Genomic DNA, 72089 nt, shown 5'->3' on the forward strand with positions numbered 1-72089 from the left:
TAAGTATTTTTGGAAAATAAACATTTTTGGAAAATTCGGCTCGAAAAATTGGTATAGGCACCCGGAGTACACATGTTATTCGGACTCTCAGTTTTGGATAAGGGGCACCTAACTGATAAGGGGCACCCCAGGGAGCCAACTGCTAATCGCACCCCATTACTGGTTAAGGGGGCTCCATCTTCTTCCATGATTTGAAAAGAAAAATTGGTGGGAAATTTGGTTTCAACGGTAAAGGATTTATTATCTTTAAGATAAGAATATCTTTTTTCCTTACAAACATGAAGTTTTGAAGAAAAAAGAAGTTATCTTGTATTAAACAAGAAAGATATTCTTAGAAGATTTTATCTTGGATTTTATTCTGCGAATTAAAGAAGATATGGGTTTAGTAAAGACATATATAGAATAAAGAGAAGGAAAAATCTTGAAGATATTTTTAATTAAAAAGAAGAAGATTTTGGAGTTATGGAAGAATATATTTGAGTGATGTGTATTTGTGTGTATAAATAGAGAGCTAGAGAGAACATTTGGGGAGAGTTTTGGAGAGATGAGAAAATCACTGCTTTAATAATTTTCTCACATTTTCATCATTTGTAAACCACTTTTTGAGCCATGAATAAATATTTTAAGTGTGTTTTCGACGTGATGAGCTAATCCCCAACACTGGGACGACGGAGGAAGACGAGTGTCATACATGGGTAAAATTATTTAATTCTTTTTAAGAATTTTGCATTAATTTTAATTAAAATATGATTTGAATTAATTGGTTGTCATTTAATTTGATGAAGTATGCTTAGCTTAAGTGTTTTGATATATCATGCTTATGATTTACAACTAATCTTTTGAGAATCTACCTTGGCAAAATCAGAGTCCATGTTAATTTTATTTATTGAGCTTTAATTGTTGAGAATAAATAAATCGAACCTTATGTTATGAATTCGACGAAATCCTAGTTCCAATAACTCTCTTCATCTTGTGACAATATTTTCTATATATTTTTCTTTTATTTTATTTTATTAATTCTTAAAATCAATCTCATCAAGTCCGAGTGAACGACAACTCTATTTACCACTATCTAAAATTCGATCAATTTTTGGCGCCGACGACGCGGATTTGTTTATAGATTTTTTTTTAGGTTTTATTTTATTTGTTCTTTTTTACGCGTTTTGGTATCTTTGTTTGCTTTCAGATTTGGAGCTAAGCTAAAGGAAAAGAGAAAGTGCTTAAAAGAAGGGAAAAGCCCAAAAAGGAAAGAAAAGAGAAATCCAAAAGGAGTGAAGAAGAAGATTTTGTAAATAATTTTAGTTTTATTTTTTTAGAAACTGTAATTAAGGTTTTTATTTTTGGACATTTTTTTATTTTTTTGGACATTGAACATTGGACTTTATTTTTAAAACCCCACAGAAGGGTAGTTTTAAATAAACTGTTTGCAGAGAAGGACGGCGATTACGATATCTCCTCGGCCCCTCGGGTTCGTACATGACATAGGACTCGTGTCCCCAGTCGACTTCAATGGTTCATCCTCGTCTGGAATGGGAGGTAAGAATTCTAAACACCCGCGAATCCCCTGTCAGCGGGTTCACTAGATGATTTCGTATGCATATATGTTGAGGACCTGAATTCAGATTTAATTTTCTAGTAAAGGGAAAGGCCTGGCCAAATCAAGATAATGACTCGGATTTCATCACCGTTTCCTTCTTGCACGCCTTAGGAACACGTAACCTACGCGAACCTAATCCTTAAAATTTGGACTAGAACGAGACCGATAGGGTAACGAGCTTATTGGGAAAGTCGTTCGGAAAATATTGGTTACTCTTTTGAGCATACTTTGAAGTTCATGATGGTTTCTGTGAGTTGAATACGCCGCCTTGTAACGCCGGTGAGGCCTTGGGTATCAAAGCTCCATTGAGATTCCCTCGTATCTATTCAACTTACTTTAACTCGGATTGATTCCAGATAGGTTTGCTTAGATTGTGACGAATTCCTTTTCGAAAGAATAAAAGCTGGTCTAGAAACAATCTAAGGGAGCCATCATGCTTTTTGTTTGCTAGATAAAATATGCTTGTTGTGGTCGAGTCAGCCTTCTTTGTGTTTGTTTAGAATTCCCTTGCAGTTAGGATGTCGAACTGGTATAGCCAATAAAATGATTACTCGACTGAGCAACATGAACATTATTCTTTTTATGACCATAGTGTGAATAGTGGCTGGGAACACCAAACTTTTGAAGGTTATGGGTCATACCATGGTGAGACCAATTACTATCCACATGCCCACCGGTCATACGAGCAAGATTCTTATAATTCCTCTCCTCTAGATGAAGCACGTAAAATACTTGAGTCAACGCGTAAGTTACATGAGTCGACACATAAGTCAGCGGACACAGATGATTTAGTTATAGACGAAAGAACTGTAACAATGAGTGAACCTTCTTTAGAAGATAACCTCAGAAAGTTAGCTGAGTCAACATGTAAGTTAACTGAGTCAACACGTAGGCTTGAGTTAGAGACGGAAGAAAGAATTGCTCGAATTACACTGAATTGCCAATACGTTGCTTCAAAAATCAACCTTAAAAGTGGGGAAAATTTTTATTTACATAATCAAGATGACAAGGATAGAATTGGAAGCAATACTTTAGATGAGGTTCCACCATTTTCATGTTATTATGATTATAATGAGGATAGTGCTGATGAAGAATCTGAAATATTTAGGCATAGTGATCAGGAATTTGTTACTCCAACTAAGCTTTATAATGATAATATTATTTCTAGTTCAAATCCAAATAATTTTAATAATTATTCACCTATTCAAAAGGACGAGGATTTGACTAAAGATAAAACTTCCTTAGATGATGTATATTTCCTTTTGATTACGAAGGCGATGATAGTTTAGAGGAGTGGGTTTATCCTGAGAATATTGTTTTCGAGTCTAGCGATTTAGAAACATTAGTCTTAGAAAAACAAAACGAAATCTTAGAGATGAGTGACGATGTACCTGACTTAGAAGAATCAGTTGACCATTTTCAGGAATCTGATGACCTTGAAACTAGGGAAGTTGTGACTAGTCTTTATAGAGACACTGAAAACTCTAAGTTTGGGGGTGATTTTTATTCTCCATGTGCTTTAAGTCTTACAAAGGTCCCTCACTTGGAACTTAACATATATGCCTCAACCATTTTACAAGATTATCTTCATACACGTTTTCCTGAACCTAATGATGTCCAGAAAGAAGTTCAATTGTTAGAAACCCATCCTCTGGTTGATATGGTTAACCCATGCTACAATACCTCGATTGACTTTGTTTTCCCACCAAAAACTTTTTCTCCAATTGTGGGAACTTATGAAATTCAAATGTGTCATATATTAAGTTTCGAGACTAAACCTAATTATATTAGGAGATTAGGGTCGACATATTTTTTTAAGGAAGACCACCCACTCTCTTTGTGGTCAGTTGTGTAAGTCAAATTTGATTGACTTTAAGGATCCGCGATTATTTAGGTTATTATTATGTGCTTCTAAGTTTTTATTTGAGTTTTCCCAGACTCTAGAACCTGAACATTCGGATCTAACTTTTGAGGAAATGCAACCCAGGAAAATATGTTATCTAGACCCAGTTATAGAACCTGAACCTGAACCTGAACCACAGCTAGATGTAGATGTCTTAAACAGGAAACTAGACAAGGGTGTGCTTTATTTGTTAACTTTCTTGGCATGGTGCAGATTCCTTTTACTTATGATAGCTCTATTTGATTTTGGTGATCCACAGTTATTCCGACTATTACTTTATGATTCTATAAGGTGACTAATCCTTTCTTGGTCTGGCTGAAGACTTTAAACTTAGCACTTCTTGGGAGGTAACCCAATCTCATGCAATACGGTAATATCTTTCCTTAACTCTTTTGCTTCAAATGGTAACAGTTTCTCCTTGTTCATATGGTTTTAATTTTATCTTTAGAACATTGAGGACAATATTAGATTTAAGTTTGGGGGTATGGGAGAAACTTTTTAGTTGCAATAAATAAACTCCAGAGCCTAAAAATTTATGTTTATTAAGGATCGCACTAACCAATCTAAGTGGATGGAAGCATCTTGGTTATAGAAGTTGAGGAACCAGTCTGATTAGATGGAAACATCTAAAGAGTCTATTCATAAAAGCACAGAGCTTGGGTGTTAGAATTTTTTTTAAAAAAAAAAACATGGTAGTTTCGCCATATCTCGTTGAATCCTTTTCACCTTCTGTTTTTATTTTCTTATAAGTGATTGGGTGAAATAGAGTGATTGAGATACAAAAAAGAAAAAAAAATGAGACCAGACCAACCGGAATAAATTCAATAAATTCGACCACTGGAGCCCTTGTATATGCCAGTTGTGTTGACATAGAGTTAGGATTATCACCCGCTGGTTCCCTTGTATATGCCATCTGTGTTGATATTAGTCAGACCGGTATCTCAGTCCATCAGGATAGGTTCACCTTAGTCAACATCAAAACCATCTATGTTTTTCTCTACATCCATCTTCTTAATCTTTCCATGTGATTGGTTAACTCCAGTTATGATGTACAGAAACTATCTGAGTAGAGCTTTGTCACTTATATGAATTTTAGTATGCTTGATTGCAAACTCGTGTACATCAATTGGAATTTCGCATCAGGGTACTTCCTCTTGTAGTCAATGTTTGTATGCCAACCAAGGAGATTCTTTAGTGCCTTCCAAGGTTCTGCGTAGATGGCTAGGGTATGGAGTAATGGTTTTGTGGGTACACATCTGGTAAACCCTCCCGAGACTATATTTCGGTCACTAGGGCCACTTAGCGAGTTAGAATTTTTTTTTTCTAGAATAGTTTTACTCGAGGACTAGAAAATAATAAGTTTGGGGGTATTTGATAGACAAATTTTTGTGTCTAATTTGTCCTCAATGTTCTGTATTTTTGGTACTCGATTTTCTACTTATTATGGTGTTTTATGTGTTTGTAGGTATTTTTGGAAAATAAACATTTTTGGAAAATTCGGCTCGAAAAGTTGGTATAGGCACCCGGAGGACACATGTTACTCGGACTCTCAGTTTTGGATAAGGGGTACCCCAGGGAGCCAACTGCTAATCGCACCCCATTACTGGTTAAGAGGGCTCCATCTTCTTCCTTGATTTGAAAAGAAAAATTGGCGGGAAATTTGATTTCAACGGTAAAGGATTTATTATCTTTAAGATAAGAATATCTTTTGCCTTACAAACATGAAGTTTTGAAGAAAAATGAAGTTATCTTGTATTAAACAAGAAAGATATCCTTAGAAGATTTTATCTTGGATTTTATTCTGCGAATTAAAGAAGATATGGGTTTAGTAAAGACATATATAGAATAAAGAGAAGGAAAAATTCTTGAAGATATTTTTAATTAAAAAGAAGAAGATTTTGGAGTTCTGGAAGAATATATTTGAGTGATGTGTATTTGTGTGTATAAATAGAGAGCTAGAGAGCACATTTGGGGAGAGTTTTGGAGAGAAAGGAAAATCACTGCTTTAATAATTTTCTCACATTTTCATCATTTGTAAACCACTTTTTGAGCCATGAATAAATATTTTAAGTGTGTTTTCGACGTGATGAGCTAATCCCCAACACTAGGACGACGGAGGAAGACGAGTGTTGTACATGGGTAAAATTATTTAATTCTTTTTAAGACTTTTGCATTAATTTTAATTAAAATATGATTTGAATTAATTGGTTGTCATTTAATTTGATGAAGTATGCTTAGCTTAAATGTTTTGATACATCATGCTTAGGATTTACAACTAATCTTTTGAGAATCTACCTTGGCAAAATCAGAGTCCATGTTTATTTTATTTATTGAGCTTTAATTGTTGAAAATAGATAAATCGAACACTATGTTATGAATTCGACGAAATCCTAGTTCCAGTAACTCTCTTCATCTTGTGACAATATTTTGTATATATTTTTCTTTTATTTTAGTTTATTAATTCTTAAAATCAATCTCATCAAGTCCGAGTGAACGACAACTCTATTTACCACTATCTAAAATTCGATCAAATATATACCTACAGTCAAAGACTGGTAAAAAGGTACAAGTCTGAGGTTTGTGGTGTTTTGGATGATAACAACCTGAGGGTACACCGTACTATCCTACGAGTTTTCCTAACAAACGGTGTCATGCGATGCAATTGGTATGTTCGCGCGTTGTTTTTTTTTACGATAATAAGTAAAATACTAAAAATAAACAAGCAACCAAAAAAAATCCTAAAAGAAAATAAGGAACTAATAAACAAAATTAATAAAAGTTCATAATAACTTCGGTTTTCTGCCTTTTTTGGAAGGCAAGTCCAACTTTCCACCTTTAGCTTTAGTCGATCCTGCACACCAAAAACAAAAAATAACAAAAGTAAAGTCTATAAAATAATAAAATAAAATCTTGTACTAAACTAAAAGATAAAAAAAATAATAAAATATAAAACCTAAACCTAAAGACATGTCCGCCTCAGTGGTGCCAAAAATTGATGTAGTTTTTATAGTGATAAGAAGACTTGATTCTTATAAAGATTTTGATTTTAAACAAAATTTCTATAACTAAATAAAGAAAACTCATTTGAAAGTTGACATCAATCGAAATATTTTGATTATAAAAAGCACCGAGACTTGGGATTCCACCGTTAACCCATAAATCGTAAGTATAGAACATCATCAACCCTATGCTAAGCATGCTCTATCAAAAGAAATCACAATTGCTTAATAAAAGTCCTTAAATCAATTTTTAATGAAAGCAAATAATCATAAAATAAATTTCAAAAATTAATTAAAATAGAAATATACCACTATTATTGACACAATGGCTTCCTCCATTGCCCCAGCAAAGGGGTTTGGCGCCTCATATTAATCACTCACTCAAAATGACTATTCATGGCTCAAAAGTGTACAAGGAGGTGAAAATAAGATAAAATAGAGAAATCGCAACAATGTATAAGCATTAGAGTATGATTGTTACGACCTAAGCGTTGCATATTGAAAATAAGCATTTCATATTTAAATGAAAGTGTTACAATTTCTTTCGTAGTCACTATTGAAGAACGACGGTTCTTGGCAGTTTGTTTCATGTTCTTTGTCTTCAACAACAGCAAAAATAATTTCCTGCATTCGAATTTTCTCTGTGTTCTTGCCTTTGTAAGCTCTCCAAACTTTCTCTAAAGTTGTGTAAACTCTTCTAGGACTCGACTACGTTTTTTATACACCAAAGAAAATCTAAAATTCGCGATTCAATCTCTTCATTTTTTTCTTCTCCAAGTTACAGGATTTTTCTCTTCAAGCCTTCTTTACACGTCTGTGGGCAGTATAATTCCTTCCAAACACTCTATTAGATTTATATATAGGGATGGCAACGAATAAATATCCGGCGGTTATTGGCAATACCGATAAGGTTAATGTTAAGGATTAAAAAAATTGGTCTGCACTTTTCTCCGCTGTCAAGATTCATTTTTCTCTTTGTCCTCTTTCTCCAAAAACAAAACAAAAGAAAGAAAAGAGAGAAACCTAATTTCCTTCCTTTCTTTCTTTCTTTTCTTTACCATAGCACCGTCATGATTCTGCAATTCTTATCTTATCATAGAAATTGAACAAATTTCTAAATTAGGGTTACTTTTCTTCTGAGTCATGGATCGTACAAGATCTAAGCTTGATGATTTACCTGCTATAAGTTTATGCCGTGAACGTTGCAAATTTCTTGATGATGCAATTAAACAAAGGTATGAACTTGCTAATTCTCATGTTGCTTATATTGACTCACTGAAAGAAATTGGCGTGTCGTTGAACCGATTCTTTGATCATGAGAGTCTTAATGATTATACTTATTTTTCAATTCCTTCCCCAATTCTTAATCTACCTCATGCAATGAAGAAAGTTGGTCTTGATACTGATAGTCAGCATGTAATTGTTCAGTATGTGGCCCACCATAATCATTCTCACTCCAATTCTGGTTCTCATCTTCATTTTCATAGTGATGATGACGACGACGATTAGGATGAAGATGATTCTGATGATGATGGGTCGCTTCATAGTTCAGGAAATATGACTCATTTGTATTAAAAATCACCTCACTAAATAAAAAGACACCCCTAGTTGAGGTTAAATTACAAGTACGCTCCTAGGCTATCGGATGTCGGATATTAACCTAACAGAATGACCCTCATCCGATTCCGATAGGGTTAAGAGGGAATATCCGATAATAGTTCCGATATCCGATATCCGATATATCGGATTAAATCCTATAGGAAGTCGAATTTTTGAAAACGGATGTCGGATTTCGGAAGTCCGTTGCCAGCCCTATTTATATATATTAATACAAATCTTTAAAAGAGTACATCTTCCCTTAAATCTCCTTGAATTTCCAAAATAATCAAAATATAGCGATATCTTTTATTATTATTTTAGTGAAAATCCGACTATCCAGCCCATACTTTTGAATCCAACGACCATAGCGTCTCTGTTTATCCCAAACAGGTCCATCTATCCAAATCCAGCGATTGAATTTGTCCAAAACCTTTCTAAAATTTGAATCCTAATCCGCCAACTATTTTCCGGTGCCAAAGTTGGATTCATAATGGGGAAGAAGATTGTGTGCCCCTATCCGTCTGTGGAGTCTCATTAGTGGTAGGCCTCGAGGAGGGTATATAAAAATGAAGCGTGATCAAAACGCGGGCCTACAGTAATACCGCAAGTGCACGGTTGTCAGTTGTAGCTCGTGCAAGTACGGGTCGATCCACAGAGATTGGGAGTGTTTTGTAGTGTTTCTAGCTATTTTGGGTTCTAAATTTGCTAATGGGCTTTGAATACCAAAGGGTCTTGAAGTGCACTAGGCTTTGGCCTTAAACTTAGGCTTGGGCTGAACTGGGCCTCAGAGTTGAGTTCAGGCTTTTGGATTAAGCCCACAGTTGAATGGTTTGGGCTTTGGTTTGAGCTGGGCCTGTGGTCTTTCAACAATTTACAATGGGCTTTTGTCTTGAATTAAATTACATTGGGCTTTAATGGATTATATTTGAAACTGGGCTTTGCAGAGGAAGCAGCAGCAGCAGGGGAAGGGGAGCAGCAGCAGCAACAGGGTTGCAGCAGCAGCAGCACAAGGCAAAGAAGAAGGAAAGCAACAGTACTGCAGCAGCAAAGCTGGAGAAAACAGCAGCAACAGCAGCAGCAGTGCAAGGAAAGCAGCTGCACAAGCACTGAGTAGCAGGGTAGGGAAGCAACAACAGGGCAAAAGCAACAGCACAAGGGCTTCTGGCTTAGTAGCAAAAGAGGAGTGTAAACAGTGGCTCTAGGCCAAAGATGGAAGCAAACCAGAGAACAAAAGAATGGCAAAAACAGCAAAGATTAAACAGACTAAAAACTAAACAGCAACAAAACAGTGTACAAATACAAAACAAAATGGAGCAAAGTGAAAGTGACACAAAGGCAATTAGCCTAAGGCAGGGAAGATGGTGAAGCTAACATGGAGCAAAACTAAGACAAGAATACAGGCAAACAAAAATGGAATGGCAAGATAATCAGCTTGCTATAAGCACTGATTTCTTCCATTGCACAATCAGCACATTGCATCCTAAGCATACAAAAGGAATGGCAAGATAATCAGCTTGCTATGAGCACTGATTTCTTCCATTGCACAATCAGTTCAGTGCTTCTAAGGCAACTAGCCTAGCATTCCATCAAACTAACAGCAAATTAAACATAACAGTTGAGCTAGACATGGCACTAACAAGACATTAACAATGATTCTAACACATAAACAAGAACAACACATGTTAACAGGACACATGTAACAGGAATTGATTGGAAATTAAAACTGAACATTAACAGAGCAAAGTAACAGTTAACAATGGATAACAGTTAACAAAACAAACATCAACAGGATATGAAAACAAGAAATTAAAACATACACAGTTAACATATGCAGTGGAATTGAACAGAACACATTGAAACATAAACCCTAAATTGATTTTGAAATTTAAAATTCTACAAACTAAAATTAAACCTAATTGGTAACTTGGCTAGTCCAAGAACAGCTTCTACACCATACCCATCTCTTCTATTTATACAAAAAATGTAAGCAGAACCCTAATTTTCGAAACCCTAATTTTCAACAGTGACCTAGGGATCTATTTTGTAACCTGATTTGATGTGATGAGACCATTCCATCTTCGACCCATGCTTCCATTTGTCCTCCTCTACCTCTCCATGCCTTCAATTTCACTCTAGCTTCACCTAATTCTCTACCATGTCTATCAATGCTTTTTCTCTATTTTCAAAACCCTAGACTAGGGGAAAACAGTGAAAAGAAGTGAGAGGCATGTTAGAGTGATAGGGGTTTCAATGTTGAGCAGGTGGGGAGTTGGTGGTAGCGGACATGGAGGTACGGCGGTGGTGGCAGTGGAGTTGGTTCTGCAAACAGGGAGGTGATGGAGGAGAGGGGCTCGACTGTTTTGGGAAGAAGGGGGGTGTTTGGTTAGGTGGTAAGGTTCGGTTGCTAGGGTGTTAGGCGGCTTCATCAAATTGGATGAACAGCGAGGATGAGCCGTGGGATGTGGAGCTGGTAGGTAGATCGGACGGTGATGCGGAGGCAAGCGAGGAGCGACCGTCGGATGAAGGGATACAACGAAACGAACGGTGCTAGATTAGGTTAGGTGCTGTAGTGTAAGGCGGGGATATCAAACTTTGATGAACAGCAAGGGAGCAACCGTTGGATTCAACTACCATCTAATCTGAAGGCTTGGAATTTCAGCGCTGTGGTGCTTGGCAGAGACTTCAGATTTTGATGCTCTATGAAGGAGCGACCGTCGGATGCTTCTGAGAACTGATCTGATGGCTGAGAACGGAGGCGTTTTTGTGTGTAGAAAATGAGGTTGTGCGCACCATTCTTCGCGGTTTCCTTGCGTGATTTCTCCCGGCTTTTCACTACTTTTCTGCTCTTTTCGCTCCGCGACTCATCCGAACTTTATTTATTACCTAAAAATGCAAAATTAATTAATAAAAATATTTATTCTTGAAAACAATGAAAATACAGAATATGGGATAAAATGTAGAATTAATGCACAAAAGATGAGTTAAATGCCAACAAAAAGGGATAAATATATACAATATTTGGCACTCATCAAATACCCCCAAACCTGAATTTTACTTGTCCTCAAGTAAAACAAAACTAAGGAAATCCTAATTATACCACTGTCGCTGGTCTCTCGAATGCATTTAGCGTATGCACTAAGCCTTTTAAACCACTAAGTGTCCCTAGTGGACGAGTTGAAGTCTCGTGAAGGTTTACCAGAGGTGTGCCTACAAAACCTAAGGACAAAATATAAGCTCATATTCCATCAAATGTGACATGTGCAAAACAGTTAAGCTCACAGCAAAATGGAGATGTCAATCTAGCTATCGAAGGCACAATCCTAGCACTGATAACAAAAAAAAGACATGTGATAAGAGTGTAAAGTGTATCTACACATGTGTAAAGAAAGATCTGAAGTTATGACTACTAATCACCAAGAGATAGTTTCTCAGGCTAAGAACTGAGGTCGAAATCTAGCTAGCTGTCCGGACTTTACGAGAATTGTGAATGAGTTGGAGGTATTTCACAATTACTCGCGTTGTACATCAATGGCATACACCCTCCTTGCTTATTACAAAAAACAACAAAATAACTCTTTACATGACTCTTATTTACATTGACTATTCTCTTTTTATTTTTGGAACAAGAGAGGATGGAATTGATAAATACTTGATTTTTTTTTGTATTTTTCTGATATTTTTTTTTTGAATATATACATCTCGTTTTTTTTTTTTTTTTTTTTTTTTTTTTTTTTTTTTTTTTTTTTTTTTTTTGATAAGGAACACTTTTGATACATAACAAAAAGAAACAAAAGATTACATGACACTTTGCAAGAGGTAGCCCTTTTGATGCACCCAGTTAAATTCGATGGTTGTCTTTCTTAATGTAACCTCCACCTTCTATCCCAACCAACCAAAGAACAAGCTAGTCAAGTTTCGTTCAGTATTCTAAAGTGATTGGCAATCGTAACTTCCTATCAAACACCTTGAAGATCGAGGCCATACATGTATTGGTAGATCGTGCGCGTGCAAATTTCTTATCACTATGTGAATTGTGCTAGAATCAGGGTGCCTAAATATCTAGACTAAGACTCCTAATAAAAATACATATTTGCACAAGAGTAAACATTTCAAGGTAAATGAGCTCCAATTTTTATGATTTTTCATTTTTTAATTTTTAATTTTGATTTTTCAATTTTTTTTTTTTGGAATTTTTCAAATTTTTCAAAAAGAGGGAGTTCTTTTTCAATTATGGCATATTATCGAAGTATCTACTCTATACCCCCAAACCTAAACTAAACATTGTCCTCAATGTTTAAAAATATGGAAAGAATTAGAATGCAACATATGGAAAGGGACATGCTGAGTAGAGTAAAAGGAGAGAGAATACCCAATTTCGGCGAAAGCAGAATTAAAACTCCGTTATCCAAGGCAAAACTCCAACATATTCGGAGTCACAATGGATGAGCACAAAATATATACAAAAGGAAATTTAACTAACACATTATCTACAAGAAAATTTGGTTTTTAATGGGATTGGACTTTTTGGAAAAAATTTGGTTTTGTCGGGAGACATTTGGTTTTGGCGGGAAAAAGAAAAATTTTGGTTTTTTTGGGAAACATTTGGAAAACTTTGGTTTTTATGGGAGAAAATTTTTTTTTTTTTTTTTTTTTTTTAAAAAAAAAATAAAATTTGGTTTTTGAATGGGAGCAAGCCCACTGTTTGTCCTCTAATGGAATGGAAGGAAGGCTGCATCCCACGAAACACTAAGTTTTAATTTTGAAAGTTTAATTTGGGCCAGTTGGTTAAGGCCCGACGTTTGTTTTAAAACTTTGGTTTCGAGGTCCACTCTTGAGTGGAAACAAGCCCACAATCGGTTACAAGCTCAGCTGGGTTTAAACCCAGAGTCCAAAATACAAGTCCAATGAAAGAATTTAAACAAGCCCACAAATTAAACAAACAAGCCCACAAAAATTAATTACAAACCCAACAGAAAATAAAAAGCCCAAAAATTGGGTTAATTATTACAAGCCCACAATTAAAAAATGGAAGCCCACAATTCGGGTTCTCTTAAATGGTTACCTTTTAAGCACAGCCCAGCTGCTCTGATATTGTTGCAAAAACCCAGTTGGGCTTTGGTTCTTTTCCTTGGTGGCGTCCCAGCAGAGGAAAAACAGGTTCAGAACAGCAGGTCCAACAGCAAATGAAGTGAAGCAGATGCAGATGCAAATGCTATGCAGTGAAATGCAAAAATAGCTAATAAAACTACAAGAAAAACACAGCACCAATCCCCGGCAGCGGCGCCAAAAACTTGGTAGGCCTCGAGGAGGGTATATAAAAATGAAGCGTGATCAAAACGCGGGCCTACAGTAATACCGCAAGTGCACGGTTGTCAGTTGTAGCTCGTGCAAGTACGGGTCGATCCACAGAGATTGGGAGTGTTTTGTAGTGTTTCTAGCTATTTTGGGTTCTAAATTTGCTAATGGGCTTTGAATACCAAAGGGTCTTGAAGTGCACTAGGCTTTGGCCTTAAACTTAGGCTTGGGCTGAACTGGGCCTCAGAGTTGAGTTCAGGCTTTTGGATTAAGCCCACAGTTGAATGGTTTGGGCTTTGGTTTGAGCTGGGCCTGTGGTCTTTCAACAATTTACAATGGGCTTTTGTCTTGAATTAAATTACATTGGGCTTTAATGGATTATATTTGAAACTGGGCTTTGCAGAGGAAGCAGCAGCAGCAGGGGAAGGGGAGCAGCAGCAACAGGGTTGCAGAAGCAGCAGCACAAGGCAAAGAAGAAGGAAAGCAGCAGTACTGCAGCAGCAAAGCTGGAGAAAACAGCAGCAACAGCAGCAGCAGTGCAAGGAAAGCAGCTGCACAAGCACTGAGTAGCAGGGTAGGGAAGCAACAACAGGGCAAAAGCAACAGCACGGGCTTCTGGCTTAGTAGCAAAAGAGGAGTGTAAACAGTGGCTCTAGGCCAAAGATGGAAGCAAACCAGAGAACAAAAGAATGGCAAAAACAGCAAAGATTAAACAGACTAAAAACTAAACAGCAACAAAACAGTGTACAAATACAAAACAAAATGGAGCAAAGTGAAAGTGACACAAAGGCAATTAGCCTAAGGCAGGGAAGATGGTGAAGCTAACATGGAGCAAAACTAAGACAAGAATACAGGCAAACAAAAATGGAATGGCAAGATAATCAGCTTGCTATAAGCACTGATTTCTTCCATTGCACAATCAGCACATTGCATCCTAAGCATACAAAAGGAATGGCAAGATAATCAGCTTGCTATGAGCACTGATTTCTTCCATTGCACAATCAGTTAAGTGCTTCTAAGGCAACTAGCCTAGCATTCCATCAAACTAACAGCAAATTAAACATAACAGTTGAGCTAGACATGGCACTAACAAGACATTAACAATGATTCTAACACATAAACAAGAACAACACATGTTAACAGGATACATGTAACAGGAATTGATTGGAAATTAAAACTGAACATTAACAGAGCAAAGTAACAGTTAACAATGGATAACAGTTAACAAAACAAACATCAACAGGATATGAAAACAAGAAATTAAAACATACACAGTTAACATATGCAGTGGAATTGAACAGAACACATTGAAACATAAACCCTAAATTGATTTTGAAATTTAAAATTCTACAAACTAAAATTAAACCTAATTGGTAACTTGGCTAGTCCAAGAACAGCTTCTACACCATACCCATCTCTTCTATTTATACAAAAAATGTAAGCAGAACCCTAATTTTCGAAACCCTAATTTTCAACAGTGACCTAGGGATCTATTTTGTAACCTGATTTGATGTGATGAGACCATTCCATCTTCGACCCATGCTTCCATTTGTCCTCCTCTACCTCTCCATGCCTTCAATTTCACTCTAGCTTCACCTAATTCTCTACCATGTCTATCAATGCTTTTTCTCTATTTTCAAAACCCTAGACTAGGGGAAAACAGTGAAAAGAAGTGAGAGGCATGTTAGAGTGATAGGGGTTTCAATGTTGAGCAGGTGGGGAGTTGGTGGTAGCGGACATGGAGGTACGGCGGTGGTGGCAGTGGAGTTGGTTCTGCAAACAGGGAGGTGATGGAGGAGAGGGGCTCGACTGTTTTGGGAAGAAGGGGGGTGTTTGGTTAGGTGGTAAGGTTCGGTTGCTAGGGTGTTAGGAGGCTTCATCAAATTGGATGAACAGCGAGGATGAGCCGTGGGATGTGGAGCTGGTAGGTAGATCGGACGGTGATGCGGAGGCAAGCGAGGAGCGACCGTCGGATGAAGGGATACAACGAAACGAACGGTGCTAGATTAGGTTAGGTGCTGTAGTGTAAGGCGGGGATATCAAACTTTGATGAACAGCAAGGGAGCAACCGTTGGATTCAACTACCATCTAATCTGAAGGCTTGGAATTTCAGCGCTGTGGTGCTTGGCAGAGACTTCAGATTTTGATGCTCTATGAAGGAGCGACCGTCGGATGCTTCTGAGAACTGATCTGATGGCTGAGAACGGAGGCGTTTTTGTGTGTAGAAAATGAGGTTGTGCGCACCATTCTTCGCGGTTTCCTTGCGTGATTTCTCCCGGCTTTTCACTACTTTTCTGCTCTTTTCGCTCCGCGACTCATCCGAACTTTATTTATTACCTAAAAATGCAAAATTAATTAATAAAAATATTTATTCTTGAAAACAATGAAAATACAGAATATGGGATAAAATGTAGAATTAATGCACAAAAGATGAGTTAAATGCCAACAAAAAGGGATAAATATATACAATATTTGGCACTCATCAATTAGCATTTGTCCTAGGAGTGCAAATAGTGATTTTGGATGTATTTAGTAATTATTCAGGGTGCCTTTATCAATTCTTATGGGTGCCTTTAACACAATTCTAGGGGTGCCTTTAATACGTTTTCAGGTGCCTTTAGTGATTTTCTCCGGGGGTTCAAATATCACTTTTTCGAGCAGTTTTTTTCCGCAAGAGTTTATATGTTCAAGAACTCCTGCACACACATAGAACACGATAATAAGTATAGAAATGAGCATTAACAATATATTGAGAAATGTGTCTATCAACATGCAAACTATCTTATTTGGTAGTCCTGGAACTTGTATATAGGTTTTTTTTTATATACAAACCCTGGTTTTGATAGATCAAGATATCTATAAATTATTCTAGGTTATATCTTTAGAGGAAGAGTCAATTAGGTTATGGAACGTGTAAACCCTAATTGTTGAGAAGCATCTTCTAAAGAGAATTAACTTTTTGTTAGAAGAATTTCAAGAGCATCTTCTAAAGAGAAATGATATTCTTCTAGAAGATTTACAAGAGTAATTTCTAAAGAGAATCGGTGTTCTGCTATGAGTTTTACGAGTGCAAGAATACAACTGAAGCAGGTATTATATATTGTCTGAAATCTGGTAGTAGGAAATTATTGTAACAACTTAAATCGGTGTGTGTTCTATCTGGACTAGGTCCCAGGATTTTTCTACAATATCGTAATTTCCTCATTAGCAAAAAAAAAATTGTTGTCTTTGTTATTTATTTTACGCATTCCATTGATCTCTACATATTCTCAGCTTTCATCCCTACAGACCGACCCTTCTCCTTCCTTGTAACCGAATTGAATATGGAACGACGAATATCGTTGTTTAGACCAGATTCCTACAGATCAGTCTCTCGAACTCAAAGCAATCCAGTGCAGTACATTTGTTCAAAGGTTTGTAGTCATTTTAACCCGCAAATACTTGTTAGAACAATCTTTACAGTTTCGTAACCGAACATATAGAATGTACAAGGATTGTCCATATTGGTTCCTGAACGAAAACTTTGGTGGTGTACTAGTTACTATCTCCTTTTTAATTTTATTTTGATTAACTTAAGACTAGATTCTTCTTGCACACTTGGTTCTTTAAGATCCAAACAAAAAGTTTATTTTGATATCCTTAAGAATCGTATTAAGATCAAACAAACTTTCTAGTTGTTTCTTCTTGAATAAGGATTATTTTCTGAGATTGATTATTTCAATAATACTTGTCTTGGTTTGGTCTTTGACCAAAGGATTACATAATTAAATAAAATATTATTTACTTTAATTTATCTCTAATCTAAAGATTGATTTGGGAGACTGAAAAGTGAGTTTGCTACTGAAAAAGATTAAATCCTTTGTTGTTTCGAGTTACGATCAAACTGATTTCAGAAGTGAAAGTCTTCAAGCAACTCAAGATAGTGGATTTTGTCATGGGATTCATGTGCGTAGATCGGATTGGTTATAGGCGCATGGATACTAAAAAAAATGAGTCACGAAGAAGTGTTTACTTGGTTTCAACTATACGAAATTCTGGTTGTCAATTGTATATCATCTTAATTATTAGAATATTCAAAAGGGGACTAGGTCCCGAGGTTTTTCTGCCTGACGTTTTTACTCGTTAACAAAATCTTGTGTGTCATGCCATTATTTTACGTTTCATATTATATTTATTGTTATAGCTATAATTAAGTAACTACACTTGTATATTAATCTACTTGGTACGATCCTATAGTTAGTTCCGTCCCGAACTTTGACTATAAACCAAGTTACATCTTGTTGAAATAATCTTTTGGCATATATTGTTTATGTAAGATTATACAATGTGTGCAGGATGATATTTAAAAGATTATGATGTACTCGATACCCTTGTCATTTCAATTGGTAACGTGGAATGCAAACACGATAGAATCTAACAACATATCGCGATCCAATCTATTGTGACAAACTTCACATTGTTTGCATTCAGCTAACGTGTCACACGTTTTTGGAAGTCCAGAAGTTGCATACATTGATGTATCTCTTTCTCACAACTCTCGAGATAAATAAAATAATTGAAAGCACATATTTGTATATCCGACATTGAAAGAGATGCTAAAAAAGAGTTGGCAAACCTCCTAAAACCTATAGATCTTCCGTCTACCAAGGGTCAGAAATTGAAAACAAAAATTAAAAGTCTTAGATAAGATATCATAGTAAAGGATGTACAACTTAATAGATTTAGATCACTCTCATTTAAAATGGATGTTGTTGACAAAGCTCTAATTAAAGAACATGAACTTCGAGATAAGACTCTGAATGAGGTTTCCGTTATAAATTCTTCGAACGAAGAAACAAAAAGTCATTGCAATGTGATAATAAGCCTAGTTCTGTTACATGTGAAAATATCATGATTCTCCTTATATTGGTTTACAACGTATTAGAATCATTAAGTCAAAAAAAAAATCTTGGAATTCCTCCCCAAATTATAATTGTTGATCATCCTACATCTGATTTTAAGGAAACTTCGAATTGATCCAGAAGGGATGATCATAAAGAGCATAACTTTAGACTTTTAGTCCATTGACAAGAAACTAATGCTACTTCAAATTAATGTTGCAAAGCTGTTAAAAGAAATATCTCGTCTCAAAGACTTTGAAAGGTTGGCGAAAGTATCTACAAACAAGACCGATCAACTGTAAAAGACTAAAAGTCAGGGCAAAAGAGTACCTATCGGTATTGCACGTAATGGCATATACAACTGAGTTGTCCGAAACGGGCCCGATCTCTAGGCAGCGCATACTTGAGTTTTTGTTAAGTGTAATAAGACCCGCTGCTATGACCTAACAGAGATCAACTTAACGAGCTTGATTTAGTATTTTTGGCTTCTTCTTCTATTGACACACATTTTTGTCATTCTTTCTGGTTCTTGATTTTTGCTGTACAATTTTGAAGATTTTTAGTAAATTAGGGTTTTGTAGGGGTGATAATGGAGGAAATTACCGAGAAGGAACCTATACGTGTGGCATCTGATGAAGTATCAACCCAATTCAAAACCCTAATCAACAATGACGATATTGATTCTCTGAAACAATCACAAAATCTCATGTATATATACGTCTTCTCTTTTCTTTCAATTTCTATTGAAGGGTTTCATTTCAGAATCATCTACTTTGATGTTCAGAGTCATAACCTTTTTTTCTTTTATTTCATTGCAGATTGGGAAGGCTACAAGACAGTAATGCAATACTATCACATTTTAATGATTATTCAGAGCGTTGCTTTGCTCAAGTTGCTCCTGATTTCAATAGGAATACACGGCTCTTAAGCTCCATGAAGGCTGATCTTGATTACATATTTCTCAAGCTAAGGTACTGCAACCCCTCTACTACCGTTTTCTAGTCCCATTTCCAGAAATTGGGTTATTGATTACTTTTATATGTGAAGTTGTTTGTTGCAAGAACGGAATGGTGGATATTGTTGTTTGCCATCACAATGGAAGTAACCACCACTTCATTAGGGAGTCGATAAATCTAGCGTTCTCTAGAATTTAACTAAGATTGTTTTTGCAGTTGCTGTTTCTAGACTGTTCATTTGTTATCTAGATAGAGGGGATTGGCTCAAGTAAGTGATAGTGTGAGAAAGTGTGCTTGCATAATTAGGAAAATTTGAGTTGTTAGCACATTAACCCCATGATATTGTTGGCAAGAAAGACCTTGTCCTCTCTATGTCAGATTGAGAGAATCATCTCACCTTCCACTGGCCACGACACTCCCATAACCCCGCCACTAAAGATGCTTCCCTAAAAAAATGCTCACCTGTATCAACTCACTTGGCTGGAAATTCCGTCTCTTTTTTAGTTTACTCTTATAGGAACTATTTTGATCCATGCATGATTGTGAATAAGTTTAACACCAACAGTTCAATAATCCCACTTATTAAGTTATCTAGTAGCATTAGTAAAGGTGTCCGTTGATTGTGAGATGAACTGAATGTTGTTTGTTAATTAGATTGTAAAGAGTATCTGGTTTAATAAGTAGCATAACTTATATACTTTCAAGGCATGCATTATTTTACTCATTCAGTCTATTTTCGACCTTCGATATCAGATCAGGGCTGTCTGGGATCACCAATTAGTGCATCATTGAGTTGGTAAAATTAGTCTGATAAGTTGCATCATTGTAGTTCTGTAGTTTTGTTCTGCACCAGGTAACCGGCCGACTTCATCGGGGAGTCGATGAATCTAGTGTCCTCTAGAAATGCCTTTTAACTAGAAAATGTTTATGCAACTACTGCTTCTAGAATGTTCATTTATAATCTAGATTGTGGGAAGTAGTTCAAGAAGTGATAGTGTGAGAAAATGTACTTGTAGGGAGTCTGTTCAGTGCTAGCTGAAGTGAGTGTTGGATGTTAAGTAGGTTGCAATGAGTGTTCTGTTCCAGTGAGCAGTAAAGTCGTATACTTTCGAGGCATACATTCTTATACTCTTTCAATCTATTCTCGAAATTTTGGTACCAGTTCAGTACCGTCCGGAATCACCAATTTCTGCTATAGTATGATAGGTTTTTTTGTCGTCTTAATAATGATTTAACTCTATTCTCCCAAAGCAAAGCACGTCGTAGTTGATCCACTTAGAATTATGTATCTTACCAACAAACTATAGAACTAACAGAGTCAAATCAGCATCACATACAACGGTTGCAAAGTACTCACACTAACCTCCCTCGCTTTGGGTTACTTCACTTCAGGGAGGAAGTCCCCAAAGCCACGGTAAAAGATAAAGAAACGAAGTTATAGTTAGAGAAACAACTAGATAACTTGGGGCAATGTCACATCTCTTACATGCTTGCTTTCCGTAGGGCGTTTATGGCAAAGCTCGCTTTGTTCTTCTTTTTTTCAATATATATGCAAGAGCAAATGGCTTGGTTGAGTTCGTAAGTTCGGCTATCTAAAATAAAAAGAATTGTTTAAAATGATACATTTTTGTACTTGGTAGTGAGTACATGGTTAAGTTGTAACCATGTCTCATCTCATGTCATCACCATCTTCAGTATTCCGCTATTTGGAATAACAACATGACTCATTCTGTAGCTAGTGCCAACTGATTGAGATTCCGAATGCCTGGCTAGGCAAAATCCCTTGTGATTCGTTTTCCTAATCCATCTTATCGTTGACATCTTTTCCTTAAAAACCTACATTGGGCGTTTTAACATTATGTTTGTTGATTTATATTTTGTACAGAAGTATGAAGGGGAAAATTGTAGCTACCTATCCTGATGCGTTTCCGGATGGTTCCGCAACTAAAATCTTAGATGAAAGACCAGATTTAGAAAGACCTCAGTGATAAACCGTCTTTCTGAGAACTGCTAAAGGTAATCCATGTCTCCTTCTCTATTATTGAAGGTACCTGTGGAACTAGTGTCAATTATGTTGAAACCACTAATCCTATGTTAGAAAGGCCACATCGTCAAGCCAAAAGAAATTTTGCACAGCCCCAACATCACCCAAGCTTACTAATTTTCATTAGTCCTGTATGATATTATTCTGCTTGTAGATGTCCTAGTTAGGGAGATTTTACATGTACACTTTTGAAGTTTTAAGACAATACATTAGTAAAACCCAACCATTTATTACCATGCGGACAATAACAATGTTGTTAAGTTCACCCGTAAGTGAGCGAGAAAAATTAAAATCCAGCAAGTGTTGGTTTGGCGGTTCAACATCCATGTCTGTAGGCCCTTATAATAAGGGATCCTTACTTTTGAGTCCTCATTGTTATATGGATTGAGGTTTGTTAGTTTGCATAGAGTTCAAATCTGCTTTATTTTTGTGTACGTACAGTTGAAGTATCAGTCTTGCATTTGATGGCAGTATGCTGCTAATGCGTCAAAAATGACTGAACAAAACATAGACTTACGGAATGATAATCGAAGCAACTTGGTGACAGTCAGAAGAATTTTAGTTATATTGCCAAGGATGCCTAGTTCTAAACTCCTACTTCATTAGCACTACCATACAGATAAACTGTTCCACGCCCTTAAATTTCTCATTTTTCATCTCACTAATATTCTGTTTTTTTACTCCTTGTTGGCCTGCAGCAGCAAAGACATCGTTTTCTAGCAGATTATGTGAAGTGAAATGTGCATAAGATTCTTCTGCTTGGTTCCTAAGGAGTTTTCGTGGATCCACCTTTGGAAAAGCAAATTACAGCTTGGAATAGATTATTGTTCTCTAGTTATTCATTTAATGTCCTTAAATTGGATAGAATCATGTAAGAATTTCTGTAAATTAGTAACATAAACAAAAGGATATATAACGAGACAATGTAACTCATTTCTTGATTGTTTGGCTTGTGGGGAATCTTGGGATGTATTTTTCACTTCCTTGAATACTTTATATGTATGACAGTTTGTAGGATGTGCTTGCATTTTTACATTGAAGATGCCAAAAATGATGTAATTGTAATTTGAGTGCAGTAAAATCGCCTTTGTTGTTTCTGGAAAGAAAGGAATTTGAAATGGAAAATCAGACGAGTCTTTTTTTCTTCCAGTAATTTTTTCAAACATCTCTGCAAGACAAAATAAGGTTCTTAGAGTTTTCATTTTTTTTTTGTTGTTGCTGCTGCAATATCGTAAATTTGGTTGATATAATCTGTGTCTCTAAATAAACATAGATAGATAATGGGATAATGTTGTGTAATGTGATACCCATTATCATGATTGCACCAATAGTCCACGAACACGTGTCACTTACAGAACCACCTCTGGACCTTTCAATATTTTGTCATGTCATCCAATCTAAAATGAGTGTAACCCAATAAATCAATACAACAAGCTGAGTTCAGAGAGACTGAGAAACAAGAAAAATGGCAGGATCAGTAGTGATGTCTTCTTTGAGTTTGAAGCCAACAACTCCATTCCAAGAGAAAGTTGCAAGCAGTATTCAAGGCCTTCCATCCCTAGCAAGGTCTTCCACTTCACTCAGAATTTCTGCCAATCAAGTGAAGAAGATCAAGACTGACACACCATATGGTTGGTTACATTTCACACTTCCTCCTATGATTTTGTTCATATTTATCTTTTGTGTTTTGCTAAACTTTAGAACTTAGAATTAATCCATGCATGCTTAAGTTTTAGATTACTGAGAAAAGCGCAATTAAAGTAGTGAAGCAGATCTTGCACAGCTTATGCTAGCCATTGAATCACTTCAAAAATGAACAGTGCGCAGCAGAAGAAGAAATCATGTTCTGACAGTAAAATTCGTGGTAGGCCTAATAGAGGTGAATAAGCTAAGGCCTCATGATACTAGTGACCACTGACTCAGATAGCGGCTGACGAATTTATTATCGCCTGTAAATTAACAAGTATCGAAGCATGTCTAAATATATATATATATATGGCCTTATTCTTTTAGTTTGAAGGCATACACTACTAAGACCACAATATGTATGATAGATCCCATGGGTTTGCCGGTATATTGAAACTCCTGCACCAATTATATTTTTCTGCACAGGGGTTGATTAATTTTGAACAATGAAATTGTAGGAACTGGCGGTGGCATGAACTTGAGGGGTGGTGTTGATGCATCTGGAAGAAAGCCCAAGGTTTGATTCCACCTCCAAATTATTGTAATATTTAGTATTATTCCAGTTCAATTCACTAAGAAATATATCCATATACACTACCATTCATATGATTTTTCATCGGTGAATCAGGGAAAGGGTGTCTACCAATACACCGACAAATATGGTGCTAACGTCGATGGATACAGGTGTGTAGTGTTCCAAGGAACTCACTTGGTTTATCTTAATTCATAGTGTTTGACCTGTGAGCTAACTAAGGATAACAGGAGTAACTTGACCAATGTTTATGTTGTTGCAGTCCAATCTACACCCCAGAGGAATGGTCCGAAAGTGGTGATAGGTACGCTGGAGGTAAGAAAACGGGAATGAAAAATTTCAGTCATCCTCCCCCTGCTAACTTAGTCTAATGTGATGAGTCCAATGGTTTCTGATATGCAAGAGTGTTGCTGTTGTTGCAGGTGTAACTGGTCTAGCAATCTGGGCAGTAACTCTAGGTGCTATTCTACTTGGAGGAGCTCTCCTTGTTTACAACACCAGTGCTCTATCTTCTTAGATGTCAATCAAATTGTTGTAATCCCATGTGGTAGTTTCTGTGTATGTTTTCAACAAGATTTCCTAAGTAAATGGTTGTCTAATACTCTCTTGTACGCCCAAAATTATTTCGTAATTGTTATGAATTTGGTTGATGATATAGTACCACAATTCTGTAATATGTTGATTCTGCAAGTCATGTAGCCATTACTGTTTCCTGACATGGTTGGGGATTAAATGGTTCCAAATCCAAAGCTGAATGAAAAAAATTGAAAAACACATGTGGTTCATCAATATCATGGTCTCAAAAAGATGATAATTTGTTGCAAGAGAGGTTCCTTTGACATCTATAAAATAAAAATCTATACTGTGAATATCATGAATTTAGCAATGTGCACTTCTCGTGCTTAAGGATCATTTGTGATCTCTTCCAGGTAGTAGAATTTGGAAGCGCAACAACTTTATCATTCTTCTAGATATTCACCAGCATTTTGAAGACCATTTCTATGGATCTGTTTTTCTTGTAAAGGGATGAATTGAGAAGTGAACATAGTAGTCCTTGAAAGCTAGTACCATGGTTCGTATTCCCACATAGGAAAAACGCAAGACAGAACCCACAACCAAAATTCATTGAGAAAGTGTACCCGAAACCTGTGCAGGTTGACAAGATCGTCACTGTGCCTGGGCCGTCTTGTTTTTTCTATTGTTTATTATAGAGTAAAACTGCCAAAAGTTAAGAACTATGATTTTAGGCATACCAAAAACTTTCAAGGCATACAAAATAGTTTTCCCATCCTAGGTGACCTTATAAGGGGTGTCTATTGAGTAGTTCAATTACCTATATACTCTTGAACCTAAAATCAAAAAATAAACTATCCTAAACATCTCTTCTTCTTCCTCCAGCTAAACCACCTTCTTTTTCTCTCGGATTATTTTTTTCATCACTGTAATTAATTATCGATTCGTGAAATTTCGATCATCAGTTAAATTGAACTATATAATAGATCGTACAAAGAAAAAAGCAAACGTCAGGTGTTCTAAATCCTCTTCCAATCCATGAATTAAAGAAGAATAATCAATTGAAGATGAAGGTATAAAAACTATAATTGAACCAGAAATTGAATCGGAAATTCAACCATTTGAAGCTCCAAATACTGAAATGAGGATAAGAAGGTATTCCCTACAAACCCAATCTTTTATTTGTTGTTTTTCATGGATTGAATGGGTTAAATTGCTAAAAACTTAGGGTTTTTGACGATTACAGTAGCGGGTTCGGCTGATAATTGAGTTGAGTTTTGAGCCGAACTGTTCTTGAAATTTTACCCTGAAAGTGTCTATGAACAGTTCGGCTAAACCGTAAATGTCAATTTTTAGCCGAACCCCAAAATGTGTATTGAATACGTCCCAGAACAATGTCAGGTTCGGCTAATACCTTGCAAACCTTCCCGGCCGAACCTGAGAAGTGAAATTTACCCCAGGTAGTTATCAGGTTCGGCTGACTCGATTATATCACTTTCAAGCCGAACCTCTCTCTGTAAACACTTCGAAAATATTGATTTGCAAGCTCTAGGTTCGGCTAGCTCGTGTTGTTGAGTTATCAGCCGAACCTTCTCTTTGGACACTCAAGTTTTTCGATCTTGTTTTGGCCATGACTTTTTCGTCCGATGTCGGAATGACCTCATTCTTTTTGCGTTGTGTTTTTCTTTTCATTCTCTTGAAGTTGAAGATAAGATCTAACTGATTTTAATGAGTTTAATATGGACCCTGGTATCCAATATTCTTATCCAACGTTGAAGATAAGATCTAATTCATTATCCGATATTGATCTTCTTTGTTCATGGACTTATTCTTGAGGTTGAAAACGATCTTGAAAGAGCAATTTCTTTTCTTCATCTTCGTCCTATTCTTTCTCCCGGTCTTCCCAACGTATACAGTACCCTTTTTAACCTTGCTAGCGCCGGTTCCACTACGCTCACAAATCATTTCAAACCGATCCCATCAGCTTTGTTGTCCTTTAACTAGTACACAATTTTATCTTCATCGCGTGTTCCTCAAGCCAATCCAGAACTTCTGGTTTAGTTTTCCATATCTACGTTCATTCCAAAACAAGTAATTTGTAAGAAAAACTTTGGAATATTCCGACAACATTAAGGTAAACAAAAGGTTCTTACATACCAAATCATTTTGGAAGTGATCCTTTGGTATCCTCGTGAATTATGTCTACTGGATCAGGTTGATTTTCCATGGGTCCAAGCACGATCTACAAAGAATATCACAAGGTTAAACACTAGAAAGGGAATATAATAACAAGGTTCGGCGCATTCGATAATCACATTATGTGCCGAACTATAAACATTTACAGGTTTCGGCTTATACGATATCCTCAATATGTGCCGAACCACGAACAATATTTTAACCCAAAAATTAACAAATTTATATTCGGCTCAGACGATAATCATATTATGTGCCGAACCTTGAACATAAGAGGTTTCGGCTGATACGATATTCTCCATATGTGCCGAACTAGTAACAATATTTCAACCCAGAAATTAAAAAATTATGTTCGGCACATACAATTTTGGATATATAAGCCGAATTAGTAATGATTCTATTCCGGGCTATTCAGGATGTTGTTCGGCTTACTATGAAACTTTCATATAAGCCGAACTAGTGTCTAGCAAAAGGGTTGGAATCGGAAATTATAGGTTCGGCGCATGCAGTAAACAAATTCAGTAAGCCGAACCGTTCATCAATTGGTAGATTCAGCTCATAGATGTGAGCCGAACCTCAACCTGTTTCGCCGAACCATGATTCAAAAAACCTAACTTTTGATAATTGAGAGCTATAGAAATGAGATTAAGTATAGGATATAATTGACCTGTGTATTAGAAGCATTGGGTTCCTCATCAATGTCTTCATCATCAGGATTTGGCTCATAAAAATCATCATCTTGAGTTTGTGTTTGAGTTTGAGCTTGAGTTTGAGTGGGTGTAAAATCATTCTCATAATCTAAGAAATCAGCCATTTCTGGATCATTGTTGTAGTTGATATGTATTTTCCTAGGTTTTTTAGATGAATGATGACCCTCCTCATCCTCCATTAAATCAAGAATTAGAATTTTCTCCTTTTCTCCTTCTTTTTCTCTCCTTCTTAACCAAACCAAAACTTTGATTTTTTTTTTCCTCAAATTTTTCATCTAACTCTTATAATTCTGAAAATTATTTTAATCACTAAACAAAATATTTAATCACTAATCAAAATTATTAACACTAATACGTAAAGGGCAGATTTGCCATCAAAAAAAATTTAGGTTAAGGGGTTATCTGATTTTGCTATTTCACAACCTTTTTTGTCTTCATTCAGTATGCCTCGGAAGATTTTGGTATGCCCAATATTATGGTTCAAAGTTAATAACCTTGGAACCAAATTTTTTTTTATCAATTTAGGGAAGTTATTAATCTAGCCAGAATTTAACTTGTACAAGCCTAGTTTGACTAGAGAACTTTATTACTATAGCTCGTTCTACTGTATTTCTTTTTAAGGAACCTAAGAACAAATATCGCAAAGTGGGACTCAGTGACTCAGGTGATAACTTCCAGCACGCCTAGCAAATTCAAAATAGCTAATTGATAATTTCGGAGAAAAAAAATTTATTAGCAGGCCTCACAGATTCAAATAGCTAATTCAGCGAGGAAAAACTGCCAATAGCGAAAAAGATGAAATGTTACAAAGCTCCATACTTGGAGCTCCGCTATAGCAAAAGAACAGTGGTATATACGAATGACATACAAAACCAGCTCTCATCATTGAAAACAATAAATAGTGGAAGTCGCATAATAACAAGTTAGGGAAGAAAACTTTAAGAAATTACAATTCATAGAGAAAAACTTCAACAGTTGTTGTGTATTTTAATTCTGCTAAATGGGGGGGATGTAGACGATGATTCTGACTCATTTCTTACCACCCCCAGAGACGTTGAACTTGAAGAAAATAACATCTCCATCCTGGACAACATAAGTTTTTCCTTCTTGCCTATACTTCCCAGCAGCCTGTATAAAATAATTAACAGTACCCATTAAAATGAAATGACAATTCATATAAAATAAGAAAATAAAAAGGAAGGAGAATGGTGGATTGATACAAGGGCATTTTAAGTGGCAATGGCGAAATTTATCAAAGCTAGAATACGGTGGTTGAGTAACATGCCAATCTAGTTTAATTAAAAAAACATATTAAACTCATAGATTGCACCAACTTTTGGACGTACTCGGGCTACCTAAGTACAGGTTGAGTCGGATTTCAGGCCACTGGCTACCTCGAGATCTGACTTAAAGTGGTGTATTGGACATGATGGTCTCACTAATATGCACACTTTAACACTTGAAATTTTTAACAGGTCAATTTTGAAGCATAAAGAATAATAGAGCTCTAGAGTCTAGCCTCTACAACTCTTATCCCACATTGCTGCAACAAGTGAGAAGCAAACAAAAGTGAAAAGGCTATTTACACAATCTAGCAGCGGAAAACTACAACATACCTTAACAGCTGACTCGGAACCATGCTCCTTAAGATCCTCAAATTTCATGACCTGAAAATAATGCAAGTTAACCATTCAGTAATCCACAGAAGGTCCAGCAAGTCAGATTCAAAAATTGTTTAGCTTCCAGACAAGTAACGAGATACAAAGGGCTAAGAGTGGAAGTGGAACTGATGATCATCGGGCTCACAAAATTCAGTGTGCCACTAAGAGAGAGAAGCTCTCGAATACTAAGAAATAAATGCCTTCAGAAAGGTGGTAGAGGTTAAAAGCCATTCAGTGAGTAGATAAGAATTCTCCAGGAAATTGAAACAGAAACAACCAGGGAAATCCATTCCACATATTCCTAGTTCATGTGCATATTAAAATATACAAGACTAAAAAGAAAATCTGTAGGCAAAACCAGAGTAACGAAGATGCAAGTTGAAAATTACCTCAGCACATATAAAACCTCTCTCAAAATCTGTATGGATGGCACCTGCTGCTTGAGGAGCCTTTGATTGTCGTCTAATCTGCCAACACTTGACCTGCATACAAATTCATCAAAGGATGGTCAATACAGTATATATTATTCCCAAATTTAATCTCTATAAGTAAATCTCCAATAAGGCAACAACAATTTTGATTCAAAGAAAATTATATAATTACTCCTGCAAAGTCAGACCTCCGTACTACAAATGATTGTTACTCTCAACTAGTTTTAAAAAAATTATGTACTATATATAAATATTTACTTCAGGTTCTTCGCATTTATGGGTGTAAGTGAGGTAAAGAAAAACTCCATCTAATGCATTGTGCTTGTAGTTCATGATACAAGTCATATGAACTAGTCACGAGCTGTCAATTACTAAAGATGGTTCTCACCATGAGGGAACACTAACTGACTGATACCTCAAATGCCAGAACAAGTGAAGATCAAGTCCAATCAGCAATTTATCCATTAGTTTTGAAATAGGAAAATCGACCATATATTTCCTAGGAGGAAGATGGCTATGTAATAGCTAGTGTAAACTCCAAGAACCTTAAGAGGCAGCTTTTAAAGTCATAAAGAGCTGACGGCCAGATATTTGTTTCATGTGGTGAAAAATTGTGTAGTTCAATTTTGACATCAATTACCTGAGGCAACATTAGAACAGATATGCACAGAAGATAATAGCAGACCCATAATTTAATAGGTGACTTAATGAATATAAAGTAAAGAAAGATGACGAAACATAATTACCTCATCAGGGCCGGCTGTGAAGAAATAGATGAGATTAATTGCAGAAAATCCGGTCTTTATAATCTTTGGAAGTGCACTGTAGTAATAAATATTTCCACAAAATTCAGAGTTTAATTGTATTGCAAGAAATAAATAAGAATATGCAATTATAATTTAATGTTTTCTTTCCAGCAGAACTATTTCTCAGTATTCTTACATTAAGTCTGCATAATACTGCCGCTAAGAACAGGAAACTGTGGCTACTCACAAAAGTTGCTAGGATGTTATCAATTTTGAATTTTCAAGGTTTACATGCATTGAACATGGTTTAACTTTATGGACCACTCTACTCTATTCCTCCATATGTCAGAGATTTGACTCACCTCACAAGCTTGTTCTCCTCACAATATTTTGCAGCTTCATCCTCTGGCATGTCAGCAAGATTCTTCTCTAAAACACAGCTGAATGGAAGTATTGGCTCAGCCCCATGCTCTTGCACCCTGAAATATTATCAGACAAGTGTTAGTTCCCACAACAGAAGCGAGATTTTATTCCAATGTTTTCATATATAAACCAAGATTCTGGCAGCTTTTTATATACATAATACACTTTTCTTAAGTGGAGAACTTGAAAGCTATTCCTTGAAGAAAAAAGAAAGAACACCAAACAACAGTTTCTGCAGGATGTACAACAGATATGCACCATAACTGAAGCTGAAAAAAATATTAACAAAAAACACCCAACATACCAAGCATGTATCTTTGGAAGAAATTTGTTCTTCTTCCTTTGATAGTCTCTCTCGTTCATGTTGACCTGTAAAAGACTCAAAGGAGCATTGCTTAATCATTTAATAACTTAAATCCAGCTATAAAACACATAGGTATAAGTAGTTTCAGCTCCAAATAACATAAACAAACAAGATAAACACTATGTACAGCATCACTATGGAATTGAGTTTCAGCTGCGACAACAGTGTCAAAGGACTCCGATCGACTTGTTATCACAGAGGGATTTATTCTATATCGCAATACCGCTCCCACATCTAATGACATCTTTATATGTTACACCATGAAAATAATTTTTCTCAGTCTCAATAAGCTTGATCCAAATCTGAAATACTAAACGCAGGATTCTGGATAGCTGCCTTTTATATGGGCCTTTGAGGTGATAGTTCAACAAAAAATTAAGCAAAAATTAAGCAAATGTAGCAGTTCTTTGGGTGCATGCTTTATATTATTTACTAGAAGTGTGACATACAACCTATCGTACTTCACCCCTTCTAAGTATTCTTAATTAAAAGCTCACATCAAACCAAGACTGAAAGAAGGTCCTGATGAAATATAACAAGATACGTCTAGAGAAGCCGCTTCCCTAAAGGGTGTGATGCCAATGTTTATGGAAAGAATTCCTAGTTCGCTATAAAAGCATACATACCAAGTAGACAACAGGTTTGGCAGTAAGTAATTGTAATGGATTCAGAATTTCAATTTCTGCAGCTTTCCAATCTCCAAGACGGACGTCTTTTCCCTCCTGAAGCCATGCTTTGACCTGTGGGAGGACATACATAGTGCTCTATCTTATCTTGCCAGCATAGTCAAATATAAAGATTGAAGATTATACTAGCGACGAGACTCAAACCTTCTCACAGCATTCATGTTCTACTTTCAACTGTTTGTCATTGCTCCTTTTCATGCTCTTATCAAGATCTTCAAGTTTCCTCGTCATGAATTCAATATCCTATGATTAAAAAAAGCTCGTCAGAGTGATATTCAGAACAGGTGCACGTCTATTATAATACAGCTGTGATACACACACAACGGTTTTACACCGTGAAATGCACAACGAGGGCAATGGACGGTCCCGATGCGCGTGCTTAGCATCGGGATAGGTGCGGGCAGAAGTGGTCCCCACCAGCCCCTCTCACATGCAATGCTTCGGTGCGCCCCGCGGTGTAAAATCACGGTGTGTTAATCATTTCTGATTATAATATTCACCCAGATAACTACTGTGAAGCAAGTACAAAAATGAAAACAACAAAGAGAAATATCACAGCTATTCAGGCTGAGAAACAGAAATGGATCAATCCACCTTGAATCTGCATTTCTCAGTAGGTGCAGAATGATACAAGCGGTTAGTCTATGCAAGATAATAAAATTGAAATCGAGACTTTTTCACTTATAAACCCATTTATGTTCCTCAAGGATTTCATGTTAGCTCTGTCTCCTTAACTAATCGAGTAAAAGACTGAAACTTCACAACTTGTAACATTCACATCATGATATCAGAGCTCAATATCAAGGTTACCAAGGATTAGACATCCAAATAGGACAAATATTTAGCTTACTCTCTGTATATTATTAAAACATAAGGGAAAGAATTCCTTATGTAAGGACACCTTGTTTTCAAAATTTGATGTGCCAACTCCTGTGTCCCACACCCCATACAGTTTTTGGACACAGACTTGTACCCGTCGCCAACTATCTATTCAAAGCACAGATGCCACTATCATTCTAAACTGCAAGAGTATACTACCTTCAGACGCAATTCCGCAGATATAGTCTCCAAATCTCGTACTGGATCGACAATATCATCGACATGAATGATATCCGAATCTTCAAATGCTCCTAGAGAAATTTACCATTATAGTTAGAGAGGGAGGGGGAAAGAGAAACTACTAACAACTATAAACAAGCTGACGATGAAAACTATGGAGGAGCGAGAGCACTTTATGCCTGTATTCCATCTGGCCACTGACATGTGGATAGGTCAGCAGCCACTACTTGCATAGGATTTTTAGGTCTAGTATATCATTTGTTATACAGCCATACAGAAGAAAAACAAAGACTTACTTAACACGTGGAAAATTCCATCAACAGCACGAATGTGAGACAAAAAATTGTTCCCTAATCCCTCTCCTTCATGAGCTCCACGAACAAGTCCAGCTATATCATGGATTTCCAAGAAAGCTGATACCTGTTATTGAACACCAGCAATATATATTTGAGCTCAGAAATAGAATTATAATCCAGTGAAGGCGCGTGTAGCCACACTGCCACAGCCAAACCAACTTGAAACATTAAACTTCTGAACATTTTTCAGATAATTCAGTCACGCACCTCACTCTTTGGCTTGAATGTTTGACAAAGCCATTCAAACCGCTCATCAGGGATGTTGACCCTGGCCTCATTTGGCTCTATGGTACAGAAGGGAAAGTTCTCTGCTGGTATAGCTAACTTTGTAAGGGTGTTGAAAAGGGTTGACTTGCCAACATTCGGTAACCCAACCTGCAAAATACATTCAAATTAGTTTAGCACAAAATGTATGTTCTAGCGATTCTACTAGCTCGCAAAGTTTGTTCTGGATTTGCAATATATGAACTGAAGAAAAACAGCAAGCCGACAAATAGACACTGCTATTGACTAATTTAATCCACTAAACAGCCTATAAAGAACATCAAAATACAGGAATCAGATGCAAAAAATTTCACAAAATATAAATTATAGAGAACGTTATTAGCGTTTCAGGACAATCACAAAGCAGCGCAGAAGATTTCTTTTATTTGCGCAGCCAGTTTACTTTCATCTTGAGGTCAGAAAAGGAGGTGATAGTCTTTTTCAGTTACTTGGGCATAGTGACGAGAACCAAACTTGACCTAAAAAGCTTTTTGTCAATCCGCTTATTAAGAGCGTAGAGTAATATCCACATTTACCTAAAATTTTATACTGCACTCTATACCTACAAGAATTAGATAATTTTACAAAACATGATATCCGCATCCTACCATACTTGTGTGGTTTTTATCAAATTCCGTGAGCAGCCTCTCACTGTTAGTGACATCCTTACCAACAACAACACACTGTACATGTTATAGAAACTTTCATTTAACATTTGGGTTGAATTCAGTAATCATCATTCAACTCTCTCCAACAATATTCTGCTTCTTTAAAAAAGGAACTTCACTAATTATCAAAAGGGCCAAGTGGACCTAGATCCTTGAACTTCACACGAGTGAGACGAAGCCTAGTTAAGAGTTTCCAAATTACTTTGACCCAAACACAGAAGTACTTCTAATCAAAATGTCATTTCCTCATGGTTGGAGACATAAATCGTAAACAATCGCTTCTAGTAGATATTAAAACACTAAAGTATTACAACATCGGTTACATTAGTAATCAAGAAATGGCCAAATATTCACTATAAATCCAATAAATAAATATTTATTTCATCAAACCAATCAAAATAAAGTTGTAAAAATCTGTAGATTCAAGAAAAAGCTTCTTACGATTCCAATTTTGAGATGAGATGAGAATCGACCCATAATGGGTCTCTCAGTGGGTACATCCTTCGATTTAGAGGCCTTTGGAGGCATTATTATTAACGATGATGAAACTAGGGTTTAAAGGTAAAGTTAAGGGGTTTTCTTCTTTCTACACAGAAATTGTGAGCTCTCGATGTGTAGAGAGAGATGGTGGTGATGAAGCCGGACCTTTTGCTTATATACTTAACCCTAAAATGTCCTTCACCCGAATCCAGCCCGCGTTACCTTAACGCTTTAATTTTCTACCAAGGGCTATCCAAAACAACCGTTTTTTTTTTTTTTTTTGGACTACTCAAAAATTGAGGGGACTATTTTGTGATAGGAATGTCTACCCTATACTTATAAGGAATGTCCTAAAGTGTGAAATGACTAATTTACCCTTCACATATATATATAATCACCTCCTCGCATCACCACCACCTATATATATATAACCACCTCCTCCCATCACCACCGCCGCTCACCACCACCGACCACCTCAAATCACCACCACCGCCACCTCTATATATAGCTTAATTTAAATCATTAACAAAATAAATTCAAAATTATAACAAGCCCGTTACTTTTCATTCGTTTTCCGTCAAAAAAATGAGAAGTAATCATCAAAATGAGTTGAAAATGGAAGTTACAGAGAGAAGTTCGGCTAGGTATTATGTGAAAAAATTTGTCGAACTAGCCGAACTCAACTTTAATAGAGGTTTTTGTTTTCAGAGAAAAATTCGGTTAGGACGAAAAAAAATGTCCAAGCCGGACTTATAGTTCGGTTACGTCGCAAAAAGTTCGGTTACGCCAGAAAAAGTTCGGTTACATTGCAATTTTTTTCTCCTAACCGAACTTTTCTCTGAAAAACCTGCATATTAAGTTCGGTTACGTCGCAATTTTTTTTCCTAGATGAACTCCTAGTTCGGTTACGTCGCAATTTTCTTCTCCTAATCGAACTTTTCTCTGAAAGAAAAAACTCCACTAAAGCTGAGTTCAGCTACCTGTGTTTTCAGAAATATTAGCCGAACTACACTTACAGATAGAGTTGCACATGAGCCGGTACAGTACGGTTTTCTGTTAGAACCGGTACCTATACATGGAGTTGACCGGTTCCTATATTTGAGGACCGGTATCTGAACCTGTAATACCGGTCCGGTTCTACTCCGATACCGATTTTTTACCTGAATTTTAAAACACACAGTAATACAGTAAAAGTCTAAGACTAAGTGGCTAACAACAAACCCAAGTACCCAACATATAAAAACGAAGGTTCAAAATTACAAAGGTTTAAAACAACATCACAATATCACACACTTAAGTTGAAAGTTCAACATTACAAGTTTGAAACATAATAATAAAAACAAGAAATGAAATGCAATCCTTGTAAAGGACGGGGGACTTCTCAAACAATGACACTGGTTGCACACTGCCATGGAGTTTACTTCAAGCTTTTTTTAGCAGAGAACCCATTTAGAACCTCAAAGGCCTGCAAGAGAACATATGCAGCATATTAGTTTCTCTACGTAATTTTGTTTGACAATACTCTAACATAAACTACATAACCCAAGCACAAGGTTGTATGACATGAGCAGTAGATACAATAAACTACACAGGGTATATCTAATAAACTACACAAAACTCAAATTCAGAAATTCTTAAGGTGCAATCCTAAAGAAGTACTCATATTGTTGATAAGGAAACATGACTGCACCATAATATATGTCAGAGCAGGCACTGATTCAGCCCCAAAGTCTACTTGCACTAGACAGAGTTAAGAAGAAAAAAAATGAAGAACAATTCAAACATACAACCCTTTGTGTGTTTCTATCCAATTGGAACAACAAATTAACACAACATTATGTCAGCTTAATTCCCCTAAATCATTCATTGATTACCTTAAAATTTGTTTTGTTTATTTCCAATCATACAAATTGATATCAAACAGACAAAATTAGAGGAACAAATTAACACAAAATCAAACTAATTTTATGATTTATGTATAATAACACCATAAATCATCATCAACAAGAACAGCTAAACAAACAAGCTAGGGTTTAATCACAAGTCTTGTAAATCTTACATGGGTGATAAAAACCCTAATTCAATCTCAAATCAAACACTAATTTACACGATTATAAACCCATTTCCCAGTAACGCACGATTCAAATTTCAAACCCTAGTTTAATCCATGAGAGAGTTACAAGTAACTTACAAATCTAAGAAATAGAAGAAAGTAGAAGAAGAAGAATTACCAGTACTGGTGGTGAATCAGAGTTCAGAGATGGTGAAGAAGAAGAAGAAGAAGAAGAAGCGAATGTATTCCTTAACAAATCGATGATGGTGGTGAATGGTGATAGTCTGGTGAGATGGTCGACTGCTGCTCTTGAAAAAAAAAACTGAAATTAAATATCTTCTCAATAAAGAATTAGAGATAGTCCTAAACCTAGGAGGGACGGTCAGGATGTAGATTTGCCAAAAATATCTAGGGCTATCATTAACCGGGACATATGGTCCGGGACAGGCCGGGTCTCCCCCCAGAACCAGTACCAGTACCGGCCTACTCCGGTTCTCACCTTTAGGAACCGGTACATGTACCGGTAACTCCGGGTCCGGTTCGGTTCAAGTCCGGTTTTTTCGATTCCGGACCGGTACAGCTAAAATCGACCGGGTCTTGTAGATGAGTTCGGCTACCTGTTTTTCAGATGTCGTAGCCGAACTTTTTTAACCAAACCGAAATCAGTTTGTAAATTGTTCATTTTTAGGAATGTTTTGGCCAATTCAAGCATCATTAACTAAATTTGAAGTATCCGTGAGTACCCAAAACATCATATTCTTGTTGTGGCTCTTAAAGAAAAAGATCTTAACTTTTTTTCTTCCAAAACCCTCATCTTCATTATCATCTTCATCTTCTTCTTCTTCCTCTCAATAATTCTTCTTTTGAAAAAAATCAACTTATTAATTTAATCTCACTAATCATTAATTAACTCACTAATCATTACACTAATTTAATTACCAAGGAAAAGTTTGGTATTAAAAAAGAACTTAGATAAGGGGTGACTCATTATTACTTCTAATATCCATCTCAAAAAATGGAGAGTAATCTCCCACCATTTTTGAGTAGTCTCCAAAAAACTGTTCATCCAAAAGGGTTGCTCAAATGAGCATATTTGCCCGTTTTGCTAGGACGAACACTTGGGATCGAGTCAGCCGATCCAATAAATCCCATCTTGTTTTTGTGGGTGGGTTTCCTATCCGTACGCTAAAGAATTGGATGCGAGTGCAACTTGTGGAATCTAACAGATTTATTTTGGATTGGGTATGGATATTGTTTTCCAAATCCGTCAGACACACATACCTGTTGTTACAATATTATTTACATATGATGCACCTGCTGAATCGGGAAATTACACTGTAATTAGAGTTTTTTCCCCAAATAAACTTCACTGGCTTGTAGTCTCAGATATAACACAATCTGCAGGAAGATGATGTTTTGAGTTTATAAATTTCTCTATAGTGGATTGGCAAAGATTGGTGGCAATTACCAAAGGGTAGTTCAATTGTAGATTAACATGCCTTCCTTGTTAGTTCATATGGAGTTTCCATATCATTGTTATTCCCTTCATTTCAAAATAATAGACTTGTTTCATATTTAGTTTAGAGGATATTACATATTTAGTTTGTTTTTCTTTTTTGGCTTTTTTGCTTAAGTCCCTCTCGTTTAGGGGTTTGTTTCTGCCGAGTGAACCAAAAAATTGGGCATTTATTTTGGATATTTTCCATTATCCTATGTTTAATTAATTTAATTGTAAGCAGGAAAATAAAGGTGGCATAACTTTCATACCACATCATTCCTGTTATATTTTTTTTTTTGCTTTTATAATGAAGTTTTGTTAAGATGAAGGTTGGTTTTCAGAAGATTAACCATTTGGCATGAAGCTTTGCTGAATCACTTTCATAAAGCTGTTAAGGAAAAACACCTAAAGAGCTGAAAGGAATCCAATCATCTGCACACACACACCAAAAAAATAAAATAAAATTATATGCAATTTTTGTTTGGATTACAAATTTAATGAGGTTGTCTTCAACAACATTACTAAGAATTCTACTAAATATTTCTATAAAAAAAAAGGTATGGTGAGAGGAAATTTCCTTCAGTGAGGCCTCTCCTTAAAGATAAAAAGTTATAATGGTGCTCCATTGAGAAGTCTTTAACGAAGAAATTTTGTATTCTATGTCTATTGAGTCTTTTGCATTAAAAAGTGATATCAGTTTCCTTAGAGCATTGGAGATTTTTGCACGACAGAGTTAATTGGAGATTTTTGAATTATTGCCTTGGAGCATTTGGTATCATAGGTAAAAGTCACGAACTTATTATGAAAAGTATTCCAACCGCCACTTTGTGTATCTGTTAGAGCATTTCTCGGTCGAACTTACAAGTGTTGCTATCTCAAGCTTGTTGTCAAATTTAGTTGTCAAAACTATATCTTGATTTCTAGTCTACAATTAGTTAAACCTCGGTCTAGGATAGAGGTAGTTAAGAAACGAACCAATCATCATTTGCGTTCTACCATTTGAAGGCGAAGATGAACCGAAGATTTTGGAGAACTTCATCAACAAAAGGTAAGTGAAGACTGAACCACCGATTTCTCAAGATATATTCACTTTTCTATCCTTGAGACGTTTATCGCATAACTAATTAGACTAGCTTATATAGACAAGAATTTCGAGTCGAGAACCAATTATTTAGTTTACGAATTTCTCGAAATATAATGACTAAGCTTAATGTACATTTGTTCATACTTGATCAATTTCGGTGGAGAACAATTTATTGTTCATAACCAAAATCATGATTCAAGTTTATCATTCAAAAATAGCATGGAACAGTGATATGTGTCATTGATGTTATTCGGGAATGTTTCGAATTGATTTAGAGAAATATATAACTACTATATTTGGAATACAAGACAGTGTTATCAGTCTTACAAACTGAGATAACTGTTATATGTGTGAAGCCGTATTACATGTACACGTACACGTAGCAGAGTAGCTATATATCGACTTACAAATTTGTGTGATACGTGTTGATACATGAAAAATATTACCCCTTAGCTGGGCTAATATGCCCTTGAAAGGGAGACAAACCCAACATGAGACATGGGGACTAAAGCCCAAGTCCACCAAGAAAGTATCCATAAGATAGAAAGGACAAGGGAGGAATTAAAAGGAAATGATGAGGTTTTATTAGAGAATGAATGGCATTAGTAGTAATTAAAGGAGTTTAGGACACATGACATGATGTTATGGAAGGAAGGGGATTTTGGAAAGTCTATATAAAGAAAGACAAGGTATAACGGAAAGACAACTCTCTCTCTCTTACTATTCTTGGAATAGTGAGGTCACTTGGATAGCTAGGACGGGTAGAACCTCAAACCTAAATTCACCCTTCAACATTTGGCGACCACACCCGGAGGCTCGTGCCTAGCTAACCATGACACACTTAGGAGGCGCTAGCTCAGGCGCAACGGAGAGTCCACTGAACATCCCTCCGCTCAACATAGAATGCGATAGAGTAGGGATAGTCTCCAATCCCATCACACAAGTAAGTAGGCCAGACGATGTGCGCGAGAAGGATAAGCGGCAGGAAGTCGAGGAAACACCACTCGTTCAGCCTTCCCTCAAAGAGATGCAGAAGGAGTTGGAAGACCACGTACGCATAGAGCAAGAGTTGAGAAAACTCATCAAGGTGGCACATGCTGAGAAGAATGCTAAAGAGGTAGCAGAAGTTACAAAAGAAAAGGAAGAACCTGTAGCCATGACGCAAGAAGCGATGGCTAAGTACTTGGAGATGAACTATAGAGTTGTCAAACAAGATAATTACGATTTCATGGCTAGCCTTTACTCCTCGGAAATCACAGAGTATCAATACCCGGAAGATTATACTTCACCAAAGTTCAAAGTCTACAACGGGAAAGGAAATGTGAGGGAACACCTTAGCCGATTTCTGTCTACCATGAACGATCGTGCAACCAACGAAAACTGTGTCTGAGGGAGTTTCCAAAGTCACTAACTGATATAGCATTTACCTGGTACGACAACCTAAAGTCAGGAAGTATTAGCTCATGGTCAACTATATTCACTCTCTTCCTAAGAAAGTTCTATTCAGCAAAAATAAAGGTTACGACTATAAATCTGAGCAAATGCAACCAGCGCCCAGGCGAGGAAATAGGAAAATATATCACCAGGTTCCGACTACTCACTCTAGATTTCCATGAGGATGTTAAGGAAGAAGCGCTAGTAGAAATATGTGTACGGGGAATGACTCAATCCTTTAGGAAAAGCCTGGTCAATTTTCGCTTCCCAACGTTCGTTGAGCTAGAAGAAGCGGCGGCAAGAATCGCTGATTGTGTTGAAGAACACAACTCAGATTATATCTGGCGCAACACAGTTTGCACCGTATTAACTGTACCAAGAAACACACGCGCCAATAATAACCGAGAAGGCTGGGGCACCCAATCATTTCCTCTGCCCCTACCTTGCATCAAGGAACAAATCGTAGGTCTGTTGGAGTAGTGGATAGCAAATCAAGAAACTCAACTGCCGCCAAAAAAGACAGACCCCAATACCATTGACAAAAACGATGCTAGGTACTGTCACTTCCACCGAAAGATACAACACCCTACAATCAACTGCTACAATCTGCGAAGATAGGCGAGATTGAGATGGGCAACTCGGAGAATGGGAAGGCGGCCCAACACCAAGTCATGATGCTCTCCCATGATCCAAGCGGGGATGTTTAGAGGCCTTGGGAAAATAACTAGGAGGCATGTGAAGCCGAGGCGGAGAACCCAGCATTCGCGAATACAGAGGGCGTAGCTAGTCAGTTTGCAAAAACAGTGTTGGATCAACAGTTCTTTGACACCCTTGGTTTCAGTGAAAATCAGATCAAAGAAGCATACAAGGCTGTAGCGGCTATTACAGCAGGAAAACCCTGTGGTATCCTCCCCAAAGAGGCGATCGTGTTCACAGACGAAGATATCTGCTACCCAGGGGAACACCTTAGACCCTTATACTTGACGTTGTACATTAACAAGCAACGGCTAAAGAGAGCTTTTATATATGGAGGCGCGTCCCTAAACCTAATCTCTATGCATACACTGGACATTCTAGGTATACAAAGGTCCGCAATCAGAATGCGAGTGTTTGAGGGTGAAAACCGTTTCTGCTGATTGTGGTAATTTTGGGTGTGTGGATGAGACGAATCTAAACCCTAAACAATATATTGTACGGGAGTACTTTTGATTCGAGAGATCAATCTATACAATCATGGCCTAAACCAATAAATGGTCGTTCCAGGCTTGCTTCGGTCACAAAGTGAAGGATAAGGGTTGGTCTTAGGGAGGGAAGCGAAGAGAGTTTTGAGACCAGAATAGTTGATTTTGGAAATATGGGTGTTTTGTGACTTGTATCAGAAAGTAGAACTGGTGAGCCGGATGGAAAATCTACCAGGTGATTTCTAGATAATGTGTGTTGCCGACCAAAAACTTGTTGTTTGGTGGAAATAGGTGGAACCTATTTATACAAGTTATAGTGAAACGTACCCTGGTCTCGTAGAAAGTGGAAATGATTGAGTGGTGGAAGAAAAGAGTAACGTATAACTGCCAGACGTTATGTTTCCATGATGAAGAAAGTGAATTCGTGTAACCGCCGGTCATTACTCTTCCATGATGAAGGAAATGAATTGTTTACACCGTTACTTTTCACCACCACTAATTATCCTACTTCATAACACTTTCTTGTAACGAGCGCATTGCACGCCGCACGCTGTAAACCGCCAGACCAATACCCTGATGAGCATCCCCCAGTTTGTGACATATTTTGATGTGTCGAGTGTTTTCATGGAAAACATGGAGCCCTTTGCTACGTGTGGCAAGTTAAAATTGAGAGGCTTGCCGCAGGTAAATAGCATGTAATGCTAGGCTCATCTTGGCTAGTCGCCTAAAACTTGTCGCGAGTTCATCAGTTCGGTGGCGAACTTGGATGGATGAGATTGCATCTCATGAAGAAGGATGGCCATTGATTATGGACACATCTTGTTGTACAGCTAAGTGGCGTCATCCACATGCTAATGGCATGCTAGTAGCCGCGACATAGTGGTATGCCAGTGATGTTGCGGCATGGCCAAAGCTAAAAATTGGCTCCGCAGCCAAAGTCAAGGTTTGGCATCGTGGAAGGTTTTGGCGTGGCCAATTCTTGGCGTCGTGGAAGGATTTGGGTGTGGCCAAGTCTTGGCGTCGTTGGAAGGATTTGGGCTTGGCCAAGTCTTGGCGCCGTTGGAAGAATTCTCCATGGAAGAACTAGGGCTTGGCGTGGCCAAGTCTTGGCGCCATTGGAAGGATTTGATGTGGCCAAGTCTTGGTGCCGTTGGAAGAATTCTTCGTGGAAGAATTAGAGCTTGGCGTGGCCAAGGCGTCGTGGAAGAATTAGGGCTTGGCGTGGCCAAGGCGTCGTGGATTCAGACCCACGTGTGGCGTGGCAACGTTGGCCCTGTTACCACGCCAATCCCGTTGCTCTGGGAACGTTATTTGGCTTTGGTAGAAATTTTCTCAAATTAGGGTTTTTCGAATACCCTAGTTAGTGCACGTGGCATGCGGCGGCGGAATGGCGCTGCTTTTGTACAAATGGCGCCATGGCTATGCCAAAGGAACCATGGCAAGGCCATAGTGTGGAAACGGCCACAGGAGTAGGAATTGCCATGTGGTATCTGTAGTTTAGTGGTAAGAATTCCACGAAGTGGCATGTTTGCGAGGTAGCATGTTGAGAAGTTGGCATGTTGCGAAGTTGCCGCAGTAGGGTGCGTTTGGCCTTTAATGTATGGTGGCAAGTCTAGAGCAACCTGATTGGCCACAAAAGGGGGACGACCAAACATAAGGCGCGACCACACTTCTGGTGAGAGTGTGGCGTCTCTAGGGCGACCTGATTGGTCGATGGGAAGTGGGGTCGGCAAGCTAGGGCGTGGCCGCACTTCCAGTGCACTGCGGCGGATTTAATTAATTTTGACAAGCAAGTGGTGCATTGTATGAGGAGCGAAACTCTAACTTCTACAAGTTAGTCAGGACGATTGATTGAATTCTATGTGTCGACACAAAGTTCTTTTAAGTTCGTTACAAGAGAGCAGCATGCTTTTCTGATTGAATACCTTATGCAAAGATCTTATTCTTGATACTTGGAGATTCGTGCTACTCTGTTGTGAGTGAACACAAATCGTCATACCATATCAACATTAAGAGTTCCGCCGGGGAACATAGCATAGAAGGCATTCAAAGGAACTTATATTAAGTGAATATACGCGAGGCGCCGAAATTTACAGAACATATGGGATTCGCCAGTCTGGATAAATTTCATGTAAGTATATTGAGCGACTCAATAAATTTTCCAGTGGAGAGGTTAGCACACGTGACTCTATTTCCTTGCAGAGTGACGTCACATCAGATGCAAGGTTCTACGATTTTAACCCTAAGCTAAAAACCACCATCAACATTAAGTCTTATGCTTAGCACGTAACAGTGGCGTTGTTGCGGGGTAAGCATGAGATGGTGACGGACAAGAGAAAAATTGAAGAGGGCGAGACGTGAAGAGTTTGCCAGGGAAATTACTAACCTTTAGCGGAAGGCATGAGGAATCCGTGATCCTTGTATTGACGACTTAGCGCATTTCCGGCTTGACCATGGGGTGTTGACGTAGAGTTTTACTTCCCGGAACGTTGGTGCCAATTTGGGCCATTGGGTGGTGAAGATGGCGCTTTCGGCTTGGGAATGGCAGACGGTGCGGCTTTGAACGGTGGAGATTGCGTTGCTTTGAACGTCGAAGATGGTGCTTCAATCTTGGCCGAGCGAAGATGATGTTGCGGAATGGCGAGTAGTGCGGCTAGCTTGGAATGGACGATGACATGACTAGTTTGGAAGGGCCAATGGCGTGGCTGGCTCGGAAGGGCCAATGGCGTGGCTGGCTCGCAAGGGCCGATGACACGGCTAAGAGGGGCCATGGAGCGTTGGCTTGGGACGTGGAGATTGCGCTGTCTTGAACGACCAAGATGGCGCCGCTTTGAACGGCGAAGATGGCGTTGCTTTGATCTTGGATGTGCGGAGATGGCGCGACTAGTTTTAGAACAACGTTATTAGCTTGGACGCGGACTTCTGGCACATGCCTGGTGCGGCTGACTTAGAGTATCGGATGGGCGCGGCTAGCTTGGAGTAGCGGATGGCGTTGTTGGTGCATCGTCTATCGAGCAGAGAAGCTAGCGCTGGAAGAATGCGAGATGTTGGTGTCGGCTAGGACGTGGGGTCGTTGGCGCTGCTGGCTTGGAATGGAAAGATGGCGCTGGCTAAGTCACAGAATGACTTGGATACCAAAACCCTAATTATTATGTATAAACAAATATTTAATCCAGCTGGTATCACCCGTGTGAAGCCTTAATTCACGGCTGGTAAAAGATTTTCTGCTGAATATAAGCGGTGATCTTGAATCCTTCGCTCATACATATCATCATAAAATCGCATCCATATTCTTCACAAGTACTGTCTCGTATTTCTTCTCCTAGTCCCATTTTGTCTTTCTCATCATGTAGATTGCCGGTGCAAACGTGATAAAAAAAAATTGTGTAGCATATAATGAGATCTTCCAGTGATGATCGTACCTCTTCGGAAAGAAATTCTGAGCCCGACGAAAACTAGTTTTCTTCTCATGAGGGGGTATTAGACAGAATTGATTCCCTGTTCCGTGAGGCTGACAAGATTATACAATGCATATCTCTCGCCCATTTATGCAGAGTGCGGATGTGTGCTCAGACTCTCTTGGCTTCAGTGGACATGGAGGAAAGGTGGAGGCACGATGAAGCATCCCAGCTCGTCGGGATATCTCAGAGCAATGAAGCTTCTCTACAACCCAGTGCCAGGGATGAACGGTTCGCCTCTCGGTTGAAGCGGCGGAAGACTGAGTCCACAAAACTTTTAGATGAGAACCAGTTTAATTACCCTGTCCATGATGGTATCGTAATCCTTGACTTTGATGCGGACGAATAGGGACGCCCTCAAGAAGTTGTTGGAAAATCTCATGAGGAAGATGTTGACACGGTTCACGAGGCTGAAGCAGCTTACGGAGTGGACGCCGAAACTGTTATCAGGGACGTTGACGCAACCGATGAGGATGTCGTCAAGGCGGACGAGGAGACGGATGCAACGTATGTTGGAGCCATTGGAGAAGCTACGGAAACATACGCTGGGACTGCTGTTGAAACAAACGCCGTACAGGAAGTGGAAGTTGCTGCTAAGGTGGCTTCTGGATGGGATGTCGGAGTTGCTGCTGCTGAGGCGGCTTTTGGATGGAACGCCGGAGTTGCTGCTGCCGAGGTGGCGTTTGGATGGAACGTTTGCTGCCAGAAAGGGTGCTGGGGAAAGTGCTTGAAAAAGCTCTGATGAAGGCGTTATTGATCGAGGTGTCTTCCATTAACGCCAAATTTTTTCCACTTTTGTTATTTCTTCTCGGCGTGTAGCCTCTTTTGGTATTCCAAAAGTTTACTTTCACTTTCTTGTTTTCATGGCGGAGTTAGGGCTTCGCCAAGTAACATTCTGTTATTCAGTTTTATGGTTTCACATATCTGAATGAATTAATAAAACCTTCGTACTAAAAAGATCCAAAAACCCTTTATGCGAAAATAAGTTGCTCGCCCCTCCTAGTCATCCAGTAGACGGACGGACGACGTACACAAATAGTGTGGATGGAATTTGCCGCCGATACTGGTCGGCATGCTGCGCCGCCAATGCCTCTGAACGCCTATATCACCCATAGTAACTCGAGACAGGAGAAAATAACAATAATAGTTAAGGGTTCGACCGACCTTCCTTGCATATTCCCTTATTCGGTATTTTGAATAGATATATCCCTTTTTCTTCTTTTTTGTAGTGGTTTGGTTTCTCTGGTTTTCAATCGACAGGTAATGATTCTGTGAGAGTTTGGGTTTGCTTGGTATTTTTTCTTTGAGGTGGCTTGGGAAGACTTTTTAAGGAAAGATGCTCTTTTTAATTGAAACTGAAAACTCTACTTATGAATGCAAGCAGTGCAATCATTTTGGGGAAGTTACAAACATTGCATGAAAAAGGGAAAATGCAGAAGGAAATGTCGAAAGGAGAACGCTAGAGGTGAAGGTAGCACCGCATTTTAGGTATTTAAGGGTTTGAGCCATCGCGAGTGAATCATCACACCTTCCAATTTGTCAGCATTGATGAGTTTGCAGTAACCACCCAAGATAACATCTGCCACTAGATATGGCTCGTCTTCCTTTTCTTTGGGTGAACCGGGTCGAGCAGCTATCTTCACTGTTATATTTCCAACTTGAAACGAGGTTGTCTTGACTACCATATATCCAATTTGAAACGGGTTTGAGCGTTGTGCAACCACTTAGTTTTTGAACTCGTCATCTTTAGCTGTGACAACTTCCAGATTTTTGGCAAAGCACTTGAAAGGCCTAACGTCCCATTCACATCTCCTAATGACGCTCGGGTTGATAATCAGAGCGAGTCCTCACGCCTGGCCGAGAGGAGATGTGTCTGGGTGCAGAAAGGGTTGTTTAATGGTGGGCCCGGGAAAGCGTGTAAAATTGAAGCGTAATGAAAACGCGGGCCTACAGTAATACCGCAAGTGCACGGTCGTCGGTTATAGCTCGTGCAAGTACGGGTCGATCCACAGAGACTGGGTGTGTTTTGGAGTTTTCTAGCTATTTTGGGCTCTAAATTGTTATTGTTGGGCTTTGGGTACCAATGGATTTTGGTAACCAATGGGTTATGATTGTGCTTTGGGCCTTTGAGTTCTTTGGGAATGAACTGGGCTTTAGCTTTAGTTCAGTGGACTGATGGGCTTTTGGTCTTAGAAAGTGAACTGTTACAGTGGGCTTTAGTAATGACTCTGGGCTTCAGCAGTCTTTGAAATGAACTGTGGTCTTAGCTGAGCCAAGCTCAGTTGCAGCAGCAGCAGTGACAGCTAGGGGTGAACAAGGCAGCACAACAACAACAACAAGAACAGCATCCAACTAGAATGCAGTAACAAGAACAAGGAGAACAAGAATTGCTGCCCTTTAGCTTGAGCTAGGCTTTGAAGAGGAAGCAGCAGCAGCAGTGCAAAGAGGAAGGAAAGCAGACAGCTGCAGTAGTGGTGGCACTAAGCCAAGGTAACAGTGGCAATGAGGCACAAAGGCAGTTAACAGGAAACAATGGAAGGTGACAGACAGCACAAAAGCAAGGGAAACTACAAGCAATGAACAATGGAACCAAGGCCTAAGCCAAGGGCAGGGGAGATAGGAAGCTAACAAAGCAAAGCTAAGGCATTCATCTAGAGTGGGAAGAGAACCAGCTTGCTCACAGTCACTAGTGAGCACTAGTTTCTCCCCACTGCTCAATCAACTCAATGCACTGAGATTTCTAGCCTAACATTCCACTAAACTAACATTACATGGAACACAAACATCAACAGGAACAACACACATTAACAGGACACATGTAAACAACATTTAACAGGAACAACACATCTCTTGATTATAGCACATGTAAACAACATCAACATTAACAGCACACATTTAACAGGAATTGATTGGAAACTGAAATTGAACATTAACAGAACAAAGTTCTGGACACTGGCTAGTCCAGCATATCTTTAACACTAATCCCACACCCATATTTATACCCAATACCCAATTAGGGTTTACAATCAAAATCCCCAAATTTGAGAAATTAGGGCTTTTAGAAATTGGAGAAATCTCACCTAATTCTCTGAAATTGTTGTCGACCCATAACTCCTCTGTACTTGTTCTTCCTCCTGCTCCAACAACTCTACTGATGCCCTAACTCGAGGTGTTTTATCTGCCCTCACCTAGGTTTTAGTGAGGAAAGGTGAGAGATGGTAAAACAACTAGGTTAGGGGATAGGGATTTCGGGCTTTGTTGTTGTCGAGTGAATGGGGTGGTGATGGTGATGGTATGGTGGTGGCAGAAGGTGGCAGGGAGAGGTGGTGGAGGTGGTTCTGATGCATAGCCTGTGAAGGAGAAGGTGAAATCGATGTTTTGGGAGAAGGGTACGTTTGGGTAGCTGGTATAGGGTTTGGTGCTCCAGTGTGTGGCGGTTTCATCAAGTTCGATGATTTGCGATGCTTATCCGTGGGGTGTGGAGATGAAGATTGATCTAACGGATAAAAGTGAAGATGCTGGCAGCGACCGTTGGATGCAGATATACAACGAAATTAACGGCGCCAGATGGAGTTAGGTGTTGTAGTGTTAAGCGGAAGTATCGAGGTTTGATGCACAGGCAAAGAAGCGACCGTAGGATCTAAATGTGATCTAATCTGAAGGCTTGGAATTTAAGCACTATGGTGTTTTGCAGGAGCTTTAGATTTTGATGCGCGATGAAGGAGCGACCATCGGATGATGAGATGGATCCAATCCGACGGCTGAAGATGGAGGCGGTTTTGGTTATAGAAAATGGTTTTGGGTAAGGGTTTTGGGCCTTGGGTATGCCAAGCCCATATCTTCTTTAAGAACAATTCTTCCTTCTTGAGCCCATTCCTAGCTTTTTGGACGTGCGCTCCATTCTTTGCGGCTTCCTTGCGTAATTTCTTCCGGCTTCTCACTACTCTTCAGCTCTTTTCCGCTCCGCAAGTTATCCAGATTTTATTTATTACCTAAAAATGCAAAATTAAGTAAGAAAAATATTTATTCTTGAAAACAATGAAAATACATAATATGGGATAAAATGTAGAATTACTGCACACAATATGGAGTTAAATGCCAACAAAAAGGGATAAATATATACAATATTTGGCACTCATCAAATACCCCCAAACCTGAATTTTACTTGTCCTCAAGTAAAACAAAACTAAGGAAATCCTACCTATACCACTGTCGCTGGTCTCTCGAATGCATTTAGCGTATGCACTAAGCCTTTTAAACCACTAAGTGTCCCTAGTGGACGAGTTGAAGTCTCGTGAAGGTTTGCTTAGAACGTACCTACAAAGTTCTAGGTCAAAATATAAGCTCAGATTCCATCAAATGTGACATGTGCAAACAGTTTAAGCTCACAGCAAAATGGAGATGTCAATCTAGCTATCGAAGGCACAATCCTAGCACTGATAACAAAAAAGACATGTGATAAGAGTGTAAAGTGTATCTACACATGTGTAAAGAAAGATCTGAAGTTATGACTACTAATCACCAAGAGATAGTTTCTCAGGCTAAGAACCAAGGTCGAAATCTAGCTAGCTGTCCGGACTTTACGAGAATTGTGAATGAGTTGGAGGTATTTCACAATTACTCGCGTTGTACATCAATGGCATACACCCTCCTTGCTTATTACAAAAACAACAAAATGACTATTTACATGACTCTTATTTACATTGACTATTCTCTTTTTATTTTTGGAACAAGATGATGGAATTGATTTTTTTGTATTTTTTGATTTTTTTTTTTGATATTTTTTTTTTTTTTTTTTTTTTTTTTTTTTTTTTTTTTTTTTTTTTTTTTTTTTTTTTTTTTAGAACAAGGAAACACTTTTGATACAAATACAAAAGGAAACAAAAGATTACATGACACTTTGCAAGAGGTAGCCCTTTTTGATGCACCCAGTTAAATTCGATGGTTGTCTTTCTTAATGTAACCTCCACCTTCTATCCCAACCAACCAAAGAACAAGCTAGTCAAGTTTCGTTCAGTATTCTAAAGTGATTGGCAATCGTAACTTCCTATCAAACACCTTGAAGATCGAGGCCATACATGTATTGGTAGATCGTGCGCGTGCAAATTTCTTATCACTATGTGAATTGTGCTAGAATCAGGGTGCCTAAATATCTAGACTAAGACTCCTAATAAAAATACATATTTGCACAAGAGTCAACATTTCAAGGTAAATGAGCTCCATTTTTATGATTTTTTTCAATTTTTTAATTTTTTTTGAATTTTGATTTTTCAATTTTTTTGGAATTTTTCAATTTTTTCAAAAAGAAGAAGGAGTTCGTTTTCAATTATGGCATATTATCATGGTATCTACTCTATACCCCCAAACCTAAACTAAACATTGTCCTCAATGTTTCAAAATATGGAAAGAATTAAAATGCAACATATGGAAAGGGACATGCTGAGTAGAGTAAAAGGAGAGAGAATACCCGATTTCGGCGAAAGCAGAATTAAAACTCCGTTATTCAAGGCAAAAATCCAACATATTTCAGCCGAGATCATATTGGATTAGCAAAATATATACAAAAGGAACAGAAAGGTTTTAAGAAATTGTATCTACTGGATTATATACAAAAAAATTCACCATACACCAAAAGTCTAAAGAGTTGAGGATCAACCCAAAAGACAAAGTGTAAAGGTTTCAACAGCTTCACACAATAATAATATGATAGAAACGCAAGTGAAACTGTGAAACAAAATGAGCTACCCCCAAACCTGGATTTTTCAATGGATAAAATTTTGGAAACAAAATCTCGCAGTTTTGGGGGTTCATCATGTACAAGGTCTAGCTCAAAGTGAACTGTGCTAGGGACGGGCAAACATGCTAATTCCAACTGTGGTTCCTCAAATGTATTATACTTAGAAGCAAAATAGTCCAAGAGGACTTGGGAAGCACACAGTTCCAAACCTAGGTTGGGCATTCTCAGAAAAATTGGTTTTACAATATTGGTACGAACCAAATCTAGGTTGGGTGGAAGGCCAACAGATTGTGACTCATGTAGGAGAATAGGTGCGTCATTATTAATCAAATCAAAATCTCCTAAATCATCTACACATATCACATCATGCTTACAATCATCAAACAAATTGGTAAGATCACAATCAGAGTCATCAACATCATCAACAGATTCATTCTCATGCATCGGCAAATCAGGAGAAATATCACAATGTGACCTAGGTAGAGAATCAGACACATCAAATATATTTTCATGCATATTAGTGTCTACAGAAGATTCAACTATTCCTATGTCATGCTCATCTTCACAGAATAATTGTACGAATCCCATGTCAATATCAATATCATATGAATTACAATGAGTATTAGAAAGAACAACATTCATGAAGGTCGAGGGCGAGAAGCCATATGTTATTGAACCAACAGGTTCCACAATATTTTCATGTTCTTCTAACATATCATCATAATCATCATCATGGTAGCATGCATATTGGTCCTCATTAACAGTGGTGGTGTCATTAGTCGATTCATGTTCCTCTAAATTAGGTTCGTATTCAACATTATTTACATGAATGGGACTAGACACTTCATTAGGGACAACATACATTTCCTCATGAATTTCCTCATTTTGTCGGTGAAGCAAAATCTGATCTAATTGTGCATGAATTCGTGATGTAGATCTATCATAGTCTTGCTTGCAGAGTCTTAAAGCTTCTGTGGTGGAGTCTAAATTCATGGGAGTACAAAATTCTTCATGTTCAAATTGTGGTGAATGGTACATGTGTGCATGGTCATTAGGGTTTACAAAATATTGATCGCAACCCTCAAAGGATTGATTATGGTCCCAATGACTACCATTCTCACAATTTATGGGCATTTCATACATTGGATTTTCTCTCGATTGCCTAAAATTATGCAAAATATGACAATTCTCAACAGGGTGGTCTAAACTACCACATGCGGGACATGCATAGATTTCAGGTTGCCTAAGAAAATTAGATGTGACAGATTCCTCATGTGATTGCATTTCTAAAGCTGTGATTCGAGCTTCTATTTGATCCATAAGTGATGATTGTGTGAGTGAGGCACTAGCAAAATGTTCATTTTCACGTTGCGATGAATGATGCATGTATGAATAGTCATTAGGGTTCATGTATTGCGGCTCGGGACTTTGAAAATGTCCATAATAATTCCTATGACTATTGACATCATGGTCCGTGGAAGGTTCATAACGTGGCACATGCCCATAAGCAAGTTCTCTAAGAGTTTTATTTCCATCCCCAGGAGCAGACCAAAATCCAGACATGATTGGCTCAAAAGCTAAGTAAAGAATGTACAAAGCTCAGAATTTGGTTTTTTAAAGGGTTTGGATTTTTGGGAAAAATTTGGTTTTGGTGGGAGACATTTGAAAATTTGGTTTTGAAATGGGAGTAAAATAAAACTTTTGGTTTAAGATGGGATAAAGAAGAAAAATTTGGTTTTTGAATGGGAGAAAAGTAAATTTTTAAATTTTTAAATTTTTAAATTTTTAAATTTTTTTTTTTTTTTTTAAAAAAGAAAATAAAATTTGGTTTTTGAATGGGAGCAAGCCCACTGTTTGTTTTGTATCTGCTTTGGCTCCGCTTGGTTGAAAACTTTTGGTGGAACTGAGTCCAAAATCTCGGCCTAGAATTTGGGTACTCGGCCCACTAACGAGTTCAACTAGCGTGATCGGTTACAAGCTCAGCTGGGTTTAAAAACCCAGAATACAAAATACAAGTCCAAATTAAACAAGCTCACAAAAATTAAATACAAGCCCACAAATTAAACAAACAAGCCCACAAATAAATTATTACAAACCCAACAGAAAATAAGAGAAGCCCAAAAATTGGCTTTAATATTACATGCCCACAATTAAAAAATTGGAAGCCCACAATTCGGGTTCTCTTAAATGGGTTACCTTTTAAGCACAACCCAGCTGCTCTGATATTGTAGCAAAAACCCAGTTGGGCTTTGGTTCTTTTCCTTGGTGGCGTCCCAGCAGAGGAAAAACAGGTTCAGAACAGCATGTCCAACAGCAAATGAAGTGAAGCAGATGCAGATGCAAATGCTATGCAGTGAAATGCAAAAATAGCTAATAAAACTACAAGAAAAACACAGCACCAATCCCCGGCAGCGGCGCCAAAAACTTGGTGGGCCCGGGAAAGCGTGTAAAATTGAAGCGTAATGAAAACGCGGGCCTACAGTAATACCGCAAGTGCACGGTCGTCGGTTGTAGCTCGTGCAAGTACGGGTCGATCCACAGAGACTGGGTGTGTTTTGGAGTTTTCTAGCTATTTTGGGCTCTAAATTGTTATTGTTGGGCTTTGGGTACCAATGGATTTTGGTAACCAATGGGTTATGATTGTGCTTTGGGCCTTTGAGTTCTTTGGGAATGAACTGGGCTTTAGCTTTAGTTCAGTGGACTGATGGGCTTTTGGTCTTAGAAAGTGAACTGTTACAGTGGGCTTTAGTAATGACTCTGGGCTTCAGCAGTCTTTGAAATGAACTGTGGTCTTAGCTGAGCCAAGCTCAGTTGCAGCAGCAGCAGTGGCAGCTAGGGGTGAACAAGGCAGCACAGCAACAACAACAAGAACAGCATCCAACTAGAATGTAGTAACAAGAACAAGGAGAACAAGAATTGCTGCCCTTTAGCTTGAGCTAGGCTTTGAAGAGGAAGCAGCAGCAGCAGTGCAAAGAGGAAGGAAAGCAGACAGCTGCAGTAGTGGTGGCACTAAGCCAAGGTAACAGTGGCAATGAGGCACAAAGGCAGTTAACAGGAAACAATGGAAGGTGACAGACAGCACAAAAGCAAGGGAAACTACAAGCAATGAACAATGGAACCAAGGCCTAAGCCAAGGGCAGGGGAGATAGGAAGCTAACAAAGCAAAGCTAAGGCATTCATCTAGAGTGGGAAGAGAACCAGCTTGCTCACAGTCACTAGTGAGCACTAGTTTCTCCCCACTGCTCAATCAACTCAATGCACTGAGATTTCTAGCCTAACATTCCACTAAACTAACATTACATGGAACACAAACATCAACAGGAACAACACACATTAACAGGACACATGTAAACAACATTTAACAGGAACAACACATCTCTTGATTATAGCACATGTAAACAACATCAACATTAACAGCACACATTTAACAGGAATTGATTGGAAACTGAAATTGAACATTAACAGAACAAAGTTCTGGACACTGGCTAGTCCAGCATATCTTTAACACTAATCCCACACCCATATTTATACCCAATACCCAATTAGGGTTTACAATCAAAATCCCCAAATTTGAGAAATTAGGGCTTTTAGAAATTGGAGAAATCTCACCTAATTCTCTGAAATTGTTGTCGACCCATAACTCCTCTGTACTTGTTCTTCCTCCTGCTCCAACAACTCTACTGATGCCCTAACTCGAGGTGTTTTATCTGCCCTCACCTAGGTTTTAGTGAGGAAAGGTGAGAGATGGTAAAACAACTAGGTTAGGGGGATAGGGATTTCGGGCTTTGTTGCTGTCGAGTGAATGGGGTGGTGATGGTGATGGTATGGTGGTGGCAGAAGGTGGCAGGGAGAGGTGGTGGAGGTGGTTCTGATGCATAGCCTGTGAAGGAGAGGTGAAATCGATGTTTTGGGAGAAGGGTACGTTTGGGTAGCTGGTATAGGGTTTGGTGCTCCAGTGTGTGGCGGTTTCATCAAGTTCGATGATTTGCGATGCTTATCCGTGGGGTGTGGAGATGAAGATTGATCTAACGGATAAAAGTGAAGATGCTGGCAGCGACCGTTGGATGCAGATATACAACGAAATTAACGGCGCCAGATGGAGTTAGGTGTTATAGTGTTAAGCGGAAGTATCGAGGTTTGATGCGCAGGCAAAGAAGCGACCGTAGGATCTAAATGTGATCTAATCTGAAGGCTTGGAATTTAGGCACTATGGTGTTTTGCAGGAGCTTCAGATTTTGATGCGCGATGAAGGAGCGACCATCGGATGATGAGATGGATCCAATCCGACGGCTGAAGATGGAGGCGGTTTTGGTTATAGAAAATGGGTTTGGGTAAGGGTTTTGGGCCTTGGGTATGCCAAGCCCATATCTTCTTTAAGAACAATTCTTCCTTCTTGAGCCCATTCCTAGCTTTTTGGACGTGCGCTCCATTCTTTGCGGCTTCCTTGCGTAATTTCTTCCGGCTTCTCACTACTCTTCAGCTCTTTTCCGCTCCGCAAGTTATCCAGATTTTATTTATTACCTAAAAATGCAAAATTAAGTAAGAAAAATATTTATTCTTGAAAACAATGAAAATACAGAATATGGGATAAAATGTAGAATTACTGCACAAAAGATGAGTTAAATTGCCAACAAAAAGGGATAAATATATACAATATTTGGCACTCATCATTTAACCAGACTTACTTGTGTTCGGAATCTGCGGATGAACATCGACGGGATTTCTCCAGGTAATTGAGTTACATTGGTAAGTTGTTGATACGACAAAATGTAATCTTCAAAGTTGGACGGCTTGTTGGAAATCCTTTCGGGTATCGACATCGGCAGAGGGGATAATCCTAACTTTTCTTTGTTGCTGTGTACCCATGCGCGCCCCAGAATCATGTCGTAATTTGAAATTTCTTTGACAATGTAGAATTTTCCATGTGTTAAAGTGTCTCCCACCTTGATTTCAAGGGTGATGTAGCCATACGCGTCCATCTCCTCGCCTTCCAAGTTTTTTGACCACGGTTGGGGAACGGGTAGCCTCCTGTTTCGAAACTCCCGCATCTCTCAGGTTTTTGATGGTAATGATGTTGAAGTCAGAGGTCGCGTCGATTAATGTATTGTCGAGCTCGGCGTCCCTCAGATGAACCGTGGTCAGCAGTCCCCAGTTGCATTTTCAAGCACCGCTTCTCGAGAGAGTTTGGGGTTCTGGCGTGGTTTCTTCAGTAGGAAAGAGTCGCTTGCCTGATACAACACGATTAAAATCTTTCAAGATATCTTGACGTTGTGTCTTGGAGAGATAGAGAATTCTGCACACATGCTGCATCATGGATTGCACAGTCTCGTGTACAGAGTCCCCAGAGACCATGCAATTTCTTACTGGGAGTGGATCTCTGTGAACTCCTTCATTGCCCAGTTGAAGTTCTCCTGCTTCTATATTTTCTTTGAAGATATACTTTAGTTTGTTGCAGTCACTGGTCGGATGGTGGACAAATTTGTGAGCGGTAATATTTGGGGTTTGCCATTTCCGCTTTGGTTGGTGGGCGTCTGGTAGGAGGTAGTATGATGGCGTCGTCTTGGATCCATGCTTCCAAGAGTTCAATCACTTCCTCAATTTGGAACGGGAAATCCAAGACGTTTTCTCCAGCTTCTTGATGTCGCATGAGAGCTTTAGCGGTAGTCTTCCGAGGCGGAGCTGCCTATCGTGTTGGCGGTTAGATTGATGTTCTGCCGCTGGAGCCTTCCTTTTTCCTCCTTCGTCTACCACGCTCACAGAGGAGGGACCAGTGTTGTATTGCTTATTGATGAGTCGTCTGTTCCATCGAGTTTCGCGTGCGTCCTCGCCTCTGGTTGGCCTGGTTCTTTCCAACAACGCTGGTGCTGTTGTGGACAACCATTTTGCAGCTTCATGAAGTTCAGAGAACGTATGGAATCGCAGATTCTCTAGTAAGGCTCGGTAGATTGGGATCATGCCATTGATGCAAGAATCCACCATGGGTCATGACAATCCAGTGCTTGAATTCTGAATCTTTTGACAAAATCATTCGGATGTTCGTTGTTTCGTTGGAACATCCTTCCTAGATATGAGAAGGTAATTTGCTCAAACACAAAGAAGTACTTCTTGTAGAAAACCACAACCATGTCAAACCAGTTGGGAATGCTTCCTGGCGTAATACTGTTATACCATGTGTATGCTCTTCCAGTAAGTGATTTCGAAAATTCCCTAAAACGGAGAACGTGATTGTATTCGTGCTCCCCCAGGGACTCGAGGAATCGAGATACATGTTCACGCGCATTACCGGTGCCATCATATAGAGAGAATTGAGGGGAAGAGTACCCCCTTGGAAGAGGAATTCTTTGTACTTTCGGAGGATACGGGGGTTGATGCTGATGTATGTCCATAGAATCGCTTTTGTCTCGGTTTCGGAGAAGTTGTTCCAAATCTTCTCGTGTGACAAAATTGGACGGTTGATTTCTCTCAGCTGGAGTTCCTGGGATAGTCTCTTCGTCTACAAGGGTGCGCCCTGTTTAGGTGCTGGCGCTAGGAGTATTGGAGGTGTTCCTCATGGGCTCTGGCTGGTGTGATGCTTGTGGTAGCTGCTCCGTTAGTGTCTTGAGAAAAAAAAGCACCTCATTTTGAGTCGAGGCCATGTCTGTTTGGGATCTAGCGAGAACCTCCTGTCTTTCCCTCAAATCAGCAATAGTGATATAGGATCGGCTCCCCCTGGGTCCTCCAGTTTCTCGTCCTGACGGCGGAGTAGCTCCGGCTCTGGTAACGGTTAGAGGTGTCATACTTGACGAAATATTTGGAGCGGTGGCAGCGGATATGGCTCTGGTGATTGGAGGTGTAACACCTGAAGGAGCATTTTTCGCGGCAGAGGCTTTGGCTCTGGTAACCGAAGGTGTAACGCCTGATGGAACATTCTCCGTGTTGTTGTTGTTGACATGTGGCGTATTAGCACCACTGGAAGGAACGTTAACACCGAGAATAATTTCGACGCCAGTGTTCTCGGGGTTTGTCGTTGATCCGGACCTGAATTCTACCATCTTGAGATCTGGGTTGAAGGATAAGATCGAGAGTTGAGAAATTGATATTGTAACCGAGAGATTAATCTCCCACCGTGGTCGCCAATTGTTTGAGGGTGAAAACCGTTTCTGCTGATTTTGGTACTTTTGGGTGTGTGGATGAGAAACGAATCTAAACCCTAAACAATATACTGCACGGGAGTACTTTTGATTCGAAGATCAATTTGTACAATCCTGGCCTAAACCAAGAAATGGCCATTCCAGGCTTACTTCGGTCACAAGTGAAGGAGAAGGGTTGGTCTTAGGGAGGGAAGCGAATAAAGTGTTGAGACCAGAAGAGTTGATTCTGGAAATATGGGTGTTTTGTGACTTGTATCATAAAGTAGAACTGGTGATCTGGATGGAAAGTTACTAGGTGATTTCTAGATACTGTGTGTTGCCGACCAAAAACTTGTTGTTTGGTGGAAATAGGTGGAACCTATTTATACAAGTCATAGTGAAACGTACCATGGTCTCGTAGGAAGTGGAAACGATTGAGTGGTGGAAGAAAAGAGTAACGTCTAACCGCCAGACGTTATGTTTCCATGATGAAGAAAGTGAATTCGTGTAACCGCCGGTCATTACTCTTCCATGATGAAGGAAATGAATTTTTTACACCGTTACTTTTCACCACCACTAATTATGCTACATCATGACACTTTCTTATAACGGGCGCATTGCACGCCGCACGCTGTAAACCGCCAAACCAATACCCTGATGAGCATCCCCCAGTTTGTGACATATTTTGATGTCTCGAGTGTTTTCATGGAAAACATGTAGCACTTTGCTACGTGTGGAAAGTTAAAATTGAGAGGCTTGCCGCAGGTAAATAGCATGTAATGCTAGGCTCGTCTTGGCTATTCGCCTAAAACTTGTCGCGAGCTCATCAGTTCGGTGGCGAACTTGGATGGCTGAGATTGCATCTCATGAAAAAGGATGTCCATTAATTATGGACAATTCTTGTTGTATAGCGAAGTGGTGTCATCGACATGCTAATGGCATGCCAGTGGCGTAGCCATGGCATGGCAGCATAGCGGCATGATAGTAGTCGCGACATAATGGTATGCCAGTGATGTTGCGGCATGGAAAAAGCTGAACGTTGTTTGGCGTGGCCAAGGCGTCCTGGAGTCGGACCCAGTTGTGGCGTGGCAACGTTGGCCATGTTGCCACGCCAATCCCGTTTCTCTGGGAACGTTGTTTGGCTTTGGTAGCAATTTTCTCAAATTAGGGTTTGTCGAATACCTTAGTTAGTGCGCGTGGCATGCGGCTACGACATGGCGCTACTTTTGTGCAAATGGCGTCATGGATATGCCAAAGGAACCATGGCAAGTCCATAGTGTGGAAACGGCCACAGGAGTAGGAATTTCCGTGTGGTGGCTATAGTTTAGTGGTAAGAATTCCACGAAGTGGCATGTTTGCGAGGTAGCATGTTGCGAAGTTGGCATGTTGCGAAGTTGCCGCGATAGGGTGCGTTTGACCTTTAATGTATGGTGGCAAGTTTAGAGCAACCTGATTGGCCACAAAAGGGGGCCCGCCAAACATAAGGCGCGACCACACTTCTGGTGAGAGTGTGGCGCCTTTAGGGCGACCTTATTGGTCGATGGGAAGTGGGGCCGGCAAGCTAGGGCATGGCCGCACTTCTAGTGCGCTGCGGCGGATTTAATTAATTTTGACAAGCAAGGTCTGGTGCGTTGCGCGACGCGCGAAACTCTAACTTCTGCAAGTTAGTCAGGACGATTGACTGACTTCTATGTGTCGACACAGAGTTCTTTTAAGTTTGTTACAAGAGAGCAGCATGCTTTTCTGATTGAATACTTTATGCAAAGATCTTATTCTTAATACTTGGAGATTCGTGCTACTCTACTGCGAGTGAACACAAATCGTCATGCCATATCAACATTAAGAGTTCATCCGGGGAACATAACGTAGAAGGCATTCAAAGGAACTTATATTAGGTGAATATACGCGAGGCGCCGAAATTTACAGAACATATGGGATTCGCCAGTCTGGATAAATTTCATGTAAGTATATTGAACGACTCAATAAATTTGCCAGTGGAGAGGTTAGCACACGTGGCTCTGTTTCCTTGCAGAGTGACGTCACATCAGAAGCAAGGTTTTACGATTTTAACCCTAAGCTAAAAACCACCATCAACAACGAGTCACAATAGTAAAAGGATTCGGGGGGCATGCCCAGAAATATATTGGAATCGTTAACCTGGTCATGAAGATCGGCCATATCCAAGCGCCCACACCATTTTATATGCTAGAAGACGATACCACATTCCATGTATTACTAGGGCGAGGATGGCTACTCCACCACAAGGTGGTGGCGTCAACATACCACCAATGCGTCAAGACTAACATAGGAGGTAAGCCGTACCGGATTCCAGCTACTAGCAATCCTTTTGACCCAGAGGAAGCTTACATGGCGGACGCTGTTTTCTATGATGAACCAAAGGAAACAGACGAAGTGCCTGAAGTGCAACTCATCTTGCTACCTAAATGGGGAGAAAAAGAAGAATAACGGAAGACAGCCAAGTCTGTGTTTAGCCCATCTAGAATAGTATTCCCCACTGAAAGAAAGAGGAAGCAAGAGGAGCAGCCCAAATTCCAGCGCTTCTCTAAGCCGGATGGGGGATACGTGTATCGATTATAACAACTAATTGAGGGAGTGTCCGCAGACGAACAAGACTGCGCAGAAGTATCAAGGAATGAAACGGAGACCCCCTCTGAAAGTGCAGAGCAAAGCTTGGTCGAGCTACTCTATAGCGCGATTGATGACGAGGAGTTGCGGGATCAGCTCACAGACGCAACCACTAGAACCATAGAAGAACGGACGCCAGAAGACCTTACTATGGATGGAACCAAGGTCAAAACACTCATCAATGGTAAATGGTTGAAAATTTCACGCCTGAACCCCTCAATGTATAAACATCTGCTTCAAGCAATAAAAGTAAGTTATCAAAAGTGGTGTGAATATACAAAAGGTCTCAGGTTAGCCAAGGGCGCCTAAACGACTGACAAGTTTACAAAAGGTCTCAGGTCAGCCAAGGGCACCTGATTGACTGACAAATTTATAAAAGTTCTCAGGTCATCCAAGGGCGCCTGATTAACTGACAAATCTACAAAAGGTCTCAGGTTATCCAAGTGCGCCTGATTGACTGACAAATCTACAAAAGGTCTCAGGTTAGCCAAAGGCGTCTGATCGACTAACAAGTTTACAAAAGGTTTGAGGTCAGCCAAGGGCGCCTGATTGACTAACAAATCTACAAAAGGTATCAGGTTAGTGAAAGGCGCCTGATCGACTGATAAATCTACAAAAACTCTCAAGTTAGCTAAAGGCGCCTGATCGACTGACAAATCTACAAAAGGTCTCAGGTTAGCCAAGGGCGCCTGGTCGACAGACAAATCTACAAAAGGTCTCAGGTTATCCAAGGCCGCCTGATCAACTGACAAATATACAAAAGGTCTCAGGTTAGCCAAGTGCGCCTGATCGACTGACAAATCTACAAAAGATCTCAGGTTATCAGAAGGCGCCTGATCGACTGACAAATCTACAAAAGGTCTCATGATATCAAACGGCGCCTGATTGGCTGACAAATCTATAAAAGGTCACAAGTTATCCGAAGGCGCCTAATTGACTGACAAATCTACAAAAGGTCCCAGGGCGCTAGATTGACTGACAAATCTACAAAAGATCTCAGGTCATCCAAAGGCATTTGATTGACTGGAAACCTACAAAAGGTATCAGGTCAGCCAAGGGCACCTGATTGACTGATGAATCTACAACATCACGGAAACTCTGAAAACACCTAGTGATTGACGGATAAGCGCGTTTTACCAACGCTCACCACACCCGATACCCTCTAAATAAAAAGAGGGGGAAGTAGGCGCGTTTCACTAACGATCGCCCCACCTAACACCCTTTCAATAAAAAGAAGGGGGAGTAGGCGTGTTTCACTAACTCCCACCCCACCCAACATCCTTCCAATAGAAAGAGGGGGAGTAGGCGCGTTTCCCTAACACCCACCCCATCTAACAACCTTCCAATAGAAAGAAGGGGGAGTAGGCGCGTTTCACTAACGCCCACCCCACCCAAAAACTTTCCAATAGAAAGAAGGGGGAGTATGCGCGTTTCACTAACGCCCACCCCACCCAATACCCTTTCAATATAGAAGGGGGAGTAGGCGCATTTCACTAACGCCAAACCCACCCAACACCCTCCCAATAATTTAAAAAAAAAAGGGGAAGAGGAGGCGTGTTTCACTAGGGTGTTAACCCTCTTTTATCAGTGATGACCCCCCTCATAAAAGAGGGAGGGAGTACGCATACCCTAAAGAGAGAGAAATGTGAGAGGCAGGGAGTAAGCGCATTCAAAAAAAAAAGTGAGAGAAGGGGAAGAGAACAATACTTCAACTTAAAAGCAAAAACTATTCATAGTGATTCAGAACAAACACAAAAGGAAACAAAGGAACCAAGCGCCAAAACAAAAGACAACACTACAGAGGGATACACAACCTAATCAGTCATTAATGCCCGATAACAAGCAATATCCGCATCCAAAGCTTCCACCATCAAACGTCCATCATCACATTGGGCAGTAGCCAAACGAAGATCCTGATCAGCTTGATGCACTTCATAACGTTCCACGAATTGGGCGTGCATGGATTCCATTTTTGTTAGCCTATGCTCACGAAGCGCCTCGACTTCGACCTTCACTAACAACAGGCGCTCCAATTCCGCCTTTTTGAACATTGAAACCAGTGCAGGGACATGCGCTAAGGTCAAAAACGTACCCATGAAGAGAATGGGTCATCTAAGTAAAATATCCTATGGAAAGAAGCAAAAACAGAAAACAAGGTGCTTGCAACGAATGATCGGATAGAAGGAATGATACCTTTATATAGAGAAGGTCACCATAAATGACATGGTAACCGCCCCGCCTCTTGCGACGCGTGGTTATCGAGAATGCATGATGGTTTGACTATTGGGTCATCTAAAACAATTGACCCAATAGTCAGGGGACTAATTTTGATACATGAAAAATATTCCCCCTTAGCCGGGCTAATATGCCCTTGAAAGGGAGACAAACCCAACATGAGACATGGGGACTTGGGGACTAAAGTCCAAGTCCACCAAGAAAGTATCCATAAGATGGAAAGTACAAGGGAGGAATTAAAAGGAAAGGAGGAGTTTTTATTAGAGAAGGAATGACATTAGTAGTAATTAAAGGAGTTTAGGACACATGGCATGATGTTATGAAAGGAAGGGGCTTTTGGAAAGTCCATATAAAGAAGGACTAGGTACAATGGAAAGACAACTCTCTCTCTTACTATTCTTGGAAAAGTGAGGTCACTTGGTTAGATAGGACGGGTAGAACCTCAAACCTAAATTCACCCTTCAACAATATGCATATTCTTATGCACATCATGGGAAAATCTGTTTGTTTCGTGATCCGGATAGGTATGCATATTCGTATAAAACCCATTTTAGAATTGTGGTAAGGGAACCGAGTTAAGTATTCAAACCGGTATGTGAACCAATACAGTTATATGTTCTTGAACCAGTTTATTATGCAAACCGGTACGCAAACTGAAAAGGTTATGTGAACTACGGAACCGGTAAAATCTTAAGGTTTCCAAACCAGTTCGCAAACTGAAAAAGTTCTGTCAACTCCGGAAATCAGTTTTGCACCTAAGTTTGCAAACCGGTACGTGAACTGGAAAAGTTTTGTCAACTTCAAAACTCGGTTTTGCTCATAAGTTTGCAAACCGGTTCGCATACCATGACTCAGCCAATTCACGAACGACTCATGTATTTGTACTTTGTGCATTTATCAACTACGTTTATTATGATTCAATTGAGATTAAATTATTTCTATGAGATAATTTGCATTTGATCAATTCTGTAAAGCACTAGACTCATTTGATCATTTGATTGTGACTCAAGATTAATGTCTCCGTGTTCATGAAAATGAGTGTTAAGCTTTTAAGTTCAAACCGGCTAGTTTTGGCTAACCATGTTGAACATAGTTTTTGTACACGGTTCGGTTACAGTTTACCTAACCAGAGTGTATGTCTTGTTTATGTGAATACGATTTAAAGCTTTCATCTAACGGTGAATGTTGTTTGCTTGGCTCCAAAGCTATCTTAGCTTAAACCTAAAACAACATATGGTTTGAAGTCTATATAAGGGGAACTCTTGGAAATTGGGATCTTTGAATCCTGACACTACTTTTTGGTGTGTCCTAGTTGTATCTAGAGTCGTCCTCTCCAAAACCCCTTTTAGGGTTTAGCGACTATGAAGACTTCATTGGGATTCGTGAAGCAAGGTCAAGTTATCTTTTATCTTGATAACTTGACTATCCTGATCTTGATTGTTTGTAGAGATTGGTCCATCGATCAAGATAGATAGTGATCAACAAAATTCTCTTCGTCTCAGATTTTGTTGATTCCGCAAGTTTTATACTTGTGAGGTGAATAATAATCTAGGCTGCACTTCGGGTTGCATAAGTCCGGTTTTTGAGGATATCTAGACTTCTATCAAATTGCTATCGATTTCCATCACCTTTTTTCCTACGTTTGATTTGATCATCCATTTCGATCGTAACTCAGGAAATTAATTATATAGGCTTAATATGTGGGAGGAAGATTTGGTTTAAAGTCTTCAATTAAGTTGAAGCAACTCTTAGTTGGTGTGACGTCATCTAAGAGAATCAATTGCGCGAAGTCCTGCTGGGATTCAAGAGGCGTAAGGAGTGAGACTGTACCTGAATCAGTGGGATACTGAGTTCGGGCTCAACTACATTCCAGACAGAAGTTAATTGGTAGTAGTCTAGTGTTTGTAGCGGCTTAATACAGTTTGGTGTTCAATCTGGACTAGGTCTCGCGGTTTTTCTGCATTTGCGGTTTTCTCGTTAATAAAATTTCTTGTGTCTGTGTTATTTATTTTTCCATAGTATATTGTTTATATTTTTAATTGAAATATCACAGGTTGTGCGTTTATCATTCAGAGTAGATACGTCCGACCAAGTTTGTTGGATACGACTTGATTGATCCTTGGACATTGGTCTTTGGTACCGTCCAAGAACTCTCTTTGTGATTAGGTTCACAGATTCAATTATGTAAACGTTCTAATCGCAATATATATACATATAGATAACTCTAGACACTTTCCTTGGTTGAGTTTTAACTCTCAGAGTTGTATTGAGTTTGTCCGTACATATTGCCTATGAAAAAGTTGGTGGTTAGTTTTGGTACCCCAGTGTTTTCAGTATCTTTGTTAATGGTCAACCCGAGGGTTTTTTTCAAAATCGAAAGAATGGTTAAGACACAGATGCCCACTCTCACAGTTTTTATCACTATACCATTTTCTTTGATTAGTAACACAAATTTGTAACGACCCATCAACCGTAATATTATTGCCTGATAAGTTTGACGTAAAAATGGGATGATGGAAAAGAAGCTTTATGTCTCATGCAGGAAGAACTGCTATGATACATGTTGTATTGAGGCTCACACCACCTTATTATGTGGCGATTTTCAGCATCCCTGAGAGAACTATGGATAAACTCATTAGAACCATGCGACACTTCTGGCGGGGGTCATGCGAGAGATACGAGAAAAATGAATTTTATTCATTGGAGTCAGTTTGAGAAGAAGGAATATATGGGTGGTTTGGGAATCAAATCTTTACAATATTGAAATCAAGCTATGATAGCTAAACTCATTTGAAACTGTTTGAAGAGTCTAATAATTGGTCGAGTCAACTAATGAAGGAAAAGTATATTAAGAATGGTAAAAAGGGAGTTGTTTTTCTTCTGGGAGATGAAAAAATCCAATGCTGAATTATAGAGATTTTTTGAAGAAGGGAGTTGTTAGTCTATTGGAAGTGGTTAAAAAGATCAAAATTTGGTATGATCCTCGGGTTCCTTACCTCCCTAATAAGACTCATCAACTTAACCCAATGACAGCAAAGTCTATTCCCACGGTTCAGGAATTGATTGTGAAGGATCAAAATATGTGGGAGGAAGTCAAGCTGCAACAACTCTTTACCCTTTATGAAGTCAGCAAAACATTCTTGAAATTCACATTTCACATCCCAAGATGAAGATACTTCTGTCAAGGTGCTCTGCACGCACCACCCATATGGTATTTTCTCATCAAAGTTGTAAGGACCCTTAAGCTCGTCAACGCTATTAGACTAGTCAAGAGACATATTAGACAATGGTATCTCGATTAGTGTAACACGAACGTTAATTAATAGGAATTAATATAACAATGACCTAGATACGAAACTAGTACCGCTGGATAGATCTTGAAAAGTTACGTGGATTAGACTACTCGAACGTGTCATTCGGTTACCAGATGAAGAAGATATCATCGGAACCGTGTGAAAGGCAAAATAAGCATTTGGTGTTTTAGCCGACCCGGATGCCCTTATCATTTTGAGGTGTCCCATTAACAAACCTTGACCTTATCTATAGCCAACTCGAGAGGATAACTCTCATTCTTTCATTCCTCCTTCTTCTTCTTCTTCATTCCTCCTTCTTCTTCTCTTTCTTTTCTCCCTGATCTTTTTCTGCCGACGTTTGAGAGGTAAGTTTGAGATTCGGTTTGAGAAAATCACTTGATGAGGATATGCAGAGGTTGAAGGTAATGGTGTTGTTGTAAGTTGGGAAGAGAACAATTAATAATCCAAGATATTAATCAAGGAAATTACAGTAAGGGTTTGTAAAACTAGTTAACTGAGTTCCTACAGAATTGATAGGGTAATTAGGTTTTTGCTAGATGAAGAAGCAATGAGTTGAGGTTTAATTGCAGTTTTGAATATGTTCTGGAATAAATCAGTTAGTTAGGGTTTCTGGATTCGAAGCTAGATTTGCATGGAGCTGATAATGATGATTTCTAGTTGTTAATGGATGAAGATCGAATGGGTTGATGCTGTGTTTGTGAATTGGAGTTGTTATGAAGATGAATCGAAGAATGAAAGAGTTAGGGTTTCATGAGAATTGCAGAAGAGGATGAGAAGATGAAACTTAAGGTCTAAAGAACTGATTAGAGATGGGTTTGGTCTTAATTGATGTCTAATTGAAGAGACAGGGTTTCTGTGATGAAATGGAATTAGGGTTTGTTATGAAAAGTCACAGATTATGAAATTGAGGTTATAAACTATTTATTTGAAGTGGGTTTAACCTGAATTGGAGTTCTGAGATCGTTTTAAAGATAAATCAGAGAACCAAGTTAGGGTTTCTCAAAGAATTGAATTAGAGTTCAAATTAAAGATGTATGAGAAGAATTAAAGATTGGGTTTGGCTGGTTGAGGAAAGGGTTGGTGTTTAATTGATGAAGTGAAGCTGTTCTGAAGCTGAATTGAAAGGAAAAGATAATTAAGGTTTCGATAAATTAATATTGGTGCTGATGCTTACTGGGTGTTAATTGAACAAGAATGATGGGTTGTTAATTTTTTGAGATGAATTGCTGAACCAAGTGAAAACAAAGAAGAATCAGATTTAACTGTCGAAGGCCATGGTTAGGTAAAGCTGAATTGGGGTAATTGTCTTTAGTAGTATTAATCAGTTCAAGTTCCTTATTGAGTTTATAAACTTCTTTATGAATTAAGAATTGGAATGGTTTGTTGGATATGTGTTGTTAAGATGTCTTGAGTCGTGCTGAAGAGAACTGAATTCTTATGGTTGAATAATACTGAGATGAATATATGTAGTTGTAAAGATGATGTTGTTAATGGAATTGAGTTGATGTTATGGTTAGTTGAATTTGGTGATTATACTGTTGAACTGATAGAAGTGGATTGTTAGGGTTGCAATTATGTGAAATGGAATTGTTGATGTTAGTATTCAGAGGTGCAGGACTGGATGGAGTTGTAGTTGTTGGAGTTTCTTGTGAGATGATGAAGTTGTAATGAGTTCAGCTGAAGTTAATTGTGCTGGAAGGAGCTGTAATAGGTGAGGGTACATGGAATGAATTGTTGGGTTGAGTGAACTGATAGTGATCCAACAGAAGAAGTTATGTGATTGAGGTATTAGATGATTTCTCGATGAATGTGTGGAGTTGAATCTCTCATGTAGAAGTTTAAAGCTGCAATGCAGGTAGGCATAGTCTTTAATTGTAATTGAGTTTTGATTTATGAATTAAAATGATTGAATTGTTGTTGTTTAGTCAAGAGTTATAAGAATGCTTGTAATAGAATTTTGAAGCTAGAGTGATGTACCATTATGGTGCAATAGTACCCTTGGCCTATGCACTGGCCTGTATCAGATCAACTAGTCTGCTAGCTGACTTATTTTAATGTTCTTAGCTGACTTAGATCATCTGACTGAGTTGAATCAGTATAACCTTGAGTTGACTCACGATTTCCCTATTTGACTCAATGGACCTTGAATGAGTTGGTTCCTTTGACCATTGACCCTGGACGCTGACCTTTGACTGACGTTGACTGTTTGTTGACATGTCGACTGTTAGTGGCCGTTAGTTGACTCAGATAATTTGGACCTTAGTTTAATGGGATTGTTTAGTAGACTTGGGCTTAGGGACAGTTTATTTAATTAGATGTTTTGGACCTCTTGTGGTATAAGTTGACCTTTGGTTCCTTCAGCAGAGTCTTAGATATTCAAAAGGCTTAGTTATGGACCACAAAATCAACCTAATTAAATTAGTAAACCTTAGCTATGCTAAAGATAGACAATGTTAAGGTGTAAAGTAATAAATGGGCTTAGAATCGTTAGATAGATTGTATAATTCTTACGTGAGCCATTTTGGCAAGATTCTTAGACTTCTTGTGTGATTAATAATTAGTCTATATTAACAACGATCGATTCAAAGGATGAACCAGTGGATCGTGGATCTCGAGGTAGGCGTGGCTTGTCATCAAAAGAGGTGGGAATTTATATTAACCCTATTTTGATTATTGTCGTTTTCCTTTACAAAAGTTTATGTTTAACAAATTCATGCATTGTATGGTTGTGATTTCCATGCATTTGTTTAACTTTGAATTATGAAAGTTCTGTTATTTCTTTTAATCTTTCCATTGCTTGGAAATGAATTGTAATGCTTTGTTCGTCTTTATGAATTGTTTGGGAAATGGGAATTTCCATATGTGGTATATAGGATATGGATCCTTCATTTATATCTACATGAATTCGAGCTTTTCTGCTTAAAAGGTGTGGGACGAGTTCACCATAATAGCTATCTAGGTGCGGACGAGTCACCATATTATATATTGTTTGGAAGGAGTTAGTTACATATACATGATTGTTTACCTATGTGAAATTCATTGCACTTTAGCGTTTAGGGGAAACATGAATTGTTTTCAAATCATTTTCAATGATTACATGAAAGTTTTAAATGTTAATTCCTGCGGGGCACCCCTTTTAGGGATGATGTGCTCACCCATTCCCACTTTCAGTTTCAGAGACAGATAAGAGTTGCGCAACGGAAGCTTCGAGGAGTTGAGTTCGTTAGTTGGTTAACATTTGCTATGTTTATTATGTTGTATATTCTATTTGTAACCAAATGACTATTGTATATGTATCATTTGAGAGAAGATCTTGTATATATATATTTCTGAGCGAGGCTAGTTTTGGGTTAAGTTTTGTAGCAGATTTCTTAATTGAATGTTTAAGTAACTGATTTAAATTTTATTGCCTCTTATTTAGTTAATCTCTTGGATTAGTCAGCTGCTAGGTTAGGGGGCGCTACAATATTGGTATCAGAGCTCACTATTAGATCTTATATGGGAAATAATAGGAATAACCAGTGCCAGTTAGTGAACTAGATTAGTTTAGAACTGAGTTGGGTTGTGAGATAAATCTTAATTACTAAAAGCTATCAATAATTAAAAGATTTATTTGATTGATTGATTGATTTGTTTGTTTGCATATGTAGTAAAGTAAAAATTGTGCGGTACACCATTAACTTTAGCTAATAAGGATTTGGAAATAATTAATCTAAAATGTATGAACACGTAAACATTCTAATATTATAATAATTGTGAGAATACTATTATTGATAGAACTTGTAAATCACATGGAAATTTACTGAACACATTGACTTATGAAGAGTAAACAAACTATAATCAAATAAACATTAATAATATTTTTGGGACTTAATAATATTCGTAAGAGTAGTTAGAATAATACTTCGATCATCGGTGTTAATAATAAAGTATTTTAATAGAAATTATAAATGATAGTAAAAATAATAATAATAATTTTGATAAAGCAATGTTAGCATTTCTCGATTAGCTACATATTAAACTTAAGTTAACTAAAATTTCAATAAGGATATACAACGGATAAAAATAATAATTATGATTAAATAATTATGGAAAATGAATAACGCTTGTGTACGATGAATTTTTGTATATTAAACTAATTACAAATTAGAGATATATGTTTTTCTTCTAAAGTAGATAATTAATATAATAATTATTAGGTGTTAGATTTAAGAAAGCGAGGAAATAATGTACAAAATTAAAAAGACTCATCTTGTTGGTAATCGTGTACCTAAGTTATCTTTAGTCTAACAAATGATCCAGTAAATCTTTAAAATGAAACAAATATACGAGAAGTAGTAGTAATAGTATTCGGATGTCTACTGTAATATTAGAACTAAAAGAAAATAAATTCATATATAAATAGGATCCTTCTTCGTAAATAGATTCAATCATCTTTTGAAATGGAAAATTAGTGTGACGAATTTAAACTGTTAGAATTTAAACTAGTATTATATTGAGCATAAATTAAATTAAAATCTCAATAACAAATATATAGCGGTAAAATAATGATTAGGATTAAATAGCTAAGGAAAATTATTAGTGCCTATGTACGATTAAGTTTTGCAAAGTTAACTAATAACAAAATAGAATTATGTGTTTTGCGTTCAACCAGATGGATAATATAAGACTTATTAGGTAGGATCAAGATCGTGAGGTCATATGAGCATACAATAAAGACTAAACTTGTTAACGACCTTATACCCGGATTATCTTTAGTCCAATAAATGATTCACTAAATCGCTAAATTATACACATGAAGTGATATTTATAATAATTGAACTTCAACTTAAAGGAGAGTAAATTTGCTTGTGAATAAGATACTTATTATTAAAACCAAAATCTAAAGACTAGTGATATATATTATAATTTTATGCAGACTCAAATTTAAATCATATTAAATTAGCAATGCCAATATTTAACAAGATATAATATACGGATTCAATCTGAATAAATAAAATCTGTTATATCAAGCTTTTCATGAAAGTAGAATTATATTTACAAGATTAAGGCTTAATAAAATTAAACTAAGTATCATTATTAAATAATTATTCTAGCCGTATTTTAGTTGCACTAGTAATCAAATGGGAAAATTTGATAAAACAATAATGAAAATGATAATATAATTAAGACAATAATTTTCGATAAGATAAGCATATTATAATACTGTCTAATACTAATTATTATAAAATTTAGAGTTAGTGTAAATATCATTTGGATAATAATTATATGTTAGTATTGGATTAGAAAAATATAATTTTTATTAATAATAGAACTTAAGGATTACTTAGCAATAATGAAATAAAGTTAGAACAAATCAAATCTAGTATTAATAATAAAATTAAACTTGGCATTATAATTAATTACGATCAACTTTTATCGGTCTAAGAAATAAGAAATAAATATTATAATAAGAATAACTATGGAAAAATTGTTAGCGGTTACTTATTTATAGCAAGTCACATAATGAAATAAACAAATAGATACGTTGAAATTAATATGAAGTAATATTTCTAAGTTAAATCAGTTACAATAGAATTTAGAGGTTAATTAGTCATAACAAGTTAGCATTTAATAATTCAGCATCGGGGAATAGTGAAGGTTGTGTTTTCTCTGTTCGTAGGAACGCATTGTTGGGCTTGGCCAATCTTGACAGTGCAACTGCATTCAGAGATGACCGATCATAGAAATACGCTGTAATTTAATCTGGAAAACCAATAGATATAAGTTCATTTAGAGAGATCCGTAGTATCCTTCCTCTTGAAGTTAGAGTTAGATATTTTATAAAATAAAATTAGCCTAGGGAACCTAGAGACAAAAGTTTATAGTTTTCCATCATAAAGATCAGCGCACGAAACTTAGACTTTCCTATTTGATAGAATTTAAATCAGCATAGTTGAACCTAGAGCTAAAAATTTTAGTTGTAGAAAGCCATATAGGTTTGTGATTTGTTTTATATTGTTTGCGCTTAGACAAGAGATGAGATTATAAGGTGGGGAGTTTTTGAATACCATAAGGGTGATTCGATTTTCGAGGACGAAAATGAATAAGGTGGGGAGAATGTAACGACCTTTAAGCTCGTCAACGCTATTAGACTAGTCAAGAGACATATTAGATAATGGTATCTCGATTAGTGTAACACGAACGTTAATTAATAGGAGTTAATCTAACAACGACCTAGATACGAAACTAGTATCGCTGGATAGATCTTGAAAAGTTACGTGGATTAGACTACTCGAACGCGTCATTCGGTTAC

At 38.3% G+C, this 72089-nt stretch overlaps 3 protein-coding genes across 4 annotated transcripts; 2 read left to right on the forward strand and 1 right to left on the reverse strand.

Annotated features, from left to right (window-relative positions):
• Nucleotides 1-18634: 18634 nt before the first annotated feature.
• Nucleotides 18635-22422, forward strand: LOC113325786 (kxDL motif-containing protein 1-like). Of its 2 annotated transcripts, none has more exons than XM_026573678.1 (4): nt 18635-18981; nt 19092-19244; nt 21115-21245; nt 21975-22422. In XM_026573678.1, exons 1-3 carry the CDS (start codon nt 18863-18865, stop codon nt 21215-21217), a joined length of 375 nt encoding a protein of 124 aa, XP_026429463.1. In that variant the 5' UTR covers nt 18635-18862; the 3' UTR covers nt 21218-21245; nt 21975-22422. The 2 variants fall into 2 exon arrangements, with proteins under 2 accessions (XP_026429463.1, XP_026429462.1); XM_026573677.1 differs by having other exon boundaries at nt 18642-18981; nt 21972-22422.
• A 247-nt stretch (nt 22423-22669) lies between these two features.
• Nucleotides 22670-24265, forward strand: LOC113279037 (photosystem II 10 kDa polypeptide, chloroplastic-like). Its single transcript, XM_026527756.1, has 5 exons — nt 22670-22904; nt 23418-23476; nt 23588-23643; nt 23754-23806; nt 23914-24265. The coding sequence occupies exons 1-5, from the start codon at nt 22739-22741 to the stop codon at nt 24006-24008; spliced, it is 429 nt and encodes a 142-aa protein (XP_026383541.1). The 5' UTR covers nt 22670-22738; the 3' UTR covers nt 24009-24265.
• A 3401-nt stretch (nt 24266-27666) lies between these two features.
• LOC113279044 (obg-like ATPase 1) lies at nt 27667-34199 on the reverse strand. Its single transcript, XM_026527762.1, has 12 exons — nt 34007-34199; nt 32841-33008; nt 32574-32697; nt 32257-32348; nt 31363-31461; nt 31159-31272; nt 30473-30537; nt 30108-30224; nt 29746-29821; nt 28958-29050; nt 28524-28574; nt 27667-28035 (listed from the first exon to the last, which is right to left on the reverse strand). Exons 1-12 carry the CDS (start codon nt 34091-34093, stop codon nt 27937-27939), a joined length of 1185 nt encoding a protein of 394 aa, XP_026383547.1. The 5' UTR covers nt 34094-34199; the 3' UTR covers nt 27667-27936.
• Between the last annotated feature and the right edge of the window lie 37890 nt (nt 34200-72089).

This window comes from Papaver somniferum, chromosome 1 (assembly GCF_003573695.1).
Source record: "Papaver somniferum cultivar HN1 chromosome 1, ASM357369v1, whole genome shotgun sequence".
In the NCBI taxonomy this organism is placed as follows: domain Eukaryota; kingdom Viridiplantae; phylum Streptophyta; class Magnoliopsida; order Ranunculales; family Papaveraceae; genus Papaver; species Papaver somniferum.

Bases quoted from the DNA above. Each gene is read 5' to 3' on its own strand.
- LOC113325786 (XM_026573678.1), top strand. From the start codon at position 18,863: ATGGAGGAAATTACCGAGAAGGAACCTATACGTGTGGCATCTGATGAA. The intron at 18,982-19,091 runs GTATATATACGT...ATTTCATTGCAG, and splicing joins AAACAATCACAAAATCTCAT to ATTGGGAAGGCTACAAGACA. The intron at 19,245-21,114 runs GTACTGCAACCC...TATTTTGTACAG, and splicing joins TACATATTTCTCAAGCTAAG to AAGTATGAAGGGGAAAATTG.
- LOC113279037 (XM_026527756.1), top strand. From the start codon at position 22,739: ATGGCAGGATCAGTAGTGATGTCTTCTTTGAGTTTGAAGCCAACAACT. The intron at 22,905-23,417 runs GTTGGTTACATT...ATGAAATTGTAG, and splicing joins CAAGACTGACACACCATATG to GAACTGGCGGTGGCATGAAC. The intron at 23,477-23,587 runs GTTTGATTCCAC...TCGGTGAATCAG, and splicing joins CATCTGGAAGAAAGCCCAAG to GGAAAGGGTGTCTACCAATA.
- LOC113279044 (XM_026527762.1), bottom strand. From the start codon at position 34,093: ATGCCTCCAAAGGCCTCTAAATCGAAGGATGTACCCACTGAGAGACCC. The intron at 32,349-32,573 runs GTAAGTCTTTGT...AAATTTCTCTAG, and splicing joins TGGAATTTTCCACGTGTTAA to GAGCATTTGAAGATTCGGAT. The intron at 31,273-31,362 runs GTTTGAGTCTCG...GTCCTCCCACAG, and splicing joins AACATGAATGCTGTGAGAAG to GTCAAAGCATGGCTTCAGGA.